Below are 72,089 nucleotides of genomic sequence, written 5' to 3' on the forward strand. Positions count from 1 at the left end.
GGTCTTTACATTTTGCGTTCTCACTTCCTCTAGAGCCGAGGTTTAATAATAATATATCCTTTGTTGCAAGTCAAGTGTTCGGCGTTAATGGAGAAGTACTTGACGCGAGCTTCTACCGCCCGACTCAAGTCGGGTCCGCATCGAAACACTGCGGCAGACGTGCCGTGTTTTGCAATGAAAACATTTAGAAAACTGACTCCGACTTCAGTTCACAGTTGATGATGAATGAAGATTGCGTGATCATCATAATAGAGTTTAGACATTATCATACATTTTATTATATAAAAATATATCTTACAAGCAATATTAAGCTAAACGTTTGAAAACAAGAAAATATACATTAAAAAATTTAACTCCATTCAATAATTGGAATTACATTACCCTAATTGTGTACTTGAAAACTCAGTGTTGCTTCTGGAACTCGAAATTTTAGTCATATCATCTCGACTCATAACATAATTAATATTATAACACTTTTTACCTAAACCTTCGTTTTATATTCCTATTTAAATATTATAACATTTATACAAAATTAACGTTTGTACATTATTTAAAAATAGATTTAATTAATTCAAAAACATATTATTTCTATATCAGGATAATAGGCAGTTTTGGAATGTTATATTCTCGACGTGAATAAAAACATTATTAAATAGAAAATCCGGTTTTCAAATCGAAATTTTACCACTTTACAAATACGAATTGTTTTCATAACTTCCATTAACTGTTTATAGTTTCACACGCTTCATTTCTTTCATTCAAACTAGACGTGTAGCTAGAACGCTGAAACACATCCACTTAAAAACGAATTGTTTAATCGAAACTGAACTTTATTTCACATACTATAGAGTCCATTGTCTCGAATATTATCTCCAATATCATTGTTTCCCGCGCTTCCCGGGCGGCTTCTGCAGCTGGAATCCCGAGTCGTTCTGGGTAGAGGCTCCGAAACTTAAGTTTAGCGATGTGTTAAGATTCGTCTGCGGGTTGGCTTGAGGTTGCCAGTTTGATCCTGATAAAGAAAAGTTCATGTAAATTATTCATATTATTTATTAAAATTTAAATCATTTTTAATATAAAAATAAACAAAATCGCCTGTTGCAGCATGTAAGAGTTGTACTCACCGGTCATGTCTCCAGTTGGGAATGAAGACAGAGTACTACCCAAGTACGTGAACGGCGACGGACCAGCCAATTGTTGAATGTTTCCTGTTAATTATTATATATATTAAGATTAATTTATTGTTACACAGTAATCGCGATTTCGTCTTAGAACTTTACCATATTGTCATATTTTATTAATATTTTTCAACTTTTGTTACAAAAATACTATTGAAATAGTTTTTATACAACAAATTATTTTTATTTATTAACTAAACTTTGTGTAAATCACATGGATAAGAATCAGCCAATCCTCAAATATTCTACCACTATGAACTAAGAACTACAGGCACTAATTACATAACATCTCAGTTCTCAAAATTTGGTGGCGCATTGACAATGTAAGGAATGATCCAAATTTCTTACGGCGACAATGTCTATGGGCAGGCACTTACCATCGGGTGGCCACTTTGTCAGTCATGGTGGATTTATCTTATTAAAAAAAAAAAGTATTATAATTAAATAAATAAATGAATAAATATATTCACTGTGTCACCAAACTGTAAGCTTTAATGAAATATTATCTCTTACATATGTAAAATATTGAATACGAATTTCACGCAAAGATAGCCAGTAGAATTTAAAAGTAGCATTGTGCAATAAACTTCAAAACAATCCCTAGCGTGCTTGTGCCCAGAAGTGACATTCAAGAGAAGTTACTTCACTATTAAATATTTCTATAAGTAAAATGCAGGTCATAATAAAATGATTACATAAGGAGAAAATAAATATATCGTACCTAAAGCCGCTCTAGGGTCGGAGAGTACGGCGCTACTCAGACCGATGTCGCTAACATTGCCCGGCTTAGTCTTCTTCCTAGTACCTTCAGCATCACGAAGTATTTGATCTAGGCTTGCACTTGCTGAAAATAAATACACACATTCATATATTATAGAAATAAATATTGTAATATTATTTTATATTGTGATAAGAGAGTACAATAAAACACGAATACAGCGACCATTATTAAGATGTAAGTTTCGCTTAATTACGCATAAACTACCAGTTCGACGAATGTAGAACTTCAATTTTATCTTAGATTATAGTTTCAGAAAAGATATGGGAACATAGCAGTACTATGTGTTCTATATATATTTTTAGTTATAGCTAATACCAACGGAATCCATGCAAAAAGTATTACTAAAAAAGAACCCCAGGGTTGACACGTGACACACGATTACGAAAGCTGAGCCGAGGGAAAAATTAAAGAGGAAAATCGGGCGAAGAAATAATTATTAAAACTTACGTGATGGGGTATCAAAGACATTGGTAGGATCTTTGAGTATGTACTTCCGGAGGTTGAGATACTGTTCTTTTTGCGCTTCAACCTGAGTGTGGACAGCTTGCAGCCTGCCCGCGAGAGCGACCAGTGACTCGTGCATGCGACGTATACCCAAGGTTAATTCTGGAACCAAATATAGAAATTATTACTACGTGTACAGGAGTTTTTATTTTGGTTTTTAAAATAAAATAAAAATAAATATTATAAGTGTACGGTAAGTTTCTAGAGTAAAATAAACGGTACAAAGTATTTTCATAGACGGCTCAGACTGATATTTTAAAAATTTGAAACGAATTAACATTAAAACAATAGAATACTCAAATAAAACATAATTTACACGGTATAAAGATAGGAACCTTGTTCGGTGAGCAGTTTGGGAGAGGACTGCATCTGCTTATCGGCCACATCCATCTGCCTCCGGAACGCGATCAGGTGTTGCTCCAGCTCCGCTATGAGATCCTTGACGTAGGGCGGCGGCGTGAGGCCCTCGAGCTCGCCGCCGGGCGGGTCGCGCGCGGCGCCCTCGGCGGCGGCGAGCGCGGCGGCGGCGGCGGCGCGCAGGCGCTTGGAGTGCGCCCGCGCGCGCCCGCACTCGCCGCGCAGCGCCAGCACCGCGCGCAGCGCCGACTCCGCCTCGCGCCCCACCTGCCATTGGGAACGGTCGACGACCTCGCATGAGTCACTCTGAGCGCCCGATGAGGGAGAAGGTCATTGTAAAGAGATATCTTTTCTTAGTAGTATCTAATTCTTTTAATATCTGTAATAAATGTCGACATCCCGGACCGACTCAGTAGGCGGTCGTCGTTGACTATGGAGACCGGTCCTGAATGTAGCACGATCGCATCCTTTGACAAAATCGATATGTGGAAAACCATGGAATCTAAGATTAAATTTCCTGTAACTAGCTCACATGCCATCAAACCAGAACACCAATATAATATCTCGAGAGAAAGTAATGAACGTAAAATATAAATTCACATATACGATAGCATTGCTTGACAATAAACATTCCATATTTATAATCTCTACTAACATTATATAAACCGAGGTGTCTCTGTCTATTCTTCTATAACAGAGAGTTATTTCTTATTGATTTTGACAATACACAGATATAATATCGATCATAAGGCCCGAAGAGAGAACTAGTCGGTAAATAAAAATAAAAATTACCTTATGCAAAGGTTTTATTGAAACGCGCATAACATCTGAACTCAGTGACTTCTGCTTCTTAACAAACTCTTTGAAAGACTCCACTGTTGTAGATATTTCGTTGGGCAACTTCGTTTGCTTTGGCGGCTCACCTGAAGGAGAAATGAAGTAAATACATACATATTTCATTGGTATTCATAAAATGAACTAATATTGATCATTAATATTAAAATTCAGACTCATTCCAGCTCAGTAGAAAATACGTTCCGAACCATACCACTGGGCTAGCTTATTACTTTGAACAGAGTTTTGTAAAATGATGATTCAAAAGTGTTTGTAAAAGCCTACTTAAATAAATTATATGTTGATTTTGAATAGTAAAAAAAAAAACACTTACAAAGATTTTAATGTTTAAATCAGAATAAAACCACTTACTTTTACCATCACCTGTCGTTGTGTTATTTGTTCCCTGCTGCGTGGCACCCCCCAGACCTAAGTTTGAACCTAAAACAAAAATATTAATTAATTTACATGGATATAAATTCATCAATTCGAACATTTTTTACAACATTTCCCAAAAAATCAATTAAACTAAATAAAAAGAATGTTAAAATTTTTCAACTATTAAATACCTATAAGGAAGCATTTCTTATATAGTTCTAATAAATCAATGACTCCTGAATATTTGCACCGAATTTGTCTAAATTATAATTAAATTATTTTTTAAATGTTAGCTAGCAAATACTTAGTACATGTCAATTAAAAAAAAAAAAACTAAAAGTAAAGGAGTCATTTTAAATAAACCAATACAAAAACATTAAGATAATAATAATGAACACGAATTATAAGAATATGCAACTCCTAACTGCCAAACTAAGATGAAATACCATTAAAGAATGAATAATGTAAATAAACATTTAAAATATATCTATTTACCGATAACTTGGTCATATCAATTACTTCAAGCTATTAGTTTATCTTGCACTATACACAGATAATTAATTACAGATTCTCTATAAAATTTTGTTGAAAATATGTGTTAATACCTGGTATGTAATATTTTTCATTAATAATATTTTTTGTACCAAGTGTACCTGCAATGTGCAGTGATAGAATTATGTATGATACCTGCCTACCTATGGCTAACTACCCTATGGGATATCCTATCAGAAATGTTATACAGAATATCACTGAATTTGATTAATTATTAGGAGTAATTTGGAGGTGATAGACCAATTTCTGATGATTATTTTAAGATATTGCCCTTTACATATAAGCAGAAGCCTAAATGCCGATTTTCATACTTGTAATATCTTGATATGAAGATTTTGGTGGGAGATAGAAGCATTACGTATCATTAATGTCCATATGAACTGGTCAAAGGAGAGGTTACGTATTAGCGGTTAGCACATATCATTTTTAAATCTTTTTATATATTTTGCCTTATATTCATCTATAGGGCACCTATTTTCATTAACATACAATATTGTTTTAGGAAATAAATATAATTTAATATAAACAAAAGGTTTTAATTGTGTTATACCGAAAGGTATTCTACAATTACTTATGATTTTAAGTTCATAGACAACTATTTATACTTTGTCATAAAAATTAGGCACAGTACATTTTTAAATGAAAAACTTGAGAATCTTGAAATTAGTAGGTTATAAAATTGGATAAACTTGCTTAATTACTTACTAGATGTAACAGTAGGATAACAATCCCTTCTAGCACTTTTTACAACATAACTAAGGCAATTATCATTAACGCCGCTTGTATTTGGTTGGATAATTACTGTAGCATGAGATATAGGAACGGAGGATGATGGATTTGGAAACATTATACTGGAAAGGAAATAAATTAATATCTTCATTATGTTAAAACTATTTATATAGATATTTCTTAATAAATTGCGAATAAAGCCACCTATCACACATAATTATATAGTTTTATGCCAACAAATTTTAAGTGCGGCTATGTCCTTAAGCTGGTGAGTTAATCAGGATATGGGTTAATTACTAGATTAGTTACTTTTAGTTTCGCATCAATGTATAATAAATTATTGAACAGGACAGGAAATGAACTCGGAATCAATGGCAATTGTTATAATATAGCTTTTTTTTTAAATAAGTACCTTTTCTTTCATTATATATTTAGTATTATTCCTAAGAAATGTGATGTAAATTTATTTAATAAAATAATAAAAATATGACTCACTAAATGCACTTGCACTTGTGGTAGCAGTTGTTGTTGACCCAAATAACCCAAACCCGGTCGAAGTTGTTGTAGCAGTACCAAAACCAAAACCACCAAGTCCACCTAAACCGGTGCTTGTTGTTGTACTAGTACCAAATGATAAACCTGTAATAAAGTTTTAATTAAAGTCTTTAGTGGTCTATATAGTCACAGTATATATTCATATTTGAATAGAATATATACAAGAATAGTATTTGAAGAGATCATTTATCAATTTTTCAAATGTAATTGGAAACTATGTGATGTGGGATAATCTGTTATTTAAATAATCAGGTACAACTCATAGTAAACAGTTATGGAAAAGATTTGGGCTTATTTAGCAGGCTGTTGTACTCTTCTTCAATGTTATTTGTATGAAATTTTTAATTTTTTTTTTTCATTGGATACTTGTTTTCACATGTTAAAGGACAAAATTGAATGTTACCAGCATTTCTGAAGTAAGATTCTACCAATCAATCCCCTTTATATAACATTAATATTCATTCAATATAATGACATTTTATAAAAACACTCTTTATTAAGTAATTATTAATTAATGTTCTTTAATGAATGAAATGAAGGCACTTAACTGTTTCGGAACTTTGATTATAAATTAAAAGCTCATATGCATAGTTAAGTGAAATAATATTGTTTTATAAATCAAGATTCTACAAACATGTCTGATGTAGAAGAGCTACTATGATTTGCTTTAAATATAATATAAAAAGTGAAATATGCTATATGTGTATTTACAATAGAATTCATCACATAATACAAATTGTATTAACTGAAAAAAAAAAAACCTGTTGTTGCTGCTGTACTTGTTCCAGTACCAAAACTTAGTCCACCTCCAAGACTTGTTGTTGTTGTGCCAAAAGCAGGAGTAGTGGTTGCACCTATTTATAGAAAATAATTTAGAACTGTCTGTTTCTATAATTTAACCATTTTGTCTCATAATTGTACATACCAAAGGCAGGAGCAGCACTAGTTCCAAATGAAAGTGCTGTATTGGCTCCAAAAGTTGGAGCACTTGTAGTTGCACCAAAAGCTGGAGCAGTTGTAGCCCCAAAAGCAGGCGTATTCGTCGCAGCTCCAAAGGAAGGCGCGCTTGACGTAGCCCCGAAAGTAGGAGCAGTCGATGTGGCTCCAAAAGCAGACCCAAAAGATGATGTAGCAGTGCCAAATGCCGGAGCAGATGTAGCTGGAGTTCCAAATAGACCAGTGGCAGGTTGAGTTGTCGCAGTTAAGCCAAAAGCTGGAGTAGCTGGCCTAAAATAGTAATTTTAATATAGAAGTTTTATTTTGTAAACATTTTGAAAGTAATATTTAATAACCACAAAATATGCTATTAACTTTTTAATTTTATTAATTGACAGACTGACTTAAACTTAAAGTCTAAATTCTAGAATTAAAATAGGTTATATATAATATGTTTTTTAATATTATCACTGTTTAAGATTTAAGTTGATTACATTTCATATATGCTTGATGGTATATTCTTTTTTAATAATTTATGATATTTACTTACTTATTAGCGCCAAAACTAAAACCTCCAGATAATCCCGTTGTTGCCGGAGCACTCGATGGCGTACCAAATGAAAAAGACATAGTCGATAGTGTTGATTCCTCCTAATATAATAATCTTTAAATATAAATTAGTGTTCCTATAAATAAAAGTTTATAGTTTCATTTTGATGATATCGTGATAAATTTTTTTTACAAATTAATACACTCTGTGGTACGTTGTAGTTTGCACAACGATATTTTAAATTGTAGAATATAGAATAAAAATAATACAGATTACACATATACAATATAGATTATAAAGTAGAGTCCAGAGTGGAGACTGAAGATCACGACACAAATTTAACTAATATAATTTATCCACATATTCATTTATGACGCATACGCCGTAATTTTTAAATAAAAGTGTTATTTATATTTACTCAATTAATAAGTATGAAGGTTCAAATAGTCCTTTCAGTAAAATCTATTTTAAAAAGCTTTTACTATTGAAATTAAAATTTACTAAACCTCAACCTACAAATATTTTAAATACACGCCAGAAAAACAAAAATAGTGTAAAGTACTTTTTGTCTATAAATATAAAACTGAAAAAAAAAAACAAAGTTTTGTTTCATGTTCGTGTATTCGTATTGCCGTTGAAGTGAAGTTATTTAATAAAAATGAATTACTTAGCTAAAGGGGGTTGTTTCATGAGTTCTTGCCAAATTATGTTCAAAACAACACCTATTGCAATAAATATATCTAGTGATCTAATAATGTATCCTACGCAACCGCCGAATATTTTATATTACAAAAGCAAAATAAAGGAGGAACTTTATAAAAATCTGCCTACCGGGAATATCAGAATGGTGTGCGGTTATTCGAGTCCAATGAAAATAATAAAATCTTCCTTTTAAACTGCATCTGCATATTTTTTTAATATAAATCAATATAATTCAATATGAATTGAAATGTTTGTAAAGATCTATAGATAATCTCTAGAATAAACCCCAAAAACACTTTATGACGTCGTGACGTGACACGTTGCGATATCGTATACCATTGCGACGTGTTCTTCTACTACTCTGGAAAGTACATAAAAGATAATATTCTAGTCCGAAATTTGAATAACTGTTCAGAGGATAGTCGATGCCAGCTTGCTCTAAGAACATACATACTTTTATAGTTTTTAAAATGTAACGCTACAATCACAATATTATAAATGCGTATCATGTTCGTTTATTTACCTATCCTGCAATATTGGTGTGTAGTTGGTACTACAAGTACGTACCTTGACCATTAATTCTCTAGCCTCGTCACCAGTCTACAGTTAATGTTTGATACTTTTTGTCTGCAAATATTTTTTGATACAATATTTTGTGTATTTACCAAATTTTTGTATAGGTTTTAATTTATATTGTTGTTAGTATAACACCCGTCCCAGCTACGCACAGGTAGAATAATGATATACATAGACCATTAGTATTGAAGAAGAAACAAAAAAAAATATCTTGATTTTATCTATAATAAATTTTATATATTTGTAGTCATATCACAAGGAATCTTATTCTTTTAAACGCGTGTTACAATTCAAATTAGTAAAGATAAGTTAAATTGTCTATGTACAAATCGCATACCGGAACTTTGTAATAAATTGTGTATAATTGATATAAAGACAGAAAGGATTACAGAAGGCCCTTGGCAGAGTTGGGTTGGATTTGAATTTACATTGGCACTAGTTGCTCTCCATTTTCTTATCCGAGGACACTTCAGATAATAAGGTTATAAAAGTAATTATTATTCATTGTTATAAATTAATATATACATAAATAATGTAATAAGCAATATCGATGCTTATTTTGTCGTACGAGGATTGGCATTTAGTAAATGGGTCTAATCAAATAAGATTAAGTAGTGTTGGTATTCAAGCATTTTATTTTATTATTGCTGTCCAACTTCCAACAATTTTATATGATAGTTTTTATTTTTGGTATTCCATACCGCTTAGGTAGATTATATATTTTTATACTTAAGTACATAAAATTTATGTAGAATACTGAGTCATTTAAAATTAAAAATACAACAAAAAGTAAAATATTACAAAATTAATGACACATTTAAACAAAAGAAATACTTTATATAAACACTTAAGTAAATAAAAACTACTTTGTGACCATTTATAAAAATATTAAGTATTAAATTATACATTACAATTTCAACATTTTAATCACAGTAGGAACCGATCAAGTTACACAACATATCAATGATTTAAGATATACAATTATGGTGATAATTAATGTATCGAAATCCTATCCACTTTATAAGACAATGAAACATTTAATCCACAGATAAATACATTTAATTGTAATTTAAACAACTAATATTAGCACTGGTGATCAAAATCCGCAGTGCTAATAACCCTTAGGTTGACAATTAGATAGAAAGTGTTACAACATTGAAAAATATCAATTTCTTTTGAATGAGTAACCTGATAATAGACCTTAAATAGTAGATACACATGAAATACCTTAGTAGTAGTTTTCCAAAATAAATATTGTAATATTAAGTTTTTTTCGATAACTTTATCACCTAACACGCACACATACAAAAACTTCTCATCATGTTGTGTGAGTAAACATTTATTCCTATTTCTTAATTCTTATAACAAATGGTAACTGACAGTATAAATGCCATCAATTTAAATTATATAAATAAAGTATTGATAGTATACTTCAAAAAAAAAAATAACATTTGTAATCCTCTGCTTTGTCCTCGGCTTTCTTTGCACGGTTTGTAAAATGTTACAATATGGTAACATTTTATTTTCTTGGTGTGATGTAGTTTTGGATAACTTCAATAATATACTTTAAACATATGTTAAATTAATGTGGTCGGCAATTACAATTGTGCATACAAGAGGGATTACGTCCAAAATTACCTGAAACAGATTATTTTTTCAATCAAGTCAGCACACAGTAAATACATATAATCATAAAATAACACAATTGATATTCATAACAAAATTATATTATATAATCATTGTATAAAATATTAAAAGTAATCTGGTCCAAAACAAAGCCCTAAGGGACACCTTCTTTACTTCTACTCATTAGATTATTATACCAGAGATAGTAAATTAGATCTGATAGTTATAGACAAAAATATAACATTATCAATTGTGGTATATCTTTACAAATGCTTTACTTTAATATATTTTACAAAAGTAAATTGTTGTGATAATTTCACATCACTAATATATTTATTATAGTATATTTTAAATTAGTTTAGAACTTACCTGTTATAGAAATCGGTTTGTTGACCTTAATATTAGTAGTACACAGCTTTTCTGCAAACATAAAACAATAATTATATATTTTTTTTAATCAAATTTATCGATTATCACTGAACCGATCTATTTTTTTAAATATTTAATCAATATACCTATGTCCAATATGTATATGTCGGCGGAAAATCACGTATTTAAGAAAAACACGTGGCCGGAAATTATTGTTTTAATTATTTTTAATAATTGAAAACTGTTTGATTATTAAATTAATAATATTTAGTGAATTATTAGATGTTAAATTAGTTTGAAATATTTCACCGTCCATAAATAGGTGTTATATTGAGTGAATAGTGCCCCCACCCATTTCCGTTATAAAAGGCCGAACGCCCGCCGGTATCGGGAGGCTCGTTCGAGCCGTCGGAGCGATCGGGCCTCCTCAGTTTGGAATAAATCAGAGAAGAATATTTCCTGAGTTTAATTTCATACATTCGAGGATGGATAGAAAACCAAACCCTGACATTCGCGACGTCAGCAGTGCTGACGCCATGTTTTTTAAAAACAAGCCGGGACAAGCTACTCCGTCATGTGTATTGCTTGGAAACCTGTTTATATCGCATGTGTGTCTGTCTGTGTGGACTACTATATACCATGAGGTAGAATGTTTGATTGTCTATTACTACAATTAATATTATAGAGCTATGAACAGTTTGTTTAAATTAATTATTAAATTTCAACTTACCCAATGCATTTGTCGTAATAGGGGTATTAAAGTATCCGAAATTAGTCGCCTGTGTTGGGTTAATGCCAAATTTGAATGTATTCGGGGTTCCTAAAAATATTAAAACTGAGTTAATTTTAACTAAAATAAATAAACAACATACCGAATCAACAGCTACAATAATATCAAAGATAAGGTAGATTTGTAGTGTTTAATATTACTATTGAGTATACTGTTCCTCCAAATACATAATTATATTTACATGATAAGAAAATTTAACGTAAATGAACGTATGTTATATATTGGAAGTAAAAATAAATTACCTGATATGGTTATTGGTTTTTTGACGATTATATTTGTAGTTGACAGCGTACCTGTAAGTATAGATTTATATTATAAATGGGAAAGAAACTGTATCTTTACTCGGTGGTAGAGCTTTGTGCAAGCCCGTCTGGGTAGGTACCACCCACTCATCAGATATTCTACCGTCAAATAACGGTACTCTGTATTGTTTGTCTGACAGCGCCTTTGTCTATATGTGACCACTTACCATCAGGTGGGCCATATGATCGTCCGCGAACCAATGCCGTAAAAAAAAAAAACTGTCTGTTTGTTGCTCTTAGTATATATATATATAATCATTTTAAGTTAGCCTTGAAAAAAGTCAAAGGCTTCAATCTAACTATACCGAATTTTATAAATGTTTCAGACATAGCTTTTTCATAATTCCTTTTTCTTAAGTCTATTCAAATTGAAGAAGCAATGAAGATAAAAAAAACATTAGATTCACATGCACCATACAATTTAGTAATAGTTCGGCTATATTGTGCACCACTAACAGTTCTTGATTAATATTTCTTTATTTATTAAAACTATTCCACTTAGCCACTATGTACTTCCAAAACGCCATTAATTCGCAAATCCATAATGAATATCATAGATTATTTAAGCTCTTGGCAAATATGGCGTCAGTTCAATGATTAATATTGTCTATTTGGGTTCAGTCCTTTTCTGGTTGGTAGTTCACATACTAATAGTAGGTATGTTAGTATAGGGAACAGTATGTTGTAATAGGTATGTATAGTAAACTTTATCAACATAATGTAGTATTATAAATAAATATTGGACAACATCACATACATTACTCTGATCCCAATGTAAGTAGCTAAAGCACTTGTGTTATGGAAAATCAGAAGTAACGACGGTACCACACACCCTGACCCAAGACAACATAGAAAACTAATGAACTTTTTCTACATCGACTCGGCCGGTAATCGAACCGAGCCATGAAAACCGGTGTACACACTACTCGACCACGGAGATCGTCAAAGTAGTGTAGTGTATAGCTAAAAATCCAACTTACCGGTACTTGTAGTAATAATAGGTTGACCATAAAGTCCCTGTACTGGCTGCGACATAGTCGACTGGATACCAAACATGACGCCTTTTTGTTCTTTAAAAACAAAAAAAATATTGTTTAAGAAATTATAACATAACATTTATTAATGGTCTGTTGAATTTATAAACCCAATACGAAATCACTCTCTGTTATCAAAAAATCAAAATATACTTTATTCAAGTAGGCTTTTACAAGCACTTTTGAATCGTCATTTAACAAACTATTTAAAGTAAAGCCACCACCGGTACGGAATGTAGTTTCTACCGAGAAGAACCGGCAAGAAACTCAGTAGTTACTCTTTTTCAACATCTAAAAATACAGTCATGTTAGTTAAATACAATTGTATATGTATGTTATGTCTCCTGCCTGGAAGTCAACAAGCTTTAACTCCACGCTATTTTATCATCAATATAATCTTGTATCGAATAATATGCCTTCTTTACCTATGTATTTTTACAAATGACTTCAATCTATGAAACGGTAAAGTCTGATTAAATGAGCCTTGCTTGTACGCTCTTATGACACCCATGTTGAAATACTACTAGCAAACCCGACAGATGTTGCGACTTTTGTATACTTGTTGCAGGCAGCTTAAACTATTCTATTCAATTCAAACAGTCTAACCTTTATACTAAGCGGCGCAGTTTAATAAGCTGGTAGAACGCCATTAATTGGTACAAACCCGTACGTGTAGGTACCACCCTCTCCTTACATATTCTTCGTCCAAGCGGAAATAATAAGGATTGATGTGGCACAAGTGTCATAACATATCAGTTCTCAAGGTTGGCGGTGTCGATAGAACTTATTACGGCGCCAATGTCTATGGGCAGTGTGACCACATTGGTCCATTAGACCTGTCGCCTAACGGTTCCATAAAGGAAAAACAAAACAGGCCATACATCTTCCGTTCCTAGAATAGACAATAAAATAATATAGAGCAAATAATTAAACGTACCTGTTATTGTTATAGGTTGATTGACTGTTATGTTTGTTGAACTCAATTTACCTGAAAATTATAAAAATAAATTTATATTAACGATAATATTATTACTGAATTAGCTCTAAAAGTGGTATTATCGAAATACTCAAGAAAATTTAAATGTCTCGAACAGATACAATCCAAACATAAGATTTTTAATGGTTATTTTTATTACTACAAGTAATTAAGAGTATTTACCATATTTTTCACGAGTCTCGTGATTCGCAATATTAGTGACATTCGTAGAAAATGTCGACGTATCGAGTAAAAATAAAAACACCATGGTAAATATCCCGTTTTAAATACTTGTAGAACAATCCAAACAAACTATTTATTTGATTTAATTTAATTAATAAAAATTAATTTAATGAAAACATTAATAATTTAAATACAAAACTTACCGGTACCACTGGCGGTGTTCATTGGTGAACCGTACAACCCACGGGGTAGTGTAGAGTTAAACCCCGTGTTTGAATTGAATCCTAGTTGTTCATTGTAACCTATAAATAAAAAACAAACCAAATTAAAAGAAACAAAATATTGATTCCATGTTTTAAAGAGTTGAGTTTATTGTTAATAACCCAGCCGAGTACGAGTCGGACCCATGAACGAAGGGTTCCGTACCAATATCTATAAAAAATTATGTCTGTTGGATGGGGGGGGGGGGGCTCCCTTAAATATTCATTTTATTCAGTTTATTTATAATTTATTGTTATAGCGGCAACAGAATATCATCTGAGCAAATTGTAACTGTCAACTTGTTACAACTGAGTCCATATTAGGGTTCCGTTTTACCAATTGGGTACAGAATCCTAAACGAAATATATATTAAAAATATTTAATTCTTTGACAAAATGTATAATTCTTAAGTTTACAAGGTTGGATTAGGTTCTTTTAGTTTACCTGCACCATATATCGAAATATTACTATACATATGGATATAAATACGCACCTGTTATGACGATCGGTTCATCAATGTCTATATTTGTAGTACCCAGCTTACCTGTGAGCGTAACATTATTATTTCTATTAAAGATATCGATTAAGATACATACATACATAAGAAAAAAAAAATTATATAATATATAAAATGTTTTTTTTTTCTTTGTGTAAATACTCAAACAGGATAATATACAAAGTCAAAGTCAAAAATCTTTATTCAACATAGAAGTGTTTACACTTGCAGTCAAAAATCTAGCACCGGTTCGGAATTTAACACCTCGGACCTGAGAAGAACCGGCGAAAGAAGCTCAGCGGGATATTTTTTTTTTTTTCCATTTTACATGTACAATAATAATGATATTTATACTTTTTATATTATAATTTTTCAACGAAATCGAATTCAACTTAGAAAAAACAATTATTAATTAGCAAAAAAATTAAATTAACATGAAGTTGGAAAATAAAGCATAGAAACGCTGTAAGAATATTTAAAATTTTACATTGTTTTCCTATACATCCAAGTTCCTGAGATATATACAAAATTAAATAAACAGGCGAGGGAACTAACAACAGAAATTGAATGAGTAATGTTAATATATTAACATAATAATTTAAACAATTACAATTATTTTTTTAAAAACAACAAATGGAATTTTCATTCATATTGAAATTTTATAATACCCGGTCCGGTTACCCGGTTCCGGTCGCGACGACTAGTCGTCCGGCTTTGCTGGTGTTACGTACATTTTATTGATAAAAAGTAACCTATGTGCTATCCCTAACTATAATCTATTTTTGTGCCACATTTAATTTAAATCCGTTGCATTCATCCATTCTGGTGAGAATTAATAAAAAACATCCATCCATCTATACTTTCGGATTTTCAATATAAATTTGACTAGCTGAACCTGCGGCTTTACCCGCGCAAAATTTATAAAACACAAACTTCCAATCCCCGTTTTACCCCCTTACGGATGTCTACATCCTATCCTACCTGCCATATAGGGATTGCAATCCGGAAAAACGGGTCCGGTAATCCGGCGGATCCGGCATCATTATACGTCTACCGGATCCGGTACCAACATTCCGGATCCGGGGATCGGTTATGTTGCTAGCAATTTTGGCAAAATGATAGAACTGTTGCATGAGTAGACACTAAATGCGCTTAATTGTTAAAAACTCTTTAATCTGGGCTTGATTAAATTACATCGTTAATGTACTGCAGAACTTACTATCAGCACTGCTTAAAAAACTTCAGTTTTGATACTGAACTGATATTATTGGCATGAGCAAGAGTCATGGTCAAAGTAGATAAGATTATGAATTGTTATGAACAGCTGTGCTTCGCACATTAGCTATGGTCGATATTTTACATAAAAATAATGAAGAGAAGGCAGATGACCGCCTGGCAACAACGCCAACAACATCAAATGAATCAGATACAGATACAGACACAACGAATGATGATGAACAAGGAGTTACAGTTACAATAACTGACCCTCGCCATCCTTATCTTTCTAAGGCAGAAGTAATTCTTAGATACAATGAGTTTCTTCAATAAGTGCGAAAAGTGGTAAAGCCTTTCAAAAGATTGTCTGCTAAAGAGATATGTAACTGCAAACGTATGTGACAGACGAAACATGTAAAGACCGCCGCCTTACTTTGGATTACCGCTTTTTTTTTTTACCGTATGTTGTTGAAACTAAATTTATTTTAATTATAATACAAACTCATTATTGTGGTAATTGTGCCACTCGTTAGACAGATTTATCAAATCGTATTTATCTGATGGGAATACGGTCGAATCCGGCCGGACTGAAAATTACGCCGGAACGCTTTTATATATATATAGAAGACTATGATTTACAAAGTACTAGTTGTCGCCCGCGGCTTCGCTCGCCGCTTAGGGGGTTGGTTGTCATGTGTTAGACAAAAAAGTAGCCTATGTCCCTCCTTGGAGTTCAAGTTTGCTTCATACAAAATTTCATCAAATTCGGTTCATTTGTTTGATAGTGAAAGAGCGACAGACAGACAGACAGACAGAGTTACTTTCACATTTATAATATTAGTATAGATATAGATTTTTATTAAGCAAAAACATTTAGACTCACCTACATAATTTGTGTTATTCCCGATATTATTTGGAGTGAAGTATCTTTGGAAACACTGCGTGAAATTGGGTGCTCCAAATGGATTCCCACGATTTCTTGGGTCACTACCAAATTGCACACCTGTAATATAATTGATTTTAAAGTAGGTAGACAGACTAGCAAATGTGTATAATAATACCCTATATTAAATGGTCACCATCGACAGCGCGCCACCGAACTTAAATACCATCTCTCTAGTGCCTGTTGTAAGACTCAATAAGAATTTAATACTTAATATTATACGAATTATTATTATACATATATTACAGACGAGTAACTTTCACTTTATATATTAATAATCATTATAATATTATCTTTTTTATTATCTGGCAACATGAACATTGACAGATCTCTGACGTCATGGCGGGTGAATTGATTCAATAGTCTATATATATATATATTATTGGGAATCGAGTAAAACATTATTTATAATTACTTTAAAATTATATAAGAAAACCTAAGAGACATCGTTTTATTTCTGAGTTAAGACCAAGTTTTTATACTGCAGTACTAAGTATTGCTGCTTGGGGGTAAAATATATGATGAGTGGGTGGTACCTACCCAGATGGGCTTGAACAAGACCTACCTTTATGTAAAATTCTTATTTCAAAAATAAATTAATATACTATAATTACAGTCCATACAACGAAGTGGCTACAATTTATTTCTTTCTTTGCGGTGGTCACCACTTACCATAGGATGACCCATTTGCTCGTCCCACCTATATAATAAAAAAGCATGTATGCTACTTCTAAGCCATAAATACCTGCGGTACTTGGTGCTGCAGATGAAGCACCCCCAAAAGTTTGATTATTAGCTGCTCCAAATGGCTGACTATTAGCATTTGTTGCATTTGGAGCAGAAACGGAACCAAATGCACCTGCAAAATCAGCTATTAAGAATATATCCAAAGAGTTTTATTCAAAATATTTGAGAGTAGTTTGTATGATACAACTAACATACCTGGGTTACCTGCTGTTCCAGAAGAAGCACCCCAAAATGAAGTATTTGTTGCATTTGGAGCAGACATAGACCCAAACGCACCTCCAGAAGCGTTGCCGTTATTAGTTGCTCCAAAGTTCTGATTTGCTCCTCCAAAAGGTTGTGTGTTTGTTGGATTTGGGGCAGAAACAGAACCAATCATGCCTCCAAAAGCTATTAAGAATTAAACCAAGGAGTTATATTTCATATGTCATTGTTATATTTGAAATTAAGTTGAAGTTAGAGTATCTATGCTATGTCTAACTCATACATACCTGCTGGTCCAGATGAAGTGATCCCAAATGGAATATTTGTTGCATTTGGAGCAGACATGGAACCAAATGCACCTCCAATAGTGCTGTTGTTATTAGTTGCTCCGAAATTATGATTATTTGATGCTCCTAAAGTCTGATTCTTAGTGGTTCCAAATGTCGAACCATTTGTTGTATTTGGTGCAGACATGGAACCAAATCCACCACCAAAATCGGTATTGTTGTTAGATGCTCCAATATTCTGATTTGCTACTCCAAAAGCTTGAGTACTTGTAGTATTTGGAACAGAAGTGGAACCAAATGCTACTCCAAAAGCTTGAGTACTTGTAGTATTTGGAACAGAAGTGGATCCAAACGCTACTCCAAAAGCTTGAGTACTTGTAGTATTTGGAACAGAAGTGGAACAAAATGCTACTCCAAAAGCAGGATTGTTACTTACTCCAAACTTCTGATTATTGTTTGCACCAAAAGTTGGATTATTACTTGCTTCAGAAGTCTGATTATTAGTTGTATCAGCAGCCGGAGTTGTTGTTAAAGTGCCAAAAGCTGCTGATGACGTCACTGAAGTATCTGGAACACCCATCAAAGGTTGAATGATACAAATGTTTGTTGCTACACCAAAATAATTTCTTACAAAATATAAGGAACTATTTTACTCAAAACAATGTACTAACTAAATATTTATTTATAATATATAAAGAAAATAAAAAAATTAAATAAAACCAAATATATTGGTGCATTCACAGATTTTTTTTAGATGTGGTGGCGTTGATACCTACGTACACAATGTACATTCATGTGATCAGTATGACATATTGCAGAGAATATACTATTTGACAATGCGAAAAATAAACTGTCAATTATTTTAATCAGTATATATTATTAGATTAAAAATGATTATTTATTAACGAAAGTTGAAAATAATAATTAATTTATTCAAAAATCCATAAATAAAAATGCATTTTTTTAAATGTTTGTCACGTGACACAAAACGCTCCTGATTGGTAGGGCATATGATGACGTCACTTGCTGGTTAACCTCGTTTGCCTACAGTATGTGGATTGTATGTGCCACAGCTTACAATACAGGAAAGTGACGTCACCAACCCCATTTCAGCGCCATAATGCGAAAGTAGCGTTTTCGCGCGCTATTTAAATATGGTAATTTTAATTTGATATTTTTCAGCAAATATGTACTAGAATTATATAAAAAAACAACTTTTACTGGTTCCTTAACCTCTACTAAAATATATAAAATGGACTTTAAATACTAGTCAAATAGCCTATTGTGTAAAAAAAATGAGTTTTTGGTACTGATTTCTCCTCTATTTAGGTAAGAGTGGCTTAACATTTAAACTCTTATTATACTGTACACCAAACTAGGAACATCAGAAAATTAAAATTAAATTATAAATAATGTATATTGTGTACAGTTAAATTATTAAAAAATGTTTCACAACATTAAATAAAAGTCTTACATTTCAAATTTTTCATTTTGAATTAACAATATTTTATTGCTTTAAATGATTATTATGGTATTAAATTTTTTTTATGATATGGGTCTTCAGAGAGATAAATGGGCCACCTGATGGTAAGTGGTCACCACCGCCCACAAACAATGGCGCTGTCAGAAATATTAATCATTCCTCACATTGCCAATGTACCACCAACCTTGAGAACTAAGATTTTATGGCCCTTGTGCCTGTAGTTACACTGGCTGACTCATAACTTTTGGCAGTAGAATATCTGATGAGTGGGAGGTTCCTACTCAGATGGGCTTGCAAAAAGCCCTACAACCAATTAAAATATGAAATATATTAATTTGACTTTAAATGTATTTGCTATTTAAATGCAAGCTATTCTTGTAAGTCATAAATACCTGCTGTATCTCCTGCAGATGCAGATGAAGCCATCCCAAAAGGATGAGCATTTGTTGTTTTAGTAGCAGGCCTGGACCATAAAGCATTTCCACAAGTTTCATTGTTATTAAATGAATTAAAACTCTCATTATTTGTTGTCTCAGGAGCCTGAGTTGGTCTTTCTGTGTTAGGTGATGATGTCATTGATCTGTCTTGACCGTTGGTATTTAAATCCATTCCTGAACTGAAATATAAAATGAAATTAAGTTAGAGGTAAATTATTATGAGGTATTATTAACATTAAGTCCATAGCCCTATACAAAAAATAATTTAAAATATTTACTGTATAAATAAAATAAAACAATAATTAAATATTACTTTAGTTGTAATTACTATTATTTGATATTAAATCTATATTCAATTATTTATAATGTGTATATTCTGTTGGCTTACTTTTGACCATCTAAAATTACTCCAGAATCATTGGATATCTCTGAAGCATTGACTTGAGTCGGCTTGATCCCAAATGACATCTTCATGAGTATTTGTTTCTTTATTCACCTTGAAAACGATTATTATAAATTTTATTGAAAGCCCGTTTACGCTTCTACAACTCAAAATTATTTATATATACATATATTTTTTTAAGTAAGTATTGAGCGCATAATTTCCGTGGAAAATAGTTGATCGGTATAAAATATCATAATGAAATAGTTCTCAATAGAAATTTGAGAATATTTTGTTATATAAATAAAGAAAAAATATAATTTAACATAAAATATCTGTGAAACTCTTACTTCTTGGGTTTAAACAATAACAAATCGATCGAGCGAATGATCGCACTGTCACAAATCTGTCCGCGCACAATATTTAAGTTTCTTGGAAGAAGAGTACAGACTACAATAACAAACAAAATATGTAAAATAATATGTTATGGGTTGGGTGATCCGATTTTGTACCTATTTTTTTTTCTTTTTATTCTGGCTTTTATTTGTGCCAAGAGGGCACAGATTATTTCCCCAATGTCACGTGCGATGGAGAAGATACGATGGAGATTGAACGGTGCGGTCGAGATTACAGGCTTAATTCAATTTTGAAGGCATAAGAGTAGTAGACTCTATGGGTTAACCCATAACCTAAAACAACACAATAATAAATAATTAGATAAACATAAATTATTATTAAGATAACATATAAGAACGATCACAAAAATATTTAAAACTTAATCTTATTACGCTCAATATATTTACATAAAAATTTACAAAGTGGACTGAACAAAAACATTAACAAACATTCAACATTAATAGGGCGAGGGACAAGAAAACAATATATGGGATAAGGAACCTTCGTCTAAGCCACATTCACACAAAGAGTGATCTCTGACTCTAATTTTACAAAGATGTATGGCAGTACATGCATGTCCAAGGCGTAGTCGGCAGATAGTTGTGGTGATCCAACGATTAGCTTGCCTGTGAAGAGAAAACCAAGGTCGCCTTGGAATATCTGGTCGTAGAGATGCGTAGAATCTACCTTTAGATTTTGATGAAACTTTCCAAACAAGGACAATTTCATGGATTTATCCAGATGAGTTTTCGCTAGAGCACACAAGTCCTGAGTTGAATTTTTAAAGTGATCTAGAGAGCCGGTTGTTATAGCAGCTCTAGTGAAGAGTCTACGGCATCATTACCGGTTATACCAGAATGGCCTGGTATCCAGATGAGTGATATTTCTACCCCTTTTTGGTGACAGGACTTACACAACTCACCTGTATGAGATTGGGAATATTTAAAGCATCTGGGAGTGGATCTACACTGAGTTCTAATGTGGCCATAACAACAACAGTTCAAGCATATTATAGTGGGGAGATTGTAAATTTCGACAGGAAGGGATGTATGGTAAGAAAATATTTTGCCAGGTAGGATTTGACCTTTAAAAGTTATGACTACCGATTGAGTTGGGATCCAGGACACAACTCCTTCGTTAATAGTCTTGCGGTTAAGACATCTCAATTTTATTACTTCCCCACATTCATGAGGAATTGATTCCATCAGATCCTCCATAGACCAGTCCACCGGGATGCCTTTAACTAAACCCATTCTGGTGATATTGTAGGTATACTAGCATTGTATTTGCAAAGCTCTAAAATTGGGTTTTTTAAGAAATTATTTGCTGCTTGCGCTGATGAAAATTGGATTTCTATTTTATTTCGACCCACATTTTTAAGACCATCATTCACAATAGATCCAATCTTGTGTTTGTGTAAAAATTGTCCAAATTTAATGGCTCGTATAGAATTCCCTGCAGCTGGATCAGCAACTTCCCGAGAGACGTGGACAATGAAGGGACCTTTGTCGTCATCCGTATAGTTTTTAGGGCCATCGATAAAAGAAGGATTTACATAAACAGTCTGGATAGAGGGACTTGCGGTAGTAGGGTGGACTATTGTTTTCTTTGCAGAGGAATCAGGAGAATAAGAAGACTTATCCCCGGAACGTTTGCCAGAAGAGGATCTTAAGGGTTCAATTTGTAGTTCTGAACCACCGGGATCGGGCGGTTCGCGAGGAGGGTCGACATCCATTATAAACTAACTACTGTAACTTAAATAATATATTATATCTATAAGAAAAAAAAATAACACTCACCGTAACCGAATTATGTTAGTAAAACCCACAAACCATAAAAATTAAATATTTGATCTGAAAATTTATAAAAGAAATACACAGAATTATTATAGAATCACAGATATCTCACTAACACGAGTGTCAACCAAAGTTAACTCAAGCGAAACTCATTTTGTACCTATCTGTCCTTACTACACGTATTTGACATTGACGTATAAAGAGAGAACAGAGATATTATCACAGCCAATGGAATGTAAGTAAGGTAAGGAGAGGTATTTTTGTACATAAAAAGTGTCAAAATTTCAAGGAACGCGCTCATACTCTGTAAAGTTAGACACTCCCCTTAAAAAGCGCTAATACCAAAATTATTCTGTTCACAAATTTATAAATTCCAATTAAAAAACACGTAATTTCAAATAGGTGCTAAGTGGTAATGTGCGCTAAAATGTGAATTATAATATTAATCTAAGCTAAATATAAAATGTTATATGAATCTAACTCTAGTTTAGTAAAGGTTTATTTCTAGATAGCAGTGGTGACAGTATGACAGTGGCGCCAATATGGTTGATTACTAAACATCCCTAAAAAACAATAAACCCTACATAATTAGGTCTTGATCCGAATGAAGTATAGTTGAAGGAAACTTTTTCGAGACACTAAATTAAAATTTTGTGGTTCTATGGCAAAGACAAAAAAATATTGTATTTCAGCAATCTGTGTTTCATACAGAGTATAAAGAAAACACCTCGGATACTTTTTTATGTAAATTTAAATAACCAACCATTCAAGAAAGATAAACATATTTCCATAGTTTTTACTCATATGTAGTAAGCAAATCCATCTAGCGATACATTTGTGAAGCATTTGCAAATTAATATTTTGTAAACTTTGAACTCTGAAGCTTTTAACTAATTTAAATTGTAGTTATAATTGTAGTTCATAGATGGTGCTGCTTGACATTTAATAAGAAATTTTAGTGTTGGTATAATTATTACACGAATTATGATTAAAAATCATTAAGAAATATACCCAACCATATAGGTTGAGCATATTTATATTATTGATATAGAGATGTTGATGTACAGATATTCATGAATATATTATGTTGCTTGTTTAAGTAGGCTTTTACAATATGCAATTTTGAATGGTCATGTTACAGGAATCGAATGTAAAGCTATCTTCGGTTTGGAATGTAGATTCAACTGAGAAGAATCGGCAATACACTCAATAGTTACTCTCTCAAATAAAATACTTTGAAAAGTACAGAATTTTATTTTAGTAATAAGTGTCTAGGTTTTCTCTTGGAAAGATGTGCCTGTTATTTTACTGAGTCGAAAACTTTGACGCCTAAGAAAGTTTACTTCTTGTTTTTATTCAAATATTGTCACTATATAAATGATCTAGATATAATTGTGAATGTAAAAAAAGGTATTTTACAATTTCAGGGCGGGCTAAAGCTATTTCATCATCAATCATCAGCCCACATTCGTGCAATGCTGGACATAGGCCTCTCCAAATGCACGCCACTGTGGTCTTTCTTTTAAAGCTATTTATTATTTTTATTTGTTTACGTTGTATATATTTTTGAGATAACTATCGTTTTACGTCAATGAAGAGGAATTCGAGCGTGTTTAAAGAGTACCTTTACAAAAGAACTTCACTTGTAGCGTTTGTCATCTTATCAATAGACCAACGTGGCAGTGAGCACCCTCGCGTTTGCAGTTCGCATACCATTGCCATTATGTAGTTGTGTGTATATTAAAAAAAAAATACTATGAAAAGTAAAGAAAAGTTCTTCTAATATGATTCTAAGAAGTGCATTCCTTTTTTTTTAGATGGAGTTAGAAGATTCTGTGGAAATGTCACTATTTTTCTCCTTTATGAAAGATATACCTATCTAACACGCTTTAGGATTCAATCCGTTTAATTTATCTTCAATTGATTTAATATTAACGTAGGAAATGAATTCGTTTCAATATATAGACTCTATGATCTTGTAAAAGTTTGGTTGGCTCTCGATGAACGAACTCCTTAACGATTAAAACAGCACTGAAACGAAATTTCGTATTCACATTCAGTTGGGTAGCCCGTTCTAAGGCCTAACACAGCATAGCTACTTCACTTAGTGTTGGCAATGTTGAACAACGGCACAGACACCAAATTTTGTATACGCGTTCAGTTATGTAAAGTCTGGTATAAATATGATGCTGTTCACGTTATTTTTCTCTACGATTTTTGACAAAATAGGCACTGCTATGAGTAGGATATTGCATATTATGTTGCACAACACTTACTTTCACAATATATAAAAGACAGGGTAACACAGCAGTTGTATATTTAGGCTCGAAGATTTTTACTGCTGGCAAAACCTATATTGTTTTAAGTATGGTTACTAGATGGCATCCTTATTCAATAATTAATTATTGTTCGAATAAACAGACAAGCGACCAGGCAAATTAAAAATAAATAGATTTAAAATATGTTTAAAAAAACACGAATAAATTAATAGTAAGTGAGTGTTATTAATTTTCATATAGTTAATTTGCATCAAACATCATGATCATATGTGGGTTAAAATTATCGCAAATAATCACCCCTATCACCTCCTAACGGGAATACGTCGAATTACCAATAATCCTGTATATATATACTTGGTGGTAGGGCTTTGTGCAAGCCCTTCTGGGCAGGTACTAACCACTCGTCAGATATTCTACCGCCAAACAGCAGTACTCAGTATTGTTGTGTTCCGGTTTGAAGGGTGAGTGAGCCAGTGTAGGTAACTTATTGTACTCTTAGTTCCCAAGGTTGGTGGCGTATTGGTGATGTAAGGAATGGTTAATATTTCTTACAGCGCCTTTGTCTATGGGCGGTGGTGACCACTTACCATTTGGTGGCCCATTTGCTCGTCCACCTACCGATACCATAAAAGATATATATGTTTAAAGACTTAATGTTAATAATTCTTATCTAAATAAAAACATTGTTTTCTGCTACATTAAAGTTTATAGAGGGCCAGTTCAAATACGGTCGCTTTATCGAAAAAATATGCAATATATGAATGTAATTATAAGGAAACAGCATCCTGAAATTAAAAAAAATCTTCCAAACTAAACTCACACCTTTATATTAATAGTATGATTGAAGTCAAGAAACAATTACCTATCCATTACCACGACGCAATTTAAATTTCTCAAGATTCTCAATCAGACTTTATATTCTATGATCCATTACTTCAATACAAGCAAGCATAGCCGTAGGGCCGCTCAACTTTAATTGACTTCCAAGATTTTTAATTAGAAACTTAATAAAAGATACACTCTGGGCAAAGAAGAAGGGGCTTTCGAATAATATTACATTTCTAGCGTTTACCGTTACAACGCACGACTGTCTCTACGATTAATGTTTTAGAAAATATTTATTTAAAATATTGCTTTATTTACCAACGACGTACTAAATTAAGAAAACGTTAAATATGTTAATATTTATCAAATATAGATCTTATGTAATAAATTTTGTATTGAGGTTTTTTTTGGATAATACATCATACATTAACAGCCTGTAAATTTCCCACTGCTGGGCTAAGGCATCGTCTCCCTTCGAGGAGAAGGTATGGAGCATATTCCACCACGCTGCTCCATTGCGGGTTGGTGGAATACACATGTGGCAGAATTTCGTTGAAATTAGACACATGCAGGTTTCCTCACGATGTTTTCCTTCACCGCCGATCACGATATGAATTATAAACACAAATTAAACACATGAATACATCACAACACGAATACATCACAACACAAATACATCATATTAACAACATATTCCCAATGTCTCCAGTGTAGTGTATAAACAACATTTCTGAATGAGTATTCATAAGATGGAAAATAGGTTTTCGCCTCATTTCGGTAATTATTATTATTACTATTTTTTTTATTAATTCGTTATTCGTTTGCTTGATAGTTTAATGAATTGAGAACAATTGTTTATTTTTCAAAAAGTGATTTAATATGATAGAAATGTATCACAATAGTCCAAAAACTTGTGCCTCATTCACGGAATATATTTTTGTCTTTATTTCGTTGTATATTTTCATGTATTTGTGTAAGTATACCTCGTTGGCGATCTTTTACACGAATAAGTTAAGCTATAAGAATAGAGAGTTAAAATGTGCGTCACTTTTTGGTATAAACTTGCACAATGAAATTCCTCCTTCATAGGTGATCTGCGTTGAGAAATTAAATTAGCCGACATGGAATTTCTTGTCAGATAAATTTAATATCTGCCCGACCGACTCATACTTGGGATCTCAAGATTTATAGTTACTAGACCAAGGTAGTTTAAAACATAAAAACATATAGAATAACTTATGTAATATTATCGTACGATAAATCGTGACGGCTTCAATCTCATGAAAGAAAATTGGTATATTACCGCGACGCGACCAGTTTTAACTTAGTTTTCTTAGTTTGTCTTCCGTCTGTCTGTTCAATTTCTTTAGCTCGATATTGATTTAACTTTGAATAACTGATTCTGATGGCTATACCAATTATAATAAGACAGTATTTATGATTACTTTAGATAAATATAAAGGAACAAAAAAGTTTATAATAATTAAAAATGTCTTAATATTTCGCATTTAATTTAATAATAACTTTATAGACGTGATTTGCAAACATGTAAGCAACAGCCCGTATATCTCCCACAGCAGTGCTCAAGGAACAGGCTTGGAGCTTTTTCTCCAACGTTGCTCCAGTGCGGATTGGTTATCAGATAAGCACGAGAAGCAGAAAAAACACAAATTAGGCACGGAACTCAATAGTGCAGTTAGTGCCGGATTTAACCTTAGCGCTCCTAGGCACTGTAAAAAATTCCGCCCCAAACTTACCGTATACAATTTCACAAAAGTAAAATGAATCATTCATAGCAGAATATGTATTATATATATATTTTTTATTTGTTTGTAATTTAAAAGATAAGAAAATCATTTTCGATAATGGCGCCCCTCAAAATTTGACTTGAGCACTAGTCCCGATTGTCGCTAGTGTAAATCCAGCGCTGAGCGCAGACCTGGATCCCGCGACATTCTGTTAAGTATAAATATGGATATGCATACCTTATACTAATGGCAAAGATAAACAAACCTTTGATTTACATATTCCATGCGATTTGCTAAGAGCTCCGCTATATTATGCACTACAGACAGGTCTTGACTAGTACATCTTTATTCGTAACAACACTACTCCATTAACTATTTATATTAACTATAATTTTACTTCGAAAACTTCGGACAATTACGACGCTAATATTCACGACGCTTTCGAATTCGTAATGTTAAACGATTATTTTAGTTCTCGAATAAATATGTCATGTCCATTCAAGGCCAAAGGCCTTTATTTGACTTTACTTCCATTGGAATCGACTAAGCATTGACAGGACGTGTCTACCATCATCATCCTTCTGTCCTCATCCCAATTTTACTTGGGGTCGGCGCAGCATGTCTTCTTCTTCCATACTTCTCTGTCGGACGTCATCTCACAAGTAACGTTCTTTCTAACCATATCGTCTTTCACACAATCCATCCATCGTTTCTTTGGTCGTCCCCTACCTCTATATCCATCCACGAAATAAGGATAACAATCAAAATGTAATCGACTACAGCAACGTTACTTCTAATTACAAATGTCTATGAAATATTAACCATTCCTTAGATCGCTAATGCACCATCACCTCTGGAATTAAAATGGTATGTCCTTCGTGTAGTTACGTAAAGTCACCAGGAATGTATAATAAATGTCCTTCCAGTAGTTACATAAAGTTCAAACTGGAACACAATTATACAAAGTACTGTTTTTTGGTGGTAGAATATCTGAAGAGTTGGTGATACATAGCAAGGTTTATTATTTCAAATCAATTATTTAAAGGGTAATTCTGCTTTTTGTTTATTGTTGTAGATAGATATATTTTGTTAATTTTCTCCGGATGTATCTGCGACACATAAACATAGTACAAATTTGAAATACTATTAATAAAATTTATAAAAATAATCTAGCTTCATTAATAACTGTAGTGAATAGTTTATTCAACTATGTATTTATAATTTATATACATTCTAGAATCTAGAATATTCTACTATACAGCCAGCATCCCTACCGTGAAATCTGTAAACGCAATTAAATCTAACCTTCGTTTAACACATCGCTTCCTGGACAGAACATTTTGCTATTTACAAGCAAATCCTACCTTATGTCGCGGTAGGAGGGTTTGAATTTCCTCGTTTTTATGGTACAAGGGGCTTGTATGACCACCCTTTGTTGTCTAGCGACGAGACTACGGGGCCCATTTTGTTTTATTTGCCGGCTGCGTCTGTACCGATCGATGCGTGCACTTATGAATTCGTTGGTTTAGATTAGTTCGTTTGGATATACTCAACGGCTAAATTTTTTTTATTTTATTGTAATCATGAGCGCGGTTATATAAGAATTCGCTTCGTATCTCACTCGTGAAATGTTGTCTATTGAATTTTGGTGATACGCCATTTTTATACGTGTATCCTATATGTAAGTTATATACTAATTATAGTCGATTGTCACATTTTGAGTTTCGTCTTACAGAATAGCTCTACAAATACTTATGTACTTTATATGTAAGTAATGATTAATAAAGAACATCGAATAATGCCAATGTTAATAATAATAAATAATTGTTGTTATAAATCTATTTTGTTCATTTTAGCTTCCACTTTAAAACTTTAAATATGTCGAGTTCATTGTTTCAATATTTTTTAAGTGGAGTTCAGTTATTAAATAATTTTTCGAGTATTTTAATTTCATCAATAAAAGTATATATATATATATATTTTTGGAATCTGGACTCATTATTTCGTCATATTAGGTACGTCCGTTACTTTATTTATAAAATGTACAAAAACTAGCATTAATCTGTTAAATCTCACGTCTAATCTTAAGAGTGAAATGTTGATAATCGACGGTGATACGATATTTATTTAATTTAAGTATGACTTTATGAGTCACCAAAATCAAAATATTCTTTATAAGATTTTAAATTAACTTAGTTATGTTTATTACTAGAAGCATTAAAAACGGGATATTTACCACGTTTTTTATTTTTATTTGGTGGAGCTCGATATTTCGACATCATATATGAAAGTCTTGTTCACAAGACTCGTGAACAAGACATTCGTAGATATAATGGTAATATGGTACATATCCCGTTTTAAATACTTGTAGTAACAAAATATTCTTTATTTAAATATACTCATAAGCGCATTTTTGAATCGTCATGTTACAAGAGCCGAGATGGTTAATACGGGAGTCTCGTGAACAAAACATTCGTAGATAATGTCGAAATATCGAGCTCTACCAAATAAAAATAAAAAAACATGGTAAATATCCCGTATTAAATACTTGTTGTATATAATATTATTATCATATGTAATCTAGTATGAAATAATCTTAATTTATTTGCGTTTTTTAGTATTCGTTTTAAATTTATACATGGAAAATGTAAACAAGGAAAGGTTTCGCATCAGACGGTGGCGCGGGTCGTTGAGCTGTGTGCTCAAGTCTAGAGCTTCAGCTGCAAGTTTCATTATAATTGGCAAATCATCTTGGACGCCATAGAGTACTTATAGCGCAATAGAGTAGGTAATGAAGCGCCGGTTCCGATCTATCTAATTCGCGGGTATATAGTATAACGACTTATATAATTTTTAATATTTTTAAATTTTTACACTAACAGCCTGTAAATTTCTCACTGCTGGGCTAAGACCTCCTCTCCCTTTGAGGATAAGGTTTGAAGCATATTCCACCACGCTGCCCCAATGCGGGTTGGTGGAATACACATGTGGCAGAATTTCGTTGAAATTAGATACATGCAGGTTTCCTCACGATGTTTTCCTTCACCGCCGTGCACGAGATTAATTATAAACACAAATTAAACACATGTCAATTCAGTGGTGCTTACCTGGGTTTGAACCCGAAATCATCGATTAAGATGCACGCGTTTAACCACTAGGCCATCTCCGCTCATTATATTTAATATTTATTTAATTTATTTTACAGACAAGTTTTGTTTACATTATTAATACCAGGCCTGATTTCCAAACTAGCGGAAGTCAATTTTGTTCTCAGATTTTAGGTACATAATTGTTTCTTATTATATTAAACAACAATAAATAAATAATAATATTCAAAAACATAATAAATATAAAGGGTAATTTTTAATTATTTTTTAATACACTAACCTAACCTAGAATATTGTATGAAAATTGTAAACTAATTTTTTTGCGTTTAATTTTAAATGAAATGCTTTTTTAAATATTTTTCGACGTCGTTAACAATCTATCTTTAAATTTATAATAACTCAAGTGTGTTACGGGAGTTTTCAGTATGGGTGCTTATTTCATTCAAATAAAATATATATTTTTTTTAAATTTAAAATATTAGACTTAAACTATTTAAAAACAATGGACCGGCTGATTGTAAGTGGTCAATACCGTCTATATTGGCGCTGTAAGAAGTGCTTTGGGAGCTAAGATGTTATGTCTGATGAGAGAGATACCTAACAAGGCTTGCACTTCCACCAAGTGAATTCTACAATCAAAATTATATTTATATTGGCGAAAGACTAGTGGCACCAGTTAGCGCTTTATAGTCTGGGTGGCTAGGTAGTCGCATCGAACGTTACAGTAAGTTTTTTGAGCAGTTCCGTGTCTAATGATTTACTCTGACTATTTAAAAATACAATGAATTTTTCTCTTCTTCTTCTCATTTTGCACGATATACACATACGTCGACACAATGACCTCCGAAGACGTAGCGTTCAATCCATTTTTTGATCAAATGTCTAATATATATTTATGATGTCTTGAATAAATAACAAACATTCAGAGATACAAAGTTGTACATTTAAAAAAAAATAACTTCAATGGAAAATATGAGTAGAAAACACTGAATTTGAATTGAATCGAATGAAGTATAATACACGAACGAATTAATATTGTACGTACGTACTTCTATTTTAGAATTATATATAAAATAATAATACAGTCACGCTGAAATGTCCGAATACTGTCCAGTACCGCGCGCAGCCCTCGCGCATGGCACCACTCCGCCGTCACGTCGGTTGCCTCCTACCAACGACTTAATATCACAAATGCTGCCTAATACAGAATAAATAAGTTATAGTTAAATCTGCGAACTGACTATAACTGCACAGCTAGTTTTAAATGTAATGTTTTACTATAATTTGGCTTATATGACCGAAGGTATTCCATTAGTCATCCCTTACAGTGGATTTTATCTTTTTAATATAAAAGCCTTATCGAAAAATAAAGTTAACTATCTTGCTACATATAAGGCTCACTGCTCTCGTGTGTATCAAAGGTTGCAGGCGTAATGTCGCAATGTCGCGACGCATCGATCCACACCTGTGGCCTTTGTACTGCCAGCACTTCACTTTATACTAGGGTTGTTAGGAATTTGAGATTAGAGATCTAGATACGGATAGGGATGTCTGTATTCTACATACATGTTTATCGATATACTGTGGGTCAAATTTGAAATATGTATTTTTTAATATGGAAACATTATGTTTATTAAAAGTAGTGAAATGTATAAAATTGGCGAGAGAAATTTAGAGAAATGATTGTGTTTTTTTTTCTAGATTCATTAGTTTTAATTAGCAGACAATATGCATAAAATAGTAGTTGATTTAGCGGACACAATAAACATGACATCAAATAAAAATAACATCGATGTCGTTTATCAGATAGAGTCCGTCTTATTTTTGAATATTTAACGGTTAGAACGCGTGCATCTCAACCGATGATTCATGTTTCAAACCCAGGCAGGCACTACTGAATTTTCATTTGCTTAATTTGTGTTTATAATTCATCTCGTGGCTCGGCGGTGAAGGAAAACATCGCGAGGAAACCTGCATGTGTCTAATTTCAACGAAATTCTGCCACATGTGTATTCCACAACATTGGAGCAGCGTGGTGGAATATGCTCCAAACCTTCTCCTGAAAGGGAGAGGAGGCCTTAGCCCAGCAGTGGGAAATTACAGGCTGCTAATGTAATGTAACGTAAACGGAAACATTAATTTTTAATTAATTGACAGTTATTTATTTATATTTAAAATATCGAGTTACATAACATCCCTACTCCATACGTACCTACATAGTGTCGTTGTGTAGGCGCTAAGTAATACTAATCGTGTACTGTCAAGACTCCGGAAGGATGTGATCGTGTGGCATGGGATTGCGTTTTAGTAACCTCGAGAACTGATACCTAGGGCACACACAATTATTCATTCACAATATGTAAAAACTTTTTGGACCTATGGCGACTTGACGTTTGCCCGTTTCAATTTTTATTTGGTAGATATGTTCGTTCGAATTTTAAAATTAGAAAATTTTGATTATTATTTGCAATGTTCTGAGATTAAAACATTACATTATTTGTAAGTTTGCATGATTTGTATGGTTTGATGTTTAATTACGTAACAAATTATAAAATGGTATTCATTTTATAATTTGTTCCTTAGCAAAGAATATGATAATCTATATACTAATATTATAAACGCGAAAGTAACTCTGTATCTGGCTATCTGTTTCTCTTTCAGAGCTAATGTACAGAACTGAATTTAATTAAATTTGTTAGGGAGCAAGCTTTAACTCCAGGGAAGCTTGTTAGGCCTAAGATGTGACGACCAGACCTAAAAGGTAAGCGAAGCTGCGGACTACTAATACTTCAATATAGAATAATTCATAATATTTTATTGAAAACTATTTAAAAAGCTCGCTAATGTCGTGTGAAAGGTAATATTTAGAGGTGTAAGTTGTTGTAGCGTGTTTTCGACGTTTCTGGATTTCTTCTGTTATCACATTCAAAAGTTTTTCAAAAAAAGCTGAAAAGATTTAGAACTATTAGAAGTGTTTGGTATGCATTATGTTTTTTTTTAATGGCATCTTTTTTTTTTTTCTTTCATTTCACAACAGATACAAAACAAGGCCGCTGAATATACAATATATATACAAACAAACATTTTTTTTTAATATCATACCAGTGACATAATCCTTTCCGTTCTACAGATAACAATAAAATGAATGTGCAGAATTATTTGGTTATAAATTAAAAATAAGATTAATTAAATAACGAAAAGTAATACACCGATAAAATGTTATTTTATTGTTAAATGTTTTATTTGATTAATTGACACCTTATTCAATTATAATACAATATCGTTATTTTGTACAATTAATCCAACACAATAGTGTCCTCGTGACCGATTTCGGCCAAGCAGGCCGATCTCAAAGGAGGCTATGCAGGCATTTTATAGAGTATAAATGTGTGCACTCACACAAGTGCAGTCGGATCAAAAGAGACGGCAAACCCGACACGATCAGAAAGAGTTCAGGCGCAGGACCAAATGACTACGTGCTTTCGTTTACGTGGAGTATTCATACTTTTGATGACCTACCAGAGATAATAAATAAATATTGGACAACATCACATACATTACTCTGATCCCAATGTAAGTAGCTAAAGCACTTGTGTTATGGAAAATCAGAAGTAACGACGGTACCACAAAAACCCAGACCCAAGACAACATAGAAAACTAATGAACTTTTTCTTCTACAACGACTCGGCCGGGAATCGAACCCGGGACCTCGGAGTGGCGTACCCATGAAAACCTGTGTACACACTACTCGACCACGGAGGTCGTCGTCGAGATATTTTTGACAGAACAACCTAATATCATTTTATCAGCCATTATAACAACGACGCAATCGAGATAGATAGCGCTCAAAGAATTTATAATACAAAATCTAGACACTTTATAATATAATATTTAATATCCATTCATAGTACAATTATTGCAAAATAGTTGTTACAAAGAAATTCATGGTTAATTCCTATATGTACTTCCTACACGTACAGACAGGTGAGCGATATAGTTCAGCGTCGAGACGCATCGATCCATACCTGTAGAACTATTCTGAAAGAACACACTAGAAACTAACAGAAGAACTCGATCTTGATATTTCTGTGGCATTGACAACTGATAATTGAAACACTTTTTTTATGAAATAGGTAGGCGGATAGGTAAATAGGCCAGTCGAAGGTAAGTGGTCACCACCGCCCCTAGACATTTGCACCGTAAGATCCTTGATTTCCTATGTGTCACCAACCATGGGAACTAAATTAATATGTCCCTTGTGCCTGTAGTTAAACTGGCTTACACACCCTTTAAGCTGAAACACAATACAAAATATTGCTGTTTGGCAAAATATTGGTAAAATATATAATGAGTGGGTGGTATCTACCCAAACGGATTTGCACAAAGGCCTACCACCAAGTAGGATAATAAAAGAGTTCTCACAAAGTGAAGGTCAATGTCAAAAATCTTCATTCAACATAGAAGTGTTACACTTGTTTATTGACAGGTAAAAATCTACCACCACCATACAGAACAGCACGTATGAATGCTTGGTGGAATAACTCTTAATTATATAGAAAAAAATTAAGCTTATTAAGACATTTTCTAAGAATATTAGCGGTTGTTACTAATATACTTATTTATACCATATATACTCGGGACCGCAGCCCACGGGGTCAGGATCGAACCTGCGACTTTTTACATCGCAAGACGACGTAAACCAATTATTATCAATTAACTGATTTTATTGTTACTATTAAAATCAATTCATTTCATTCGCTCATTCTCTGCATTGCGAGAAAATGGCGAAGAAATCCGTGACCTTTCTTTTATAAGGACTTTCAAGGACAAGGCGAGACATATTAATAAATACCGCTAACATTTTAGAATGATCGTTACCTTATACATTATTCTATCAAATAATGATGTACGAATAATGCAACGTGGAGTATGACCTTGATCTTCTCGCAGAATATTTCATTGAACTCTATCCATTAATACGTATAGCCTATTCCATTTGAATAAGCAAACCTTTATTTTACGTAGTTCATGCGATTTACTAATAACTGAGCTATGTTGACCCGAGATGGCCCAGTGGATAGAACGAGTGCATCTTAACCGATGATTACGGGTTCAAATCCAGGCAAGCATCATTGAATTTTCATGTTTAATTCTAAGATTTCTGTATTTTCGTTTGTGGTGTACAATAACGTATATTAACAATTAAGCTAAGATTTTATGATTCATATACCTCTATATATAACACAACATTATTACACTTAACTACTTATTTCCACTTTAATTTTATTAGCAAAATTCCGATAACAGTTTCGTCGACGTTCAAAACGTTATTTTTTCGCAAATCCATAGTGAATATCATAGATTAATCAAGCTCTCGACCAATGATATCGCGTCAATTTGCGGTCTAATATTGTCTATTTGGCTTTTCTCCTCTTAGAGTTGGAACAGAGTATACATTACGTGTTGAGATTTGCATTATTTTATGTATATAGTGCCACAATTATAGAATTCTGATTAAATAGTCAATCACGTGTTACTATCAAGAGATGTTAACAAGCGATTCGGATAGCTTTAGATCCTTTATGATCAAAGGCATATCTTGTAATAGCGGCATTCCGAACCTGAATTAACACACTAAATCATACGTTTATAAGATCTTTAGAGTGTTTCATTAAAATAATGTTTTTATGTATCAATTAAATTTTCATTTTAATTAGGTTTTTGTGTGCGTAATAAAATGCAGTAGATTTTATGATTCGTTGCGCTTGACAGATTAAGTAAGAAATTATTAAATAATGAGATGATTACAAAAAAGGCTAATATTATTTATAAAAGGCTAATATTATTTATAAAAGCCTGATATTATTTATTGTATGTTTAAATCAATTCTGTAGTAATAATAATTAGATTTAAATTGTATTGATAACATTGATATTAAATAAGATGGTACTTTGACTTTTCTGTTCATTATTGTGAATCATGTGATTTGTAGTGAGGCTTATATAAGTGATGGAAGTTCCTTAACACTTGCTTATTTCTAGACCAGCAAGGTGTTAATATTTAAGGCATGATATAATTTTGTGATAAAGTATAATTGTTATTGCTTATTAAATTATTGATAATATGTGAATTGTTTTTTGCAATGAACAAGATACAAAGTTAGTATTAATGTAATTGGTGTTAATGTTAACATTAATTAATACAATATTACGATTACTACATCCATTATAATGGTTAAATAAATATTTGAGTTTCATGTAAACTTTTATTGTCTTTTTGATTGTCGATTTGATATAGAAATTCTTCTTAAAATGTGTTAAGTCACTATAAATAAACCTAACACACTTATATCTGTTTTTGGGGTCATGGGTCCAACATTTCTCGTGTTTTCGGGTCGTTAAACTGCATGGACAAGATTTGTCTGACGTCATGCTTTTGCTTTAGTTGGTGGTTTTTCAAAACTGTACCGTGTACGAATGGTTTAGCTGCTTATGCTTGATTGATAGATTAGCCCATAAAAAAACCTGTTATTTGGTTTTTACGATAGCTGTAGGTTCCGTTCTACTCGACTGGAAACGATACTACGAAGTTAAGTCTTCATGTAAGTGATTTAAGTCTTTACGGCCCGTTTCCCATTTCGCAACGGTCGCCATTTTTCTTGAGAAGAAAGCTTTGAACTTATTCTAACACATTGATCGAATGCGGGTTGGTGGATGCACATGTGATTATTTTTTATTTGGATAAAATGTACATGCAGGTTTCCTTACGATGTAAAAAAATATATGTAAAATACCCTTTTTTTTCGTCACGACACGTCAATTATTAATGCTGCAGATTGTGGCAACGAGAAGTCCTTTCAGTCTCGGTGACAGAAAAAGGGAATAAAAGTGCGAGCGAATAAAACTTACTATGACTTTTTTTAAATAGGAACATTATGATATAATTTTGACAAGCAAGTCTCAGGACTGGTGACATGAGACATCCCGGGACCCAGTTCTGTATACTGAACGAAGAGTTTTTGAAGCTCTACGTGACTAATTTATAAACGGCAAAAAACCTTAAAAACTACTGCAATAAATAAGAAATACACCTGGTAAATTTTAAGCTTACTGCAAAAGCAGTTTTAGTATTGAATGAACATAAGGATCAGTCGTTTAACAGAGTATCGTGTATTTGTATTCAAAACACCAGCGCTGTTGGATTTCCGGGCGCGCCTTTGTGCTTGGTAAGTGCGCTTTCTTGCCTAACTAAATCGTGGCTCAATTTTTTCTTTATTTTTTTAATTTTGTATGATTAAAACAGATCGAGGACTATAAATAGTCTGAATTAATATAACTAATGAAACAGCTTTTTATACTCTTATTTTAATAGATCGATGTTAATTTTAAATTACTCTTGGTTTAGTGACTGGCTTATAAGACTGCTAACACCGAGATCCTAAGTGTCCTAAGTGATCCTAAGTCCAGGTCGGTTCAATACAGAGTAATATTTTCAGTAGTAGTCCAAAGTTAAAGTTAAACTTTAAGTGTTTGTATTCAGTTCGCAGATTTTAATATAACTTATTAATTGGGTATAAGGCAGCTTTTGCGATATTAAGTAGTTGGTAGGCGGCTCCCGACGTGACGGCGGAGTGGTGGCATGCACGATACGCGGGGTACTGCACGGTATTTGGACATTACAGCGTGACTTCTAAAATAAAAGTAGCTTACTTAGGCTACTGGAAATAAGGAGAAACTTTTCTCTTTATTACATCAACTATCTGCCAGTGAAAGTCCCGTCAAAATCGGTCAAGCAGTTCCAAAGATTAGTCGGAACAAACAGACAGACAGACAAAAAATTTATAAAAATGTACCGTGTATACATACGCATTTAGTAAAAAGCGGTTATTTTTAAATTAAAGTTTAAATTTAAATTTTATATTACAAACAGACACTTCAATTTTATTATATGTATATATAGATATGGATTAAATTAGTCATTTGTATACACAGTACAAATGTATGCCAATTCCTTCAGCTTTTCGATGAAAAATACATTTCTCGCAATATGTTTACGATTAGAAGGAACTTTTTAGATTTATTATAGATAACCGTAACGCCACATCTACACCAGGGGAGTCGGCCTGCATTTTATTGCATTACAGATACTTCGAAGCGAACGTTTTCCTCGGAAATTTCTCAGACACATAAATTACGAGGACTTAAGCGTTTTCTGAATAATAAATGTAGTTTCGAAGCTAATTAGTTTTAAAACGTTAGTTTAACATTCAACGAGTTATCCGTCGAATTTTAGAAAATATTTACAGCGTAAGTGTTAGCACGTGGATGTTTAAAATTTGACTATTACATCTAACTTTTCGTTAAAAATACATTAAGTTTAATATAAATCATTCTCGTTTTAGAAATTCTCTTTTCGTACACGGATTTCGTTGCAAAATATTCTTTAACACAAATCAAGAGGCTTAATTAAAGGAGTTGTAATGTTACTTCTTTAGCCATTCATAATCATCACGTTTTCAGTCCATCATGAAGTTACGAAGGAAAGTCTATGTGTACTTTTTCATATCAACAGATGAATTAAAAAAAAATAATCCCGGAGTAAGTGTGCCAGACTGAGTTCGCTAAATGGTATGACTTGTGTTAGTTCGCTTAAGTAGTTACCATTTTATTTTCGACAGTCAAACAGTGATATTTTTTATTGTTGTGTTCAGAATTGAAGGGCAAGTGAGTCAGTACAACTAGCTAGTGAGCAGACACTATGGACTACATATAAGTTGCCAAGGTTGGCGGATTAACGATGAAAGAGACTGTTCATTTCACCGTTGCCAATGTGTTTGTCAACGGCGGTGACCGCTTAGCATCAAGTAGACCATTACCACCCTTTTTAAATATAATAAAAGTTAATATCCAAATTATTAATATTACTGTTTCATTTCGAATGTAGCCCCTCCAACATAAGAACCCGATTATAAAGATTTATGTGATTTTTTATATTTTATGGTGACCCGAGGTTCATCGGATCACCGATGAACAATAATACCTATATTACCCGAAGGCCTAGTATTTTCAAGGGTTATTATTTATTTTCCGCCCTAATTATAATAAGAGATGAAACCGGTGCAAATATCAACAAATGAAAATTCCCATCTTACTTTTAATTTGTTTGCTGCACACACGATTTAACGAAACGGATCTTGTTTAAATTTCCTCATGGAATCGCGCCTCGATTTCGATTTAAGTACACCGAGCAATTTGTAACAGTTTGTCGCCAATATTGGTTGTTTAATATTGGAACTTATATGAATTAACTACATTTTACTTTTGCTTGACGCTAAATTTATGTTAAAAAAAATAATAAGGTAATTTATACTGCACAGTATTTACCTATATAAAAGAAGAGTTTGGTGTTAATATTCGTCGAAGTTAATACAGGATACATAAAAGTAATTCTATATATTTATTACATGTAAATTGTTTTTGTTTGGAAAAGAATAACTACTGAGTTTCGTGCCGGTTCTTCTCTTTTAAACTTGTAATTAACCTTGTAAAATGACTTCTTAAATAAAGTATACTTTGATTTTTATTTTACAAACAAGATTCAACTTATTAAGTTCGGGGTACTAGCAAGAATTTCTTGTCTGAAAAACTATACAATTATTTTTAGAAGTACAGATGTACTGTATTAACAACTACCTACCTAGTAGTTTTATAAGTCGGATTCGAATGCGTTGGACCAATAAAAGCTATAGGGTTTATAAAAAATCTCAGTAGCTACTCGGTTTAACAATCTTGTCGAGGTTACACTACAATGCTTCAGAAAACATATAAATCAGATTGTCTTATAAACTATGAGGGTGAGGCACTAGAGAACATTCCATTTGTAAATATTGTTGAATATTAAATCAGCATAATCGTTTCTTTCTAAGTATTCTTAGGACTAATTGAGATAATATAGTAACATTTATATATGTAAAGAAAAATCTATGCTAATTTTATAAATGGGAAAGTAACTCTGTCTATTACGCCTTCACACTTAAACACTCGGGGGGTTAAGAGATTATGGTTTGTGTGCTATAAGTAAAGTTTTTTAAATTACGTTCGGGTAAAGCAAGTTCAGCTAGTTAGTTGTTTGCTAAGTTTGCTTTCGTGCTGACATTTAAGTTTCGGTAATATTTTATCTGTGTTAATTGAAATAATTATTTAGTTAAACGTGATAAGGAATTCTGAAAGGTCATGTGGAATAATAAAATCTAAATATGTTTTTGTGTTTACCGGTAAGAGTTTAGTTATTTATTCCATAGATAAATATCGCAATTAAATGATTACAGATCAACTACAAGTTTATTCAGTTATAATCCAGATTGTTCCTTTATTGAAATAATAAAAGATTTTGCTTATATATATTCTGTCAATTCGAAATAGTGGTTCTTAAATATATGTTACCGGATATGTATGAAATCTAGGAATTGTATACAATTCCTAGGAAATGTATGTGATTCCTAAAATCGCGCGGTAATGTAAAAATTTTACTTTAATATTGTGACATTTATAATTACTTAAATAACAGACTGTTTTTTTTTTTTTTATAGTAGAGGTGGCAAACGGACAGGTGGCTCACCTGATGGAAAGTGACTACCACCGCCCATGGACAACACCGGGGGGCTTGCAGGTGCGTTGCCGGCCTTTCAGGAAAGAGTACGCACTTTTCTTGAAGGTTCCTAAGTCAGAAAGTGTATTAAAAATCGCGCTGTTGTGGATTTTCGGACATCTAGATGGTGCGGGTGATATTTGGAATTTTGACGAGATGTCCTGTACTTACCAAACGAAAGTTTGACTTTATATGAATAATATAAGTCGATTTTGTGATAAATACATTTTAAAGGTTACTAGGTAGTTGATTTTAGAAGCTTTAATTAGTAAGATAATATGAAGATTATTTATTATACGATGTGATTGTTACCTGAATGTTGTTGTCTCGACGAGTGCTTTAATAAAAATCAATATTCCCATATTAACAACGTGTTTTATTACAGAAAGCATTATTTTTACTTATTTCCTAATACGATATTGGAACTATATACAATTCCTAGGACATTTATGTATTAAATAGTTTTTGAAACAATATTTTTTACATTTCCTAAATAGCTTCAGAATTGTATAAATTTCCTAGGATTTGTATACAATTCCTTGATTTCATAAATTTCCGGTAACATATATAAACATTTCATGTTTACATCACTAGACCGAGTTTTACTTAAATCCATTATATTCGAGGGTTCGACGATAATGTGTACACAAACATGTAAACAGAGACAATATTATCCATAAACTATATATTCAGTCTCTGTGTTTGAAAAAAGATCTCTCAAATTTATTTTTAATCTTACTTTTATTTTTGAATCCTTGGATAAAATATCAAACGGTCTAATATTGTTCTGTTAAATGATTACTTCACAAAGCACGAAGATCAATAATCTCTATTCCAATGATGTGGATGACGATAAAGAAACGTCAATATAATTTTGTTTCCATTTACGCCTAAGTTATACCTAAGTACAGGTAAGACAGAAGTGGCTTCAACGCTGCTTGTCTTAGATTTGACTCCGAAAAAGGTATCTTGTTTTTTGTAACTTTTTTTTTAAGTTGGTCCACCCGCTTATTAGATATTCTATCGACAAACAGCAATAATTAGTATTGTTAATTTGTAGTGGTGACCACATACATAAAAAAAATGGTCTAATTACTCACCAGTACTTTCTCTCCAGTGTTTATTCGTTTTTATAAATCAGAAGAAAAAAATAGATTTTAATTGATACTTTTTTTTAAATAAATTATTGAAGTTGCATTTTGGACTTTTTTTGAAAAAATCTAAAAAACTTGATAACTCAAAAATGGTTCACTTTTGCATCATGCATATGGGAGTTAAAATTATCGCAAATAATCACCCCTATTACCTCCTAACGGGAATACGTCGAATTACCAATAACCCTGTATATAAAAACAATATACCACTCACTGATCAATCACGAAATCTCAGAAACACCTACAAACTTGAAATTTCGCAGGTAGGTTCCTTATTGTGTGTGGACATCCGCTAAGATAGGATTTTACGAAACTCCACCCCTAAGGGGGAGTTTGAAGTTTGTGTTTTAAAAAAATTAGTAAAGCCGCATATTCAGCTAGTGTTTATATATAAATTTCTATTGACCGACATGTTTTTTCCGATACCTTCAATAAGCATCAACATGATGTTCACCAAATCTAAATTAATTATAAACCTTATTCTATATCTGTACCTATTATATACCTTAAACAAAAATTGAAAGGTTTTTCCTCGTGATAATAGATGGCGTTAGTAGTAAGTTAAATCGCACTATTATGTGGTTCATTGAATTAAATGAAAATAAATATTATTTTTGTAAATTTTATATAGATGATAAAAAATCGTTGAGCTAATACTTGTTGACTTTTGGGCATGATATATCTATTATATACGGATGCATATAACTGACATATATATTTCAAATGTTGGAAAAGAGTAACTACTGAGCTTCTTGTCGGTTCTTCTCGATAGGATCTACTTTCCACTGACTAAACCGGTAAGTTTTACGGTGAATATAATTCTGTTAAATTACAATTCTTGAATAAAGTATATTTTGATTTTAATCTTTATATATTTTTCTATTAACAATGGCAATAAATCATTTGTGTTAATTTAACTAATCGCGGCACAGATTATAACGTAATATATTATTATGGGTAAGCATTAGAATGGTTACAAAGTAATGTACCAGCAATATACTCGCTCACAGATGCAAAGGACGTGTTGCCAGTTTAAAATATGTCGTAAATACGTCCAAATTTCACCCTTGGCAACACCGTGGAACGTTAAGCGTAGCATTATTTATGTCTGAACTACGAACTGCGAGTGGAGTCAAACCGGGTAAAATATATTGTTTGTTCTAGCCTCTGCTTATGTACCGGGATAACGGGCTTAGGTTGGCAACACGTTTAGCTTGTTGTCAAAAATAAATGCTAAGACAGGTCTTTCGTTCCCTAAAATTAAATTGTCTTTGTAATTTGTAAAATTGCATACTGTGTTATGAGAACTCTATTAACCTGGCTGTCGATATATATATATATATATATATTTTATTTAAATGCTTAATTGACCACAATAAAGTTAAAGGGACAAAAGGCGGACTTAATACCTGAAGGCATTCTCTGCCAGTCAACCTTTAGGTCAAACAGAAAAACCATGAAGGCGGTAATTAAAAATTAATTAACAATATATAAATAATTTATTGATCGAAAAAAAAGTAAATGGAGTAAATTATTTCCTTAATCTTCTGTTTTTTATTTATGTAATAGGTAGCCGGACGGGCTAATGGGCCACCTGAGCAAGTGGTCACCACCGCCCATAGACAATGACGCTATTAGAAATAATATGCGGCACCAACCTTGGTTATATCCCTTGCGCCTGTAGTTACACTGGCTCCCTCACCCTTCAAACCGGAACACAATAATACTAAGTATTGCTGTTTGGCGGTTGAATATCTGATGAGTGGGCGGTACCTACCCATATGGACTGGCACATAGCCCTAACACCATGTACTACTGTGTGTGTTTTCTAATATATTTGTCAGAAATTACAGAAAAAACATGCCAAAATTCTATTTTTAAAATTTATAATGAATAACAGGCAGATGTGTTGAAACCTTTATGTTATCGAAATAACGATCTCGTGTAGAGAAGTATCTCGTAAGAATAGCCGTTGTAGACACCGTGCCGTAAAACTAATACAAACAAGTAAAACCTATTTATTGAGACATTTATAATCCTTATATAATAACTCGAGTATTTTTGTAAACACTGCAAAGTGTAAAAAATCCATCAAGGAAATCTGAAATTCTAAACAGTTATTAATAATTTATAAATTGGTTTGCCAGGACTAGAGTTCTATTTGTGATTTTTTAAATTAAATGAGTTGAGTTATAACTATAAAGTGTATTTAAGTGTCAAGTAAAAAAAATCTATTATAAGTAAATATGGAAAACGAATCCAAAAATTCAGACCGTGCTTGTGATCTGACAATAAAATGCAGGCACATTAAAATAGCACAATTAAATTTATAAATTTGGTTTAACAACGACACGGACAGCACGTCTGCGGCGAAATAATAATAATAAAAAAAAATGTTGAAAACCAAAATGTTTCTAATGTTGTGGTGTATTTAGTAATATTTGAATGTAAATAATTATAACAGGTGAAAAAATGCCTTGGCTAATTTACTACCCTAGCCTAACTTCTAGTCAGCCTGTTCAGATATTAGCATTTAGTGTTAGTACAATGTTTAGCTTTGTTAAATTTGCTGTTATTATTGCGATATCGGAAGTCGATCTGAACTCTTTCTCTCTTCTTGGTAATAAATGTTGTCATAAAAGGAAAAGTATCAAACGTTCCATACAAAATATATATATATTTATAGGTGCTAAATATCTCTGCATGTATAACTACATTTCGTCCAGTAGTTGGGTTAATGAGTTTTGGTATATCAGTAAATGACACAGCAGATGAAATTTCTAAACAAATATTCAATCAGGTTCTCATGTGTATTTCAGGGATTAACCCTAAGATTTCCGTGAACCCAGAAATCCTGCACTTATACAAATGTTCTCAGAGAAATCTCATTAGGATTATACGCCCAACTGCTTTGAAAACATTTAAACATAGCTATTCTCAAATTTGCCAAAAGTACTTCGTCTTTAAATTGAAAACCAGCGGTTTCTTCAAGTAATTCTTCCACCAGCTGCCCGTATTGATATAATTATTGGATCTAATGAACAATCCTCTATTTGTCTATTGCTAAAACGCAATTTATATAACTGTGCACTTGGAGTTATCAAAGTTGTTATGTTGGTATGATTGGATTCATAAGCTCGTTGACCAATCTCTTCGCTGATTCCTATATAGTCTGGTCTTCCGTGTTGCAATGTATTATTTAATTTTATAAATTTAATAAATAAAAAAAAAACCTTAAAATAATTTTGTGGTTTAATTTTTTAATTCATTTATATTTATTGTTTGAGTAAGATTACAGTTATTATTAGGTTCTTCGACCAGTAAAAACTCAAAGTAAACTAAAATAAAATTTAATTTACAATGTATTTAATTTAGCGTATTTAGGACAATACATAAATTGATACGTTGATAATTGTCCATGGTATGATTATGACATATAACGTAGTTCCCTTCTCGTCTGGGCCGCGGCAACGTGTGTATCATTAGTGCCCATGTTTAAAAATTAGCTAGTGTAACGAACTATTATCCTTCTCCTATTCTACAAATAATATCACCCATCCCTTGGCTGTGTTCTTCAAGTGTGTGCAGACCAAGGGAGCGCTCCCAAAAAGAAAGTTACTTCCAAAGTAAGATTTCAGATTTTGGGGCAAGAACCTGCCTTTTTACTCATCTTAATACAGTTCACTTAGCTCTCGCGCGTACAACATATAATATTACTATAAAATTACATGAAACTTATGCTACTAATGTCTTCTCTTCGATTTGGGCCACAGCGGCCATTCTCAAGAGAGTTTAGCTTGTGTCGGAAATTTTATAATGCATAAGTGCATCCTCTAATCCTTTACTCTTATAATCCGATGGGACGGTATGTCCGACACGACCGCAAAGATTTACTTGTAATCCGAGGCACAGGACTGTAAATACAATAAATAATGGCCCGACCCAGGATACGAACCTCCAGATCTGCAGCTTTAAAATTTAACTACTAGACAAAAAAAGCTGAGAATTGGTAAAGATGAGAAGATATATAAGAAACTTTTTCAAAATGTGAATTAAATTTTAATAATTCACACGTACTCCGTTTATGGCGTGTCAGTCATATCCCGAGTGATGTACCGCCGCGTTTGTGAAGTAAATAATTCGGTATTTCTGGCTATATTTGTCGTACTATGTAAGGATAAAATGTTTCGTTTTACGTACAGTTCTCTATTAATAATATGTCCACATGTGTGTGTATTAACACAGATCTCATAAATCGATGGAACGGCGATCAGGCGTGATTAAGGAGGACACAGAAATAAAAAAGTCCTATTTTACGTTCTTTCCGAAGTACCCACCCCGAGAAAAAATAGTGTGTCTTCAAATAGGCAAGAAAGTAATACAGACGGGGATTTGCGACTTTGACCATAATGATTGTAACATTCAAATGATACAAGTATCAAAACTTTTCACTGACTAGGAAACTGCCACATGGTTACATGTAGATGTCATTTCTTTTGTCGGCGAATTGGATTTGTACGCATATTTTTTAAAATTGAACTTGGCTTCCGTTTTTAATTTACGTTTTTGATGGGTTATGACATTCGTGGTCCGCAACTAATAGTTATATTGGGCTGAAGCCTAACTATGAAGTCAGATGAATGAATGATTTTTTAAATTCTCGACTCATGTTTAGGACAAATATATTATATAACAATTTTTAGTGCCTTAAGATATTATAATATATATATATATATATTCGTAACATCGGTTAGCGAACGTGCAAATGAGTCACCTGGTGGTAAGTGGTCACAAAGATCACCAATGCGCCACCAACCTTGGGAATTAGGATGTTATGTCCCTTGTGCCTGTGGTTACATTGGCTCACTCACTCTTCAAACCGGAACACAATGATACTGAGTACTGCTGTTTGTCGGTAGAATATCTGATGAGTGGGTGGTACCCCGCCAGGCGGGCTTGCACAAAGCCCTACGACCAGTAATAATCTTATTAAATAAAACTTCTAAAAAACTAATCCTTTTCTAATGAAAAGCTTTAAACAATAAATAGCTTTAAACAATCATTGAAAGGTAATCCTTTCAATTATTGTTTAAAGCTATTTTTAAATACACTTATAGAATTTATAATTCTTAGATGTAATACCTTATTAGTCAAACCTTATTATAAATCATTATTTTTTCTTACTATACAGTATTCTAAGTTTGTGTACTTCTCACTTTTCGATACCTCTTTTACGGTGAATTAAGAATTTAACTTGACTGTCTATTTAAGACGTGTGCCTCAGCCAATAACTGTCTAAATAAAATAATAATAAAATAAAACGTTCAACTTATAACTATCCTCTATGTATGTAGTAGATGTCGCCCGCGGATTCCCTCGTCTTTTCGCGGTTAGTTATCAGGTTTTAGGCATAAAAAAGCGTATGTCCTTTCTTGGACATCAAGCTTCCTTAATATCAAATTTCAATTTCAGTGGTTTGAATGTAAAGAGCAACAGATGGATAGACAGACAGAGTTACCTTCGCATTTGTAATACCAAAATGGCCCATTGGTTAGAAAGCGTGCCTTTTAACCGATGATAGCGGGTTCAAACCCAAACAAGCACCACTGAATTTCCCTGTGTTTAATTTATGTTTATAATTCATCTTGTGACCGGCGGTGAACGAAAACATCACGAGTAAATCTGCATGTGTCTAATTTCAATGAAATTCTACAACATGTATATTCACCAAACCGCATTGGAGCTTCGTTGTGGATTAAGCTCTAAACCTTCTTCTCAAAAGTGACCTTAGCCCAGCAGTGGGCACTTACAGGAACATTACTTCTTAATCTATTTTGCATATGGATAATTTAATATAATTCCTTAACAAACAATACAAGTACTTAAGAACTAAATTATACTGCATATTATGTACTTAGTATATTGTAGTAGAAAAGAAATACGAGCGATGAAAATAAATTGCTCCTTTAGACTTGGTTCTGTTAGCGTTACTAAAATTGTTATATTAACAAGAGACTGTGTTTTATAAAACCTTTTAATTGCATTAAAAGCCTTCTATACTGAAATAGATACTGTAATTTTTATATTTATTTAAATTACTTTGAAAGAGGTATTTTACAGATAGTTATTGTAAAGTTTAGATAGATATTTTTTTTTATAAAATAAGTGATTAAAAGTCTGACCCATTAAATTCTGAAACTAATCTCCTTTGTTTCTTTCTAAACCATTTTAAAGTATGCTCACAATTGCTTATTATGTGTAGTTCAGTGATGATTACCTGAACGATTTCGGCAACAGCGGCAAATCTCAAGGAAGATCAGCCAAATACGCAGAACATATTATACTGCACAAGTGTGTTCGCACACACAAGTGCACTTGGTATACTCTCACTCTCAAAATTCAGATGATTCAGATCCAAAAATTCGTATGTTTCCGACAAAGAGGTCAGGCACATGACCAAAAACTGCACGTCCTTTTCGAGGCACGGGAGTGTTCACAATTCCAATGTCCAAACTCCGGTCTGTTGTTGTTACTGAATATGTTGCGATAGAAAAATCCAATATTTTTTTACCGGCCTAACGTTTATTTTGAAACCAAGATCTCGGGATCAGCGGTCTCATATCTAGCCATAAGACCAATGAGGCTGTCAAAGTTATAGAGTACAACCGCGCGGTTCTAGTCTCGCCCTCACAGATAATCCTAGAGGTTTTGAATTCCAGTTCTAATATGGGGCAATAAAAAAATGATGTTTACTATTGGTAAATTTGCGCAGAACATATTTTAGCGTATAAGCGATGTGATGAAGGGATACATCGTGAGGAAACCTGCATGTAGCAGATGAAAATCTGCCACATTTATATCCACAATTCCTGCTTTAGAGTAGTATGGTGGAGTAAGTTCAAAATCTTCTCTTCGAGAGAAACAGCGGCATTTGACTAGCAGAGGAACATCAATAGGCTCAAATAAAACATTTATATTTGATATTATTAATGGTTTTTAGTTTAAATATTCCAAAAAATTACCTACATAAAAGTTCATCAAAAAGGTTATGTTTGAGAAAGAATTAATAAATTTTATTTCAATTTAAATCGTACTCAACGTTTGAATAATTAAAGCCGAGTTATCCCAGAACATACCGCTAGCTGCAATATAAATCTTTTGCACGCTAATTCCAACATTTATAGGTGCTTAATTTTGTTAGAAAGATTTATTGGTCGCTCATCAAAATTCGTCAGGCCACCGTCTAGTTACAGCCGATGAGATTTAGTATGTGGGGATATTATTACTTTTAGTGATATTATTTGAAATAATTTTGTTTTTGGTATTGGCTGTAAAGTATTAGACTCGTAAATGTCCCACGGTTGGGGTAAAGCGACCTTTTTATTTGTGGTGAAAGTTACGAGGTTATGGTACCACCCCGCCTCGTGAATTGCTGGATTTACATGTGACATGTATATATAATTTTGTCCTTCACCGTTGAACACAACATGAATTAAAACATAAATTAGGTAAGCTTATGGATGTGCTTGCCCGGGTTTGAATCCGCAATCTTGATTAAGATTAATGTGTTCTAATTATTGAACCATCTGTGCCAATTTGCTTTAAGCTGCACTATGTAATGGTTCTAGTTAATGGTTTATATTAACGAATACGTATTCATAGTAAAGTGCTTGTTGAGCGATGTGCCACGAAAGTTTTGTTTATCCTTGACTTTGAACTAGACGTGTGACTATTTGGGCGGAAGTACAGAAATATGTTTATGCGAATATGGACCAAGAGTCCCAAACGACAAGGTTGAAAATACCTTATGCACTAGTAAGGCCTTTGCATCTGCTCTCCTGGATATAATATTGATGTGAGACACAGTTCCAAAGGAATACAATCTATCAGCCCTGACACACCAGTCGTTCTATACAATCTCCCGCAATCACCCCTACATACCGTTTTGTTCTAGAATTATACGAATTGAGTCGTATTCGAGCAAAGAAGTCGTTAATCATAATGCCGCCACTGATTATGTAATCAAAGCCGTATTTCAACGCAATAAATGGACTGTGTAATATATTATTATATTTGTTGATGCCGAATGTATTTATCGTGGGCTCCTATTAGTCGTTAACAATAAGGCCTTTGAGCTTTATAGCCAACATGACTTAGTGGTGAGAATACCTTAATCTTATCGGTAAATTGTGGGTTCAACCAAAGCGAGTACAAGTGAATTTTAAGTGCTTAATTCTTCTTGTGCTAGGCAGGAAAATATTGTAAGGAAACTTATATGTGTCGTTAAAAAAATGCTACTTGTGTGTCCACCAACCCGTATTGGATCAGCGTGGTGACCAACTAGAGGAGTAATCTACATGAAATGGAGACTTGGCCTTAGCCCAGCAGTTAGACATTGACTGTTACGGCGTGTTTTTGTAACCAGTCCAGAGTATTTATATATTACATAAGTGAATGGATTAATAAGGTGGATTTCCGTGCAGGATAAGTAATAATTAAATTATATTTAATGTAAATAATTTTCGGAAAAGAGTAACTAATGAGTTTTGGATGTTCTCGGTAGAAGCTACATTCAGAACAGTTGGTAGCTTTAATTCAATCTTATAAATGACGATTCAAAAGCGCACGCAAGAGCCTATTTGCATAAAGTATTTTTTTATTTGTTTTGCTGCTTCGTGCGGTTTTGCCCACTTTTTATGTCACTGCTCCACCCCCATGGGTCGTATCATAATGATATAGCCTGTCTAAACTAACGTGCTATCTAATGTAACAAGATTTTCTTTTAAATCGGTCTCGTACAACCTGATGATAGCTATTTCAAACAAACTTGATGGTAGGGCTTTGTGCAAGCCCATGTGGGTTGGTACCACCCATTCATCATATATCCTACCACCGAGCAGCAATACTTAGCATTGATGTGTTCCGATTGGAAGGGTGTGTGAAGCTTCAGGCACAATGGACATTACATCTTAGTTCCCAAGGTACGTGGCGTATTGTCGATTTGTGGAATGGTTAAGGTCACGGCGCGAATGTCTATGGTCAGGTAGCAGGTCAGATTGTACCATAAATAAATTTTTCAACTTTAAATAGTATAAATTAAAAATACCTCTGCGAATAAATAATAAATTCGAAAAAAAAAACAGGATAAATTGTATTGCAAAATGTTCTCAACTGTGCCATTAACGTGAGCCGATAATGTACGACTTATTTACTACATATTGAATTTGATCGGGTGCCTATTCTAGACGTATTCTCCTTTTAGTCATTTATAATTTTGTTATTGTTTAAATTCATATATGTATTCCTTATTTTTTTAATTATAATTTTACACGAATTTCAACCTCTGGGTGAACATGAATTAATAAAAGAATAAGCTGTGTTTGATATAGAATATGAGCTATGATGACGGAGAGTTTTATTGTAATCGATCTAGTAAAAATAAGGAATATTTTAATTAAATCAAATATTCGTGATTTTGGTTTAAATTTCGATAACATTCTATTAATATCGAATATAATTTAATTGACAGAACTTTGAACTATTAACAACTAGACGCCTCGTTTTGCACTGCCGCGAACATGCATTCGTTATTGTTGCTTAACTATATTGTTTCGCATGCTCCATCTGCCTTTTGTTTTATAATGTTAGATCTCCCTATTAAATAATTATTGTAATCAGTGACATGCTATTTATTAATATCCAACCACGTGGAATATTTTTTTATATAAAAATTAAATAAATTACTAAGGACTTGTCATGTCTATATATATATATATATATATATATATATATAAGGTTACAAACAAACTGACAAAGTTACTTTAGCATGTTTAATAATAATAATTTGAATATTATACTAATATTATAAATGCAAAAGTAATTCTGTACGTCTGTTACGCTCTCTCGGCCAAACAGTGAACCGAATTTGATAAAGTAAACTTTAACCGCAGTAAAGGACGTATCCTATTTTTTATGAAGCCGCCGGCGACAATTAGTATGATATATTTAAGCAAAAAACTACAAACAATATTTGTAATTCGTATTATATAATATTAGCAATTTAATGTTTTTATTTATTATGTTGTTATTTCAAAATAGAATAAATACAATTAAACTTATAACCACGTTATTAGTTTAAAATAAATATAACGATGAATTCCGTAATAACCGTCTGACTTCAATGAAAATCGTTCGCCACTTCAACGCGATCCACTAATTTGCACTCAACGCGATTGCCTGTCGCGGCGAATTAAAAGTTGTGTCGATGTGGATACCTACTGATATCTGTGTGGTATGCATATGATTCATTAAACAGCTTCCGTGAAATCAAATAAAATTATTAATTCAAACGGTTGGTTATATATTATTATTAAGTAACAAAAATAGTTTTGAGTAAATTATATAATTTTATTCTTGACATACTCTTGCGTCTCTACCTTTTTGAGTTCCCATTTTTTACTATATTATATGTTTTGATCTTTTATATTTATACATAAACTAATATATTACTATATTGCTAATACATTTGTGTCTTTGTAATTGCAACCGTAGGAACCGTCAACGATGTTTCTGCTAAGGAAGATGGATTGAAGCAGTCGAACATTTGGTCAGCTCCCTTTGGACAAATTCGACACGTTGTTACCGTTTTTATGGCCATTTTTAAATTATATTTCTTATTGTTGGAGCCGTCTCAGCCTTACAGCTTTTTCTTTATGTTACCAAATATAAGTGTTGAAGATCTAGTAAATACTGCGCTTACACAGAAAATGTTTATTTACTATTTCTCGTATTTTGCCAAATTTGTTATGTTTAGAGAAATACACGCTAGAAGAGAATTTCACAGCTTGGTTGTCCACATCAGAATTGAAGAAGCGCTTCGTGGGATTATATGGAATGTCAATAACGTTGGAGTGGAGACCCGATGTCTGGTGGTCTACGATAATAGTGAAGTGGTGATTTAATCAATAGCAAACCTCCACACTTGAGATGTGATGAATTATAGGACGATGTGTTTGAATTTCAAGTTAATTTAAGTTATAAAGTTCTATATATAATAAATAGCAAATTTTTTTTTATGTAATAATAAATAATAACCATTCCTTACATCACACCAATGTGTCACCAACGTTGGGAGCAAGATGTTTTGTGTCTGTAGTTACATTGGCTCACTCACCATTCAAATCGCAACACAACAATACCAAGCATTGCTGTTTCGCAGCAGTATACCTGATAAGTGGGTGGAACCTACCCAGACGGGTTGTCAAACGTAAACAAATACAACGCACAATGACATGTGCACTGCCAGCCCTAAGTTAGTGACCTTGAAGAATATAAACTACAATTTGGTAGCCTATGAATTTTTATTTTGTTCAATTATTGATAAGTTTGGAAGATTATATTTTTTGGACACTTAACACTTAGCTTTGTATTTTGTAAATTGTGACCACTAAGTGAAGAGATTTGTCTTCCATTCATCGAATTAATACTGTTATATTTTTGTATTATTTTGTTCTACATAAAACAATGTCGTGTGAACTTGACGGTTTCGGAGTATACCGGTATGGTAAATAAATGATCTTGATTCGTGAAATGAGATAACATCGTATTAGGTTTTTGCTAAATTGTTTATATTTCATTGTATTTAATTGATGGTGCGGACCACTCAGACAAAGGACAAACAATCCGCTACTATGATCGTAATATAGTACTAGGTACGTACGATGTAGGTGTCTGAGTGACGACTGACGCCGATTCACGGCGTTTCCGTTTCTACAGGTTAGTGAACTAATTTTGTCAAATTTTGTCGAATTGTCGATTTTTTTTTTTTCGAAAATATTTTCTTTTTATTTTTCATTTATTTATTTAATATTTTAACAGCCTTATATCGACTAGTATAAATAGTCGTTTCATTTAATCTAATGACGGCGTCGCCACTCTGTACACGACAGATTTAACCTAAAGAATCTGGGTGGGTTTTATTATTAATCCAAAGAATGATTCCAGTAACCCATAATACATTAATTCCCACTTAAAGCGATTGACTTGCTATAAAGGTTTACAAAACGCCGCCGTCTGGGTGATTGTTGAAATGTTTTAACTATATAATTATACTAGCTAGCCGTCCTTGGTTCATACGTGTATATTAAGGGGTTTATAAGCAACTTTAGATTGGAGAAAATCATATGAGATTTATTTTTCGATTGGAATCCTTGGCATTTCTCTTCTATGATATTCATGTATTGTATATGCATATAAACCCTCTGTTTATGTATGAATGCATTAAAATCCGTTGCGTAGCTTAATAGATTTAAGCTTACAGATAGCGGGAATACTCTTTTATACCATGTAGATATATAGTACATAATTTATCATAATTGAACAATATATAAGGTATGAGATTTCAATATACATTTTTTAAACTTTGCACATATAGTATATTATTTTTATATTAATATATATTCACATCGTTTGGGTAATCAAGTAATTATCATAAAAGTATGATATTATTTGTTGTATTTCTCCACTAGGTGACCCTGTAGCACCACCATATTCACCATCAACAGGCTAACGTCGACCATGTTATGGTAGGCAGAGAAGGATCTAGGATGTCGTTTGGAACGAGCATGACCCCGTTAAGGGTCGGTTTTGGCAAGGTAAAAACTTAACACACAAAGTTTTATTTTGCATCGGGTAATGCTCGTTATAAACTTTAATTAGAATATTAATTAACAAGTTTATTTTAAGATTTGTCACGGAAGAGCTCAGAAGTTTGGTGGACGGTGCGCGGTGGTGTTAGATTAGGGTTTAACTTAACCAAACACAAGTATTGCAATTATAGTAATAGTGTTTATTTTCATTTAAAGGAAATACATTATTTCTTAAATAAATGTGATATATTTTTTTAAAGTACATATTAAGGTCAAAGAATATCATATAATTATTATTAGAAATGAATTTTCAAGTATTTTTTAACACAAATTAATATTGAGTGCATCTGCATTATAACGATTTAAATTTCCGTTGTTTCCCTGAATTGGTCGTTTGGTCGTTTTGTTTGTGTTTTAAACGAATTGAAATGAAACGGACATATATTTTCCTATATGCTTGCACTGCCATTCAAATGCAGATATTTTGACGGGATGCAGGAGGGATTTCGGAGCCCTCCCAGACAGAGGTATTGATTTTTGTTTCACCCTCAGTTGGGGTTGTTATTATTAAATATAAATGGCGTCGAAATGTCGCTATCGTAAATGTTTTCGAGGTGAAAATAAGTGCTGTTTTATCTTGATTGACAACTTCGCTATTTTTTACTTTTGTACGTACAGTTTTGGCGCCAATTTCTGAATGTTTTTTTTTTTTCGTTTGACATGTCAAAGGTTCAAGAATAAACATCCTAGTCAAGAATCAGATAAAAGAATAATACGTTTTATAATAAATTAAATGTATAATTTATTATAATATAATTATAAATATATTTACTTAATCAAATCGATTATTTTAATAATAATATGTTAGTTGGGATATTTTTGTAGAATTAAAATAAAAAATATACTAAAATTAATTTCAATAATTATTATGTAAAAACCTTAGGTATTTCAAAATATACAGTTCGATGTATACCTTCGATTCGAATATTGAATTAAAGGAAAAATTTAATATTAGTCTAGTGGAAATAACGAATGAACTGAAGTGAAATTTGTAAAATACGCAAATTCCCAAAGGGAGGAATACTAAAATACGTAACAACTTTTGTTGAGAGAAGGAAATACGGCGAAATACAGAAGTAACTTTGTACAAAAACTATTTTATTATATAATGTATGTGTCAATTTTTTTTAATTACGCTATAGTGAGGGTAAACAATTTTGAACTTTCTTTAATACTTTTTTAATTTGTTGGTAATATTAAATAGATATATGACGTTCTTGGTCATTTAAAAAAATGACTGCATTGATTTTATTGAAATTATTTATATATTTATAAAAACGTGAATTCCCAAAGGAAGGAATACTAAAATACGTATTTTAGTAAAATGCGGTACTTAATTTATTTTAAAACCTAAACTTCAAATAATGTGTATAGTCAAGTAGATACGGAAATAATTTACCAAAAAAACATAGTGGGATCAAATCCGAGTTAAATTCCCTGTTTTGATAATATTTCCTTTCTGTATATAATCCTAAGATATATCCGCGGAAGACACGGTTTTGTCCAGGAATAGGACAATATTCGAACTCTTCAGGTAACAGGAATATCGAAACCCGAGATGCCCCAGTGAACATATCACACCGAATTTAACCGGATATGCGAGTTCATATCCGAGCAAGCGCTAAGTTTTCTCATGCTTAATATGTATTTTTATTATTGTTAAGATGGATAACATCGGGTACAAAACTGTTTCGGGTTAAATTATAGTACATTTATTTTCACCAATCCCTTACGCTTCTAAAACTGTGATTCTGTATCAAGGTAGCCCGGAATTCCGAAAGCGATCCAGTGACTTCCACCGAAGAGACGGAGAGTGTACTGCTGGTTTTTTAGTGGGTATTTCGGTGTACTAGGGCGCGCTAGGCGTCCTGGGCACCGGCGAGTCGCACTTAATGCCATTCCATAGAAAAACAGGGAAATTCAGAGAAAAGCGTAACGTTATGCCAGCGAGATAAAAAAGCTAACATGTCAAAGACCAAACAAACAAATGTTACCTCTTCACAATAATATAGTAAATAAAACTATCGATGTCATAATAATTATCAATCGCATCTCTACTGAATTTTAATGAAATACGTAACCAGGCGGAGCCGCGGGCTACTCGACGTAGGTACATGTTTTTATCCTACAAAATTGTTTTATAATCGATTTTGCATTCGCGATCGGTTGAATATTCATCCACTCCACGCTGTAATTGGGTTGAAGAGTGGACTCCGATAATGCTATTCCACGTATAAGGCATAGTATATGCTAAATTATTAATAAGCCGCGATTAAATATCAACATCTTAAGGCTATTAACGATTGTTTGAAATAATTAATAGTTAATACTTACGAAAATACGTAGGATTTCTTTTAACAATAAAAATGACGATGTCAGATGTTTAAGAAATCAAATGTCACTGTCAAACGTCAGCTGTTCAAAATCCTCCATGTTTTTTGCTAATATAGATTTATCGAAGGTTTATAGTTGTTTGTATAATCAAAGACACTTATAGCAAGGTTTTAAACCTCCTATAACTTATTATGAATGAGATCGTAATTGTTTTCAGTTTCTCTGCTATTCGAATTATTCGATGCAGTCCTAATAAATGTATAAGGATATTCTATCTTATTGATAGAGTTTCAAAGACAATTATTGCTTAAACATCGTAGTGCATTTACGATGGTATGAGTTTGTATATTCAATTAATGTTAAGGTAATAATAACTGATTATGTTAATAATTAATTATGCCTCAGGAATAATAGAACATTTTATTAAATAAAATTAGTGGACATAAGCATTCGTTGTGGTTTAGTATATAGATGGGGAATTAGATAACTATGTGAAAATTATTGTCATCAAATCATTAATTTATTTGGCGCAAACAGCAAAGATGGCCCAGTGGTCTTAGCTGAAGATTGCATATCTCTTAACTTAATTTTTGTTTATAATTTATCTCATGCCCAGTGGTGCCGGAATATGTTGTAAGGAAACCTGCATGCGGATAAATAACTGCCACTTTTTTATCAACTTTTAGTCACTTCAGTTCAAATATCGTACAAACATCAGTTTTACATAGTATTCATTAGGACATAATTGAAAAAAAAAAATGTTAAATAATAATATGTAATATTTATCTTGTCTTCTTTCACTTGGAAGTGCGTTTATAAATCCACTCGTTGTGTGACGTCACGGGATTACTTAATGGTTTGGAGCCCCACACTGCGTCAGTATAAGATTGTATATAGATACGCACACGTAGATAGAATTTTATTCAACACATGCATGCTCCTCCAAGTGTTGACCTTCACCAGTATTAAATGAATATTAATACACAAATGAGCTTTATGAAAATACAATACTGTTAGTATTATATTGTTTGTCCAGATTCGAACCAACGACCATCCTTTAGATCCACTGGACTATCTAAGCATCATCGAGTATTGTTTAAAAAAAAAACCTGTCATAACATCATAGTTCTCAAGGTTGATGACGCATTGGCAATATGAGGATTGATTAATATTTATTACAGTGCCAATTAATCATTTACCATCAGCCATTTGCCAGGCCGTCTAATTTTACTACATGATAGTCTTTTATAGTCTATCATCCCAACTTCATGAACTACAAAGATCACAATCACACAACTGCAAATATCACTAATCGTAACCATATTTGTTACTGGACTGATCCAGTAATTATTAGATACCGCCACATCTCAGACCCCAGTACCAAGAAAACATTTCGAATTAATTTATTAAGATTAAAATAAAAGTATTTCCATAATGAAAACAACAGAAGAACGCAGATCGTAACAAATAATTGTATGTTAAGTTTGTACGCGCAAAGAATATTTTAAAGTGAGTTTCCCTCATAAATATTCATTTCGCTTGCAATTAGACAGATGGACTTCTCATTATGGTAATACTGTTCTTTTAGACGAAAACATTGAAACCTTTTTTCTACGCCATTTTTCTATTGTAGCTCGAATCTTGTCTAAGTCGGTGTCGATTGAATTCGTGGATCTTGTGTGTAGTGAGTTCAATTCCAAATAAGCTTTATAAAATAGGTGAGCGGGAAAATGTTCTATCTCATGGTAAGTATTCACCACCGCATAGAGTAATGGCGTATGTTAATAATTTCTTACATCGCCAGTGCTCCACAAATCTTGGAGCTAAAATGTCATGTCACTTGTGCCGTTTAACTGGCTCACTCACAACGGAACATAACAATACCAATTTGTCTGTCTGTATTGGTGTTTGGCGGTAGAAAATGTTATGAGTGGATGGTACCTACCCAGATGTGTTTGCACAGAGTTCTACCATCAAGTAAATAACATATATTAAGTAATTAATTTGAGTTATTATCAGCACTTTTCATATAAATATTGAATTGTGCTACTACTTTTTTTTTCAAGAGTTCAGGTACTGGGCCAACGACTCACTCTTCGACATCGCTTTCCCAGGCACGGAATTTTTCGATAGAAAAACCCAATAACTTTTTATCGGCCCCATCTGGGATTGAAACCAGGACCTCGGGACCTGCATCCTTTTATCTAGGCACAAGATCGAAGCAGTCAAAATCATTGTGCAACATACAACCCATTTAAATTATTGGTGAGCCAGAATCATCACAGACCAAAAGGACGACTGACTGACTCCCGCTACAAGTGTCGCATCGACGGTGTAAGGAGTGTTTAGTACAGTACATTCTTAGACAGAATATCTTCATTGCTTGATTTCATAGAATATAAAAAGTAAAAAAAAAAAATTTTACTTATCAATTTTAAAACGATAGAACATAAACTTCAGATATACAAAATAGTATTGCAATTCGTTTACCATAAGCACATTCGATCATGGCCCGTAAAAAGTGTTCCAAAGAATTGTCGTCTAAGAGCTAAAGGCGATCAGAAGCCAAAAGCTATCATCGTATTGGATACGTTCCAAGGTTTGCATTGATAAAAAGTGAAATGTATTAAAAATGTATTGTACAAATTATCTATATACATACATTGGAACATTCTCGATGGTCAAATATTGATATGCGTATTTTCTTTTTTATAAAAAGGCGGGTATTCAATCATTCGAAAGTTACCGTAATACAGATAAGCACAATGAATGGTCGAACGTCGCCCAAAAGATTGTCTTTTTATCATTAACATTGGTAAATTTTCGACCACAGATATTATAAGTCATGTTTAGTTTTTTAAAAGAGAATTTTGTTGATTTTTATTTTGTGCGATAGAGGAAGAGATGACTGTCTTTTTTTTTGCGTAAAAATATCGACGAACTTGGTAAAGAAATTTTCACTCAATATAAACTTGGAAAGAATAAATATATGACCAAGATATACTTTTAACCGTTACATACAAATAGATATAATCAGGAATTTTAATTAAAACATTTCTAGATATTAAATACAGTAAAAGCGAATATTAATTAGTTTTCAGTTTAATTTGTATTTATTGTTGATTGAATAAAGCAACTTTAGCGTGGGACGAGATTTTTATTCCGAAGTAATGAACGGCGAATAATAAGTTATTAATTAAGGTTTAATGAAGTGAACCTTTCGCCTAATAATTAAAAAAAAAAACAGAATTTATCGTCAGGCGAAAAAATTACATTATACCGTCCAGGCGCGGTCCGTGAGCGGGGATGTGAAAATGTATACGAGAAATTAATTTTTTTAATAAATAACTAACTTCCTGCTTGAAACGAATATATAAAATTGCCACCGATATACTCCAACATTTTCTACATTATGGCTTCTAAAAATTTGGTTGATGACATGCACGTCATCCAGGGATAACTCTCGATTTCTCAATAATCAGCTTGCTTGACAATAGAAAAAGAATATTTTTTTTATAATTTGATTCATTTTATTATACTTATGAATTTCTCAAGTTTTTTGCTGCAACCACGCCTTATAGTGCCTTAGGTCTTAGTTTTCCAATTCTGAATATTCGGATATTTGTAAAAATCCAAATATATGTATGCAAATGAGAAAAATAAATTTATCAATTTAAAGTTTGTTTTAATGGTCTTTTCTATTAAGTACATAATTATATTAAGTAATTCTCAAAGCAACTTAATAAAACATTGACAGACAAGTTCTTCGCTATAACTGCACTCCCAGTAACGTCTACTTATGTTACTATGTAGTCGTCATAAAATAGCTTAATAAAGTTTCAGGCATCTCCTAACATTAATTGCACTCCTAGCATCTGTCTACGTTACAGTGTAGACGAACACTTTAAATAATAGACATATCTCCTCGCATTAATTGCGCTCCTGGTGCTCACTTACCGACTTGTTTATTATTTATTAGTCTATTTTATCCATAAGTATTGTATTTTTATTTCTCTCTTCGCATAAATAAACTAAATATTGATAATACTAATTAATAACTGCAACTTTGCCTGCCCGTCAGCTACAATAATTAAAAACATTTTTTTCATGACTGACATATTTCTTCGTATCTTTTTTACTTGAAATAATCTGTGCACTCTCGGCACAAATAAAAGCCAAATAAAAAAAAACCTTTTTTTACTGCTTTTGACGCGCATAATTTTAAAGTGAGTTTACGATAAAAATAAAATAATTCTTATAAAAAAAGAACGCTTTGAAATGCACGGTAAACTTATATTTTATAGGGAAATTACTTTCTAACAGACAGGTAGAACGTAGTTAGGGGAGGTTGGTATATAATGAAATAATAAAAAGAAATCCCATGCTGAATACACAGTCGCACAATGGCTTTCGTCTGAACTTAAGTTTCAATGTGCTCTTTTGCGCTATTATGTAGCCGGTAGGTACTAGGAGCACAGTTAAAGCGAGGAGGTCGTCTGAAATTTTTCACTGACTCTTTTTGACAGCTTACAGTTGCATATTAACAAAACTCAAAGAGAAACTCTGTGATTCAATTACGCACCTATTTTTTTTACCGCACTTTTTGTACGCAACTAATTTAAAGTAAATAATTTAATTTTAAAGTACAAATGTATATACACTGTAAAGAATAATAAAGAGTATCATCCCCTTTATAACACGAATAAGATATATCAATAGATATAATTTATATGTTATACCTGAATATTTCTTTGCTCATCAGTCTTCGTCTCCACATCACTCTGTTCCAGTGCGAGTTGGTGAATATACTCGTATCTGTGTTAATTTGTCTTCCAATATCATTTTTACTTGTACCTTTTTAATTAAGTATTTATATCACAATTTACGATTATAATATATCACGATACATAAGTACAGGAACTAAGTACTTGTAATATATGACGTGAGAAACGTTTTAATCGCAACGTTACATATATGTTGCAGTAGAATTTTTGATTTTCGAAAGAAGTTCCGTTACGAAAAAATCTTTTTAAAATTTACTATAAAGTAAGTTGCGAACACAAAAATACTTTGAAAATGTATTTTGCAATTATGCCGCCTGTCAGTACCACAGACCAGACCGTCACGTAGGTATGCATATTCCACACAAAATACTAATCGATACGCCATTGAACCTTTGAAATTTCCCGAAGCACGTTCCCATCACGTTTCACGAATTTTTTGAATTTTGCATTTTAAAATTTTTCGCCCATACGATATTTTGAATTGGAAAATACATTTTATTTTTTGGTTCTGTACATGAATAATAGTCGATTGAAAAATCAAAGTTTTTTTTTTAAAAGATGATATTCGACGGGTTGATCGTTCATGCAATTGTTAGACTATTTGAAATTTAGAAAAATTACAGAATAGAGAACACTTTTTTTTAATAATTATTATTTTATGCCAGTTGCATTGGTCTTCCAATTTTAAATAGTTTTTATTTAGAAAACAACAACTAACTTCTAGTTTCCGAAGCGCTATTCAAAGTTAGATTTACTAATCTGACTAATACTGAACACTCATTGGTGGCCTAATGCGTCATAGGCTGCATCCACAAATGTCGGTTCAGATAAAGATCAGGTGTTTCAAAAACTGAACGTTAATCAATTTCTATGACAAATTATTCCTAATGAATAATATTTATTAAAAAGTGTATTAGGTTGTTCTGTATCGGATTGCCGAAACATTTTTTGATTTGTATTATGTAGTATGGTGAAGTACACTAATCTCATGAAAATACGTAAATCCTTATATAAATATACACACTTTTTTCTTGCAGTAATCGCATTTACCCGTTTCACCCATATGAAATGCCACAGGTATGCCCATGGGTGACACCGACGCCAACTGCACCGGAAAACCTACTAAAAAGCAACGACACCCACTCCGTCTATTCGTGACGCGTCACGGGATCGCTCGACCATACAACCGCGCAGACTCTACCAACCTAAGGAGTTGAGTAGTGATATAAAACGCCAAAAATTGTGGTAAACTGTGAGAAATACCTGTTCCTCAGAGTTTTTCACAATTTTGCGAATTTTAGTTAATTTTTTTTTTATTTCAATTGATGGTTGGTTAAATTGGAAACCGCAATGAACAGCTATTGAATACATATATTTATAGCATAGGTAAGCGGACAGACAAGTGGGACGCCTGACGGTAAGTGGTCACCGCTGCCCATAGACATTGTTGCCGTAAGAAATTTTGATCACTCCTTACTTCACCAATGCACCAGCAACTTTGAAAACTGAGATATTATTTCCCCTGTGCCTGTAGTTACACTAGCTAACTCATAGATCAAATGGGAGCACGGCAGAGGAATATATACGAGTCATCTACCCAGATGAGCTTGCACAAAACTCTACAAAGTAAAAATTAACTTGTACAGTTATTTGATCTTTCCATTATAACATAAATTTTAAATACTATAATTTACTGTCTCATAAGAAACGTTGCCAAAAATCAATATTATAATTATAGCTGTTTTGCGCGGTTCCCCACATTCATCGTTACTGGGAGTCAATATTAATTTATAACGGTTTCTATATATTCCGATTCCATTCCGGTGGAACATCGACCGAAGCGTGACCGGTTCGTTGTGTAGAATAGAAAAAAAAAAAAAGTTGAACAGCGACCATTGCGTTTAGTACGATAGCTATAGAGTGAAAATTTCTTAGCAGAAATTGGCCCCTGTGGGTCGTATCGTAAAATTATGAGAAATTACTCGTATTATTATATATATTTTTTTATGATATAGGTACGGCGGACGGGCAACGGGCAGCTGATGTTAAGTAGTCACCATCATATTAATTGGCGCTCTAAGAAATATAAACAATTTCTTACTCCAATGCTCCATGAACTTTGGAAACTAAGATGTTATGTTCCTTGTGCCTGTAGTTACACTGACTCATTCACCCTTCAAACCGGAACACAACAACACTGAATATTTCTGTTTGGCGGTAGAATATAAAATCGTTTTACCTTTCTCTATAAACATATATAAATTTTTAAAAGGTCTGTTAATAAGATTAAACCCTTCAAGCAGACAAACTAACTCTTATATTATAAGTTGGCACTTGGTGGTAGGGCTTTGTGCAAGTCCGTCCTAGCAGGTTCAGGCATCAGATATTTCAAACCGCAATACTTAGTATTATTGTGGTCCGGTTTGAAGGATGAGTGATTTATTATAACTGCAGGCACAAGGGTATGACGTAGGGAATGGTTAGTATATCGTACAGCACCAATGTCTATGGGCGGTGGTTAGCACTTTGCACACCTCTTTGTCCGTCCGAATCTACCGAATCTATTTATTACGCAAAAATAAAAAAAATAAAGAGGACATTTGGAATGCTTTAATTTTTTAATAATTTCAAGGAATTAGCATTGTTTTCCTTTATAGCAACATTTTATGAGCACATACGGTATAGTTCGAGGAGTCGGGTTCGAAAGTACGACGCTGGCACGCGGCCTGTAAATCATAGCGCTAATGAGGATATTGGTCACTAGTGTGTCATTATTATGCTTTAGATAATGACCGAGTAGTATTGAAGTCTTGGGATTACTAGATATATAGTCTGGGTATGGCTTTATGCGACCCATTTTGAGCATAGTAATCGGAAGTCACTAAATGTGTTTTGGAGAGAAAATCGCTTGTACATCAAAATTGAAGTCTGGTCTTTTACATTAACAGTCTGTAAATTTCCCATTGCTGGGCTAAGGCCTCCTTTCCTTCGAGGAGAAAGTTTTGGGGCATATTCCACTACGCTGCTCCAATGTGGTTGGATACACATGTGGATACACATTGAAATTAGACATATGCAAGTTTCCTCACGATGTTTTCCTTCAGAACCGAGCACGAGATGAATAATAAACAGATTAAACATATGAAAATGTAGTTCGGTTAAGATGCGTTCTAACCTCTGGGCCATCTCAGCTCTGGTCTTTTATCTTTTTTTAATCTCATCAACGTCAGTCTTTTATGGTAGTCGGGCTAAAAGACACAATATTAACTAAAATATATACGGTTTCCAAATCAATTAATTTATTCTATGGTACATTGATATTTTAAAAGATATTCACATCAGATACGATTCTTTAATAGGAAAAAGAATTTGAAAATAATTTTTCGACACATTTAATAGCCTCTTCTTGGCTTTTTTTGTTGGAAAAACGCCTTTACCCATTTCCCACAAATGATGAGGGATATGTGGGGCTCGTAGGCGCTGAAGGAGCCGGAACACCCAGTAAAAAACCAGTAATAACCACTCTGTCTTTTCGGTGGACGTCACGGGATCACTTGCGCATACTACCGTGAACCCACCCACCTAACCCGCCTACTTGGCACCAATTTACCAATTTGTAAACAATTAATTATTGAGGGTAGATATAAAAGTAATGACATCAGTATTGGACAACATCACATTGGACAACATCACATACATTACTCTGATCCCAATGTAAGTAGCTAAAGCACTTGTGTTATGGAAAATCAGAAGTAACGACGGCACCACATACACCCAGACCTAAGACAACATAGAAAACTAATGAACTTTTTCTACATCGACTCGGCCGGGAATCGAACCCGGGACCTCGGATTGGCGTACCCATGAAAACCGGTGTACACACTACTCGACCACGGAGGTCGTCATCAGTGAATGTTTTGTTACTATTTGAAGTAGTTGAATTGTAGTTATTGAATATAACATAAACAAAATAAAAGAAAACGATCCGTCGTATTTCATTTTTAATATTAGTACAAGGATATATATCATCTATTAGCCTCTAATAATATCAGTGCGAACAAAACAATAAACCGAAGACAATGGTGCTGCCACGGCCATGTGGTTTCGTAAAATTCAGCAAAACTCCGGTACTGGATCAATTTCAATGGTAGCCCAAAAACTGGTGTCGTAAAATAACTTCTTTAATTCTACTGACACTGATGCACTTCTCATTTGATATGATTCTTAGATTATTATTTTATGAGGTACAGTAAAAAAATCAACTTTCCTTTGTTTAAAAATCGAGAAAGTAAAAAAAAACTGTAGTTTTTTTCATTCGTGGCAATAGTCTTTTTCCAAGATTTTCAACCAAAGGCAATATTATAAAGAAATGGACGTAGGAAATTGTTCTTGGCTCAAATAAATTTATACATTAATAACCCGAAAATAAAGCAAGAACAATTAGAGATTTTCGGTTGTTTTTAAAAAAATGGAGTCCATTGTAAACTGCCAGCTCCTGCGGTATCTAGAGGAGTACCAGCTGATTAGTGACCGCCAGTACGGTTTCCGTCGGGGTCGCTCAGCCGGTGATCTTCTAGTTTACCTTACTCATAAATAGGCGGAAGCAGTTGAGAGCGAGGGGGAGGCATTAGCAGCCGGTTTGGACATAGCGAAGGCCTTCGATCGCGTGTGGCACAAAGCGCTTCTTTCGAAGCTTCCTGCCTATGGGCTTCCCGGGAAATTATGCAATTGGATTACCATCTTTTTGGCAGATCGGAGCATCAAGATCATTGGCGACGGTGCATGCTCCGACCAAAAATTCGTCAATGCTGGTGTTTCACAAGGCTGTTCTATCACCCGCTCTGTTTCTTCTGCATGTCAATGACTTGTTGCAAATCAGGAACATTCACTGCTATGCAGACAGTACCGTAGACACCTCATACACCGGCCGTGCTAATATTTCTTGGGAAAACGTCGAAGAAAACCGGAACAAACTTCTGTCTGAAACAAAAGTCTGAAATCGAGTCTTCGTTAAACAAAGTCTCGCAAGTTTGCGCGTTAACCGCCAAAAAAGCACCATTCGTCGTATCTCCACGATTTGAGAACATTCCGATAGCCGCCATAACTAGTATCGGAATACTTGGCGTTGATATTTCGAGCCTCGTTCAGTTCCGCGGTCAATTGGAAGGCAAAGCCGAATTGTCATCAAAAAAGCTCGGTGTGCTCAGCAAGGCAAGACAATATTTCACGTCGGCCCATCGCCTAAGACTATACAAGGCGCAAATTCGGCCTCACATGGGGTACTGCTCTCACCTCTGGGCGGGTGCTCCCCAGTACCAGCTCCTCCCATTTGACCGTATCCAACGTAGAGCAGCTCGAATTATCGACGATCAAGCCCTTTCTGATCTGCTCGATCCTTTGGCTCTGCGTAGAGATGTTGGATCACTCTGCATCTTCTACCGAATTTTCCACGGGGTATGTTCCGAGGAATTGTTTGGATTAATCCCGGCAGCTGAATTTCACCTTCGGACATCTCGTCAAAATTCTAAATTTCACCCACACCACCTAGATGTCCGAAAATCCACAATTATTTATTTTTTATTAATTATTTATTTATCCGCGATTTTTAAGGCATTTTCTGCCTCGCACAACCACTCTGTGGAACCAGCTTTCGCCGGCGGTTTTTCCGAACCGATACGACTTGGGAACCTTCAAGAAAAGAGCGTACTTATTTCTTAAAGGCCGGCAACGCATCTGCAACCCCCCTGGTGTTGCAGATGTCCATGGGCGGTGATAATCACTTTCCATCAGATGAGCCTCCTGCTCGTTTGCCCCCTATAATATAAAAAAAAAAGTAAATAGATATTATGGAAAAAAAACCTAAGAATAGATGTTCGGAAATTGCCGGGCAGATAGTCATAATCACACAAATAACACGTGGTGTTTATTGTTAATGTTTATGCTGTAGAAAAACAATTCGAAATCAAACATTGAAATAATAATTGGTAGACGAATAATTTAAAGTTTTATTTTGAATTGTATTTTATTCTGATCTCAATATAAAGAGATTGACATTTTTTTAGTACGTATTTTTAATTATAAACTGATTCTACATGCGTCTTTTATTTATCAATGGCTTTAGAATTATTAGTTCAAAGGTATCACTCCATAAATCCCATTTCTTCTATTTTTTATTATGCAAGTATAGCTAAATATTATTGTCATGTACACATCATTCGTGTTGACGGGTATTTCATTCGTTCGACCAGATAATCATTTGTGTTACACTAATATCCGTATTCTCCTACTTATAACGAGATGCGCCCTTTATTTTTACGTTGGTAGTTTATAATTTCATCATATTAATCTTTATACGCCATTAGTTACCAATAAAACAGTCAGTTTGCAAAAATCGCAAAAAAGTGACAAGTTAATTCGAAATACGAAATCGACCCTACTCCTGTTAATTTAGCAAAATTGAAGTCACCCACACTGACAAACATTCACGTACGTATTTACATACACAAGCAAACTTAGCTATATTAAAAAATATACGAGTATATATTAATAAAATATTGTCTTGCTGCCTGTTCCAACGTTTCGTGGAATACTGAATTGAATTCATTGAATATCTTTATTTGTGAATGCTGTTTAGATGAATATTTTCGTTTTATATGTCTTTCGTTGTTTTACGGTCTACAAATATTCCAGTATCTTAAAAGTAAGGTATATAAGTATCTTTACCTTTACTCCGATTTGGATACACATTACACATTTCATCCGAACCATGCATTTCCTTTGTTGATCACGAGATGAGTGAACCACAAGTTTTGCGTACGAAAATTTAGAAGTGAATTCGTGGACATCGGTTGCAAGATCTCTTGAATGGTATTGTTAAAAACAAAAGAACCTCCTTACCTATACTTACTTATAAAGGTAAAAGAAACACTCTTCCGCTCAGCTGATTTCCTAATAAATCTGTCAGACACATCAACGATTCTTCAGGGCTTAATCCAATTAGTCGTCCTTCCACCCGGACGAACGGGCGATGAATGGATTAATCCAGACATCAAGGAGATGATTTCAAGGAGATTACAATGACGACTCAAATAAGTATACAAATATTCTGTTATTAAATTCATTAAGTTAATGATTTATTTATACGTATAAAATGAGAATTGGTAGTGTTTTGTTATTCAAAAGGTTTTTTTTTAATAATTGTGTTTGTAAGCAATTTCTTCTTATAATTGGTTTAGATTTTGTATGAATTTAAAATGAACGACTATTAAAATTCTGTAAATACTAAATATGCCGGTTTCGTTGGTCTCCCGATCATCACAATTTTTAATTGCATCAGATCGTCTCGTCTGTTTATATATAATATTTTGATTTAAATTAAACTTGGTAAATACAGTATTGAATTATAATTTATATATTTGTTTGATGAACACCAAATTATCGAAATAACCGGTAGGGCAGCAATTAGAAAAGTTTAATCTAACTTCAAAACGTTTTTTAGATATTAAGGTACACGTAGTTTTGTGCGAGTCTCACTTGTGTCTCTGAGGAATCTTTATGGATAATTTCAGACACCATGGACTCTGTAATGAAATACTAAATGATATACTCCCTCGTCCTTGGCATCAGCATCGATTCCTGCTACTTCAGAACCCAACGGTTAATACATAGATGAAGACAAGAGACCTGGTGATTTTTTTGGCTTGGTGGCTGATTTATTACTATAGGGTTAAGTTCTGATTATAGATAATTAGTAGCAATAGTTCCTTATGTGATATAATATATGACTATAATATATATCCAGAGCACTTCAAACATGTGTTAAAGGTAAAGCTGCTCAAATACTGAAGCGCCGTACGTACTCACCTTTATCCAACGAGCAATGAGCGGGGCTCGGTTTAGAAAAATTAGGTTCTTGGTCATCAGATACTAAAAGAGTAATAAGATACCTTTCTATGATACTGGTCCACAGTTCTGATGACCCACGAGCTGGCGCTTAGTTAACAAAGATTCAGAGAGGTGACAGTGCCATCGTCTTGGGTACAATGCCACAGAACAATCTTTTGAACGCCGTGTGTTTTCTATAAATATATGTCATTTTATATATTCATAGCATATTCTTTAAGGCCTTTCTGTAATTTTATAAAAATGGCGTACATTTTTTACCGCCTGTGCTGTACGATTGTAATATTTCTAATTACGTAAAGATGTACAGGTGATTATGATGGGTTTTTGTAGAAGCTTATTCATCCTGTGATTATGATTTATGAAATAACTACTTAACGGTAATAAAGTTATATAACTGGAGTAGTTATTTGCCGGGACTCTGTTCGAATTTAGGTGCAACGTTTGAATAAATATCAATTATTTAAAGTTATGAATATTTGTATTCTAAATTAATTATATTATATATTGACCCGAGCGTTTATATCGTACTAGCTCTTGCCTGCGGCTGTGCTCGTGTAGTAGTTGAAAATATTTACAGACTAACTTAAAATATTACGTTAATATAAGACCTAGCGGTATTTCACCCCTTAGGGTAGAATATCCAGAAACGCTTAAATACGTATCTACTCATTTTTAATAAGTATCTCAAAAATTAAGTTTCATGTTTCTAACTTAAAAAATGACGAACTTCCATACAAACTTTCAACCCCTATTTCACCCCCTTAGGGGTACAATTTCCAAAATTCCTTCCTTAATGAGTGTCTACTCAATAAAACGATCCTACTCACCAAATTTCATGGTACTAACTTTAATAGTTTACGCTCGGCGATGATGAATCAGTCATTCGGGACATGTTATTTTATAAGTATAAATAAATAGATATTATTTCAAAACAATTGACTGAGAAGTGTAATTTTCATAGCGCTTGCCGCTAATTTTTTGTAAAACTCTTATTGACGGACACGTGTACTGTATTTGCCTTAAATTATAAATTAAATAAGTATCAAGTAGACTTAGTTCTTCCTCGTGTTTGAACCTCTTTCGTTTAAGACCTATCCGTCTGCTCTCAATTCATATAAATAATATTAATTATATCAGAATTATATTACATACCCATTCAAATTGACTTATATGCCAAATGTATTATATTTTTGTAATAGCTTTTTGCTATTAAGCGAGTTACTTTTATATATGAGATTTATAAAGAACTTAGGTCTAGCAGAAATTGACTATATTTCAGTAAGTAATTAGGTTTATATTTCAACGTATAACACAACTTACGATAAGATATACATCGTAAAATAAAAATTCATATAACATTCGTATCCGTACTACTAGGGGATCCGCAAAGCTTGAATTACACGTTGCTGCTCCAGTAGTAGTACTAGTAGTACTAGTGTAGTCTATAACTTATTCAATATATTAATAATTTATTAACATATGAATCATCATCCTTATTCACTACGCTTTCGAATTCGTAATGTTAAACGATTATTTTAGTTCTCGACTAAATATGTAAACAAAAATATGTGAACAAAATTAATCAAGAAATCGTAAAAACCGTAAAATTTAGATTTTAATATAAATCAAAGTTTTTTTTTTAATATATATTAACTGAGTGTGTTTTATACAGTAACTGTTTATATAAATATATTAAATTGTTTCAGTCATTTATTATGATTCGTATGTCACTTTATTTTCTGTCATAGAAAATATACACGGAATAAATATTGTAACAGCATCACGACGCTTTAAATCGATTAGCTTGACTATAGTTGTGTGATTATACACGCACGCGCAGTTACACGCACACAAGCTTAAAAGTGACAGAAATTGAGAAGCAATTGGAATAAGCGCTCTTTATGTCTGTGTAGACAACATACAGACATCAAAGTACTCCATTTATGCCTCACGTAATAATCGCGTTATGGATAAATTGATTTTAGCATAACTCTTTTAAATATCATATATGAAAGCCGAGATGGCTCAGTGGTTAGAACGCGT

The 72,089-nt window shown here is 33.0% G+C and overlaps 2 protein-coding genes and 1 long non-coding RNA gene across 5 annotated transcripts; all 3 read right to left on the reverse strand.

Moving 5' to 3' along the window:
• Nucleotides 1-254: 254 nt before the first annotated feature.
• LOC113394828 (nuclear pore complex protein Nup58) lies at nucleotides 255-7,610 on the reverse strand. Its single transcript, XM_064218477.1, has 11 exons — nucleotides 7,355-7,610; nucleotides 6,794-7,095; nucleotides 6,630-6,722; nucleotides 5,809-5,952; nucleotides 4,027-4,095; nucleotides 3,613-3,743; nucleotides 2,799-3,087; nucleotides 2,407-2,565; nucleotides 1,900-2,022; nucleotides 1,125-1,208; nucleotides 255-1,012 (listed from the first exon to the last, which is right to left on the reverse strand). Exons 1-11 carry the CDS (start codon nucleotides 7,432-7,434, stop codon nucleotides 879-881), a joined length of 1,608 nt encoding a protein of 535 aa, XP_064074547.1. The 5' UTR covers nucleotides 7,435-7,610; the 3' UTR covers nucleotides 255-878.
• Nucleotides 7,611-9,577: 1,967 nt separating this feature from the next.
• Nucleotides 9,578-20,813, reverse strand: LOC113394829 (uncharacterized). Of its 3 annotated transcripts, none has more exons than XM_064218501.1 (15): nucleotides 20,715-20,813; nucleotides 20,371-20,478; nucleotides 19,938-20,161; nucleotides 18,063-18,629; nucleotides 17,770-17,961; nucleotides 17,573-17,686; nucleotides 16,768-16,887; nucleotides 14,667-14,717; nucleotides 14,116-14,214; nucleotides 13,691-13,741; nucleotides 12,700-12,789; nucleotides 11,660-11,710; nucleotides 11,358-11,447; nucleotides 10,628-10,678; nucleotides 9,578-10,270 (listed from the first exon to the last, which is right to left on the reverse strand). In XM_064218501.1, exons 2-15 carry the CDS (start codon nucleotides 20,454-20,456, stop codon nucleotides 10,215-10,217), a joined length of 1,842 nt encoding a protein of 613 aa, XP_064074571.1. In that variant the 5' UTR covers nucleotides 20,457-20,478; nucleotides 20,715-20,813; the 3' UTR covers nucleotides 9,578-10,214. The 3 variants fall into 3 exon arrangements, with proteins under 3 accessions (XP_064074571.1, XP_064074572.1, XP_064074570.1); XM_064218502.1 differs by having other exon boundaries at nucleotides 9,579-10,270; nucleotides 18,063-18,328; nucleotides 18,416-18,629; nucleotides 20,371-20,807; XM_064218500.1 differs by having other exon boundaries at nucleotides 9,579-10,270; nucleotides 20,371-20,807.
• A 66-nt stretch (nucleotides 20,814-20,879) lies between these two features.
• On the reverse strand, nucleotides 20,880-22,705 carry LOC135193933 (uncharacterized). Its single transcript, XR_010309518.1, has 2 exons — nucleotides 22,560-22,705; nucleotides 20,880-21,053 (listed from the first exon to the last, which is right to left on the reverse strand). It is a non-coding gene; the product is annotated as an uncharacterized LOC135193933 (long non-coding RNA).
• Nucleotides 22,706-72,089: the final 49,384 nt, after the last annotated feature.

The sequence above is a fragment of the Vanessa tameamea genome, chromosome 22 (assembly GCF_037043105.1).
Source record: "Vanessa tameamea isolate UH-Manoa-2023 chromosome 22, ilVanTame1 primary haplotype, whole genome shotgun sequence".
Taxonomy (NCBI): domain Eukaryota; kingdom Metazoa; phylum Arthropoda; class Insecta; order Lepidoptera; family Nymphalidae; genus Vanessa; species Vanessa tameamea.

Excerpts from the sequence above, each read along its gene's own strand:
- LOC113394829 (XM_064218501.1), bottom strand. The coding sequence starts at position 20,456 with ATGAAGATGTCATTTGGGATCAAGCCGACTCAAGTCAATGCTTCAGAG. Across the intron at positions 12,790-13,690 it reads TCAACCTATAACAATAACAG|AACAAAAAGGCGTCATGTTT; the intron begins GTACGTTTAATT and ends TTGTTTTTAAAG. Across the intron at positions 11,448-11,659 it reads AAAACCAATAACCATATCAG|GAACCCCGAATACATTCAAA; the intron begins GTAATTTATTTT and ends TAATATTTTTAG.
- LOC113394828 (XM_064218477.1), bottom strand. The coding sequence starts at position 7,434 with ATGTCTTTTTCATTTGGTACGCCATCGAGTGCTCCGGCAACAACGGGA. Across the intron at positions 3,088-3,612 it reads CAATAAAACCTTTGCATAAG|GTGGGGCGCGAGGCGGAGTC; the intron begins GTAATTTTTATT and ends TCCCAATGGCAG. Across the intron at positions 2,566-2,798 it reads CAAACTGCTCACCGAACAAG|AATTAACCTTGGGTATACGT; the intron begins GTTCCTATCTTT and ends ATTTGGTTCCAG.